This window comes from Glycine soja, chromosome 14 (genome assembly GCF_004193775.1).
Source record: "Glycine soja cultivar W05 chromosome 14, ASM419377v2, whole genome shotgun sequence".
Lineage (NCBI taxonomy): Eukaryota > Viridiplantae > Streptophyta > Magnoliopsida > Fabales > Fabaceae > Glycine > Glycine soja.
Genome location: NC_041015.1, coordinates 10,521,005 through 10,579,730, shown reverse-complemented (window position 1 = coordinate 10,579,730; position 58,726 = coordinate 10,521,005). Strand labels below are relative to the sequence as shown.

At 32.6% G+C, this 58,726-nt stretch overlaps 3 protein-coding genes and 1 pseudogene across 4 annotated transcripts; 2 read left to right on the top strand and 2 right to left on the bottom strand.

The window, feature by feature from the left end:
• Window positions 1–14,045: 14,045 nt before the first annotated feature.
• LOC114383797 lies at window positions 14,046–20,087 on the top strand (annotated as a pseudogene).
• A 3,150-nt stretch (window positions 20,088–23,237) lies between these two features.
• LOC114383170 (chorismate mutase 2-like) lies at window positions 23,238–26,385 on the top strand. Of its 2 annotated transcripts, none has more exons than XM_028342780.1 (6): window positions 23,238–23,454; window positions 23,824–24,052; window positions 24,867–24,953; window positions 25,048–25,191; window positions 25,694–25,786; window positions 25,959–26,385. In XM_028342780.1, the coding sequence occupies exons 2-6, from the start codon at window positions 23,825–23,827 to the stop codon at window positions 26,190–26,192; spliced, it is 786 nt and encodes a 261-aa protein (XP_028198581.1). In that variant the 5' UTR covers window positions 23,238–23,454; window position 23,824; the 3' UTR covers window positions 26,193–26,385. The 2 variants fall into 2 exon arrangements, with proteins under 2 accessions (XP_028198581.1, XP_028198580.1); XM_028342779.1 differs by having other exon boundaries at window positions 23,269–23,454; window positions 23,670–24,052.
• A 3,726-nt stretch (window positions 26,386–30,111) lies between these two features.
• On the bottom strand, window positions 30,112–40,642 carry LOC114383008 (3-hydroxyisobutyryl-CoA hydrolase-like protein 2, mitochondrial). Its single transcript, XM_028342579.1, has 15 exons — window positions 40,325–40,642; window positions 40,162–40,242; window positions 39,996–40,064; window positions 39,709–39,772; window positions 38,122–38,201; window positions 35,600–35,683; window positions 35,408–35,492; window positions 34,385–34,470; window positions 34,174–34,295; window positions 32,801–32,861; window positions 31,659–31,757; window positions 31,477–31,578; window positions 31,355–31,396; window positions 31,109–31,263; window positions 30,112–30,612 (listed from the first exon to the last, which is right to left on the bottom strand). Exons 1-14 carry the CDS (start codon window positions 40,625–40,627, stop codon window positions 31,144–31,146), a joined length of 1,398 nt encoding a protein of 465 aa, XP_028198380.1. The 5' UTR covers window positions 40,628–40,642; the 3' UTR covers window positions 30,112–30,612; window positions 31,109–31,143.
• Window positions 40,643–42,521: 1,879 nt separating this feature from the next.
• LOC114383046 (BTB/POZ domain-containing protein NPY1-like) lies at window positions 42,522–47,821 on the bottom strand. The gene is made up of 4 exons (XM_028342635.1): window positions 46,979–47,821; window positions 45,667–45,736; window positions 43,803–44,981; window positions 42,522–43,367 (listed from the first exon to the last, which is right to left on the bottom strand). The coding sequence occupies exons 1-4, from the start codon at window positions 47,038–47,040 to the stop codon at window positions 42,831–42,833; spliced, it is 1,848 nt and encodes a 615-aa protein (XP_028198436.1). The 5' UTR covers window positions 47,041–47,821; the 3' UTR covers window positions 42,522–42,830.
• Window positions 47,822–58,726: the final 10,905 nt, after the last annotated feature.

Below are 58,726 nucleotides of genomic sequence, written 5' to 3'. Positions count from 1 at the left end.
CTTTATCATTGAAATTTGTTTTCCTTTAAAAGATGATGTTAACGAATTGTGTGTTCCTTTATACTTCAATTCAGGAGCGTCCTGAGTTGAAGTTATCCTCTCACGGGAGGAAGGTGCATAGTTTAGGCAGGCCTGTCCCTACCATTGAGGGGCTAGTTACTGGGATAGGACTAAGTCCTTTGATCGCATGTTCGATAAACACTGGTGATAAGGGACTTTTGTCGTCGTTTGTCGAGCGGTGGCACCGAGAGACTTCTAGTTTCCATCTCCCTGTGGGAGAGGTGACAATCATGCTGGACTACGTAGAGTCTCTTCTGCATCTGCCCGTGGTTGGCGACTTGCATGCCTTTCAGCCCGTGCACGTGGATGATGTTGTACAGATGCTGGTGGAGTTATTGATGGTCCCTACAGAGGCTTCCAGGGCTGAGACAGCGCAATGTCGTGGACCGTATGTACGCCTATAGTGGGTACGTGATATCTATGAGCGGTGATGCTAGGCAGGACATTAGACAGTTGCGACTCGCACGTTTCTTCTTCATCTTCTGGGTTGCACTCTTTTCGCTAACAAGAGTACAACCAATGTTCATGTTGTGTTTTAGAAGGCCCTTCATGACCTCAGTCAGACTGAGAGGTACACATAAGGAGTAGCTGCGCTGGTGCATATGTATGACCACCTGAATGATGCTTCTATCAGCTCGAGCCGACAGCTTGGTGGTTACATCACGTTGTTGTAGGTAACAAACACGTTTTTGATTCGTTGAGGTTCAACAATGTTTAACTTAAAATTTTTTTAGACTTTCATTATTAATATTTATGATTTTCGTGTTACCTCTGTGATGTGTCATTATTTTCTCCTATTTCTTAATCCTTTTTGTCACCATTTTAGTTACTGATTAGCCTTAATTGTCAAATTAATTATGCAATTTTATCATTTGGGCCTACTTGACTAATTTTGTGTTTATAATTTAATTTCAGGAGAATTATAAGCAATTGGGCTTGAATTCAGAATTGGGCTTGAACTTGAAGCGAGTAGACAATTTTATTTGATCAAATCTTATCTTATCCAGATTTTATTTCATCTAGATTTTATTTTACCTAGATTTTATTTCATCTAATCTTATCTTGTCCATATTTTATTTTATTTTGTTTATGGGCTTGGACTTAAAATAGATTTGTAAGCTTTGGGGCTGAGGACCTATATAACAACACCAAAGTTTTAGTTTATAGAGTTTTTTGGAGAGGAGAATAATTCTAGGGGTTTTAGAATTCTAGTTTTTACTTTTCATGCACACTGTTCACTTAGAATAAAATTCGTTTTCTGCAATTTCATTTCTTCTTCAATCTACAATTTCGTTTTCTGCTGATTAATGGAAGGCTAAGTCTCCAGTGTTGTTTTCTCTTGAGGATCAAGCACAACTCTCTTTGAGGTTTTGTTATTACTATTGAATTTTGATCAGTTCTTCCTCTTTACCAATTACTCTGTATTTGTTGATATTAATCCATGCATGCTTAGTGCTTGATTAATTGTATTTGCGCTTAATTTACGTTCATGCTTAATGATCAATTTCATTCATGATTAATAGGTGTATGTGTTGCTTAATCACATAATGACAGTCTTATGTTAATTTTCGCTTAGTAATTTAATTTAGGGTTGGATTAAGTGGTTGAACTGGTGAGGGATAAATCCTCGTAACCTAGGATAAGAGACTTGCTTGTGAATCAAGGGGAAACAACATGTTTTAATTTTGTTATTTTCTAATTAAAATTTGCTTGCTGTTTAAATTACAAAAACAAACAACCACCCCCCCAATTCGTTATTGTTTCATCACTATCTATTGGATGACTATTGCTTGTTGGGAGATGACCTAGGATCACTTCCTAGATACTGCATTTTTAATGTTTATTTGATATGGGTACGGCCTCGATCCCTCTGTAGTGTTGGATATACGAGCACTTTCCCACAGTCATGGAGCCCACTACTGATACGGACTACGACGAGGATTCATCGCGTGCTTGTAGGTGGATTGCTACGAAGAAAACCGTGAAGAGCATATGTACACCGACATACAGGGAGTGCCTAGACCGACTTCGGATTCTGGATGTCTGTTGGATCTCATATGGGGAGCACCGACCGGTCCGAGACTTCCATATGATTTCATGTTATTCCGGTCTGCTGCACTGAGGGCTAGTTGCTGTGTATTACCAACCAGAGAGGGTCATGCGGCAGTTTGGATACACCCAGACCATTCCTGCTCCGTCTGCCGATTCATAGGTGTCGTTTGATGATATACACGACAGGTGGATGGACTATTCGGACCATATGGTTGCAGCAGATGATAGTTGCGTAATGCCAGGGCAGTGTGCCAGCGACTACATGGACTGGTTCTTCCGCATTTCGCATCCATTCATGACATCGGGCCAGCCATCAGATCCTCAGGCAGATGATCATGCTACGTAGCCCAGAGTTGCCACTCAGGATCCAGACACAGATATATGTCCGGTCACAGAGCTAGTAGCATCGTCAACATCTGCAAGGTCCGATGTGGCCGAGCCGAGACATGTAGTGGTAAGTGTTATTAATAATTTACGTCATTTAGGTCAATTTTTTCATAATAATTTGTCTAATTTGTTTGTTTTGTATTTAATAGGAAGCTTGCCATGCGATTGCGGAGGGGTTGGAGAGCCATCTCAACCTAGGGGTGGTCACGCCAGGCACAACAACACATAAGCTAATCGAAGAATGCCTCAGGATTGCCAGGAGTGTCACAGAAGACCAGCTAGTATATGTTAGGTCTCGACGCAGGCGACGCACGGATCAGTCATAGTTTATTTACACATTTTATATTGAAATTCGATGTATATGTTAGGATTGCCTAATCTAGCTTAATGGATGATATTAGGATTGTGATCAACTCGCTGCCTATTAAATAATTTTTTGAAAAGTGTTTTTTTAAATATGTTTTAAAATTTAATTATCATTATACTAGGTATAATTATAAGCACTTGATTGATGTCATCTAGATGATCGATCCAATCATGAATCATAAACTGAATCGAACGGCTTGACAAAATAAATTAATAACAAATCAAACTAATGATAGGCTCATCAACTGAAACAGTCAAAATTAAGCTCAACTAGCAGTAATAATTTTCATGTTTATAATTAGTTTATTTCATCTTAATTAATATTTGTGTGAATTTGTTCATTAAAGATTAATCTTTACTGGAGAGCTTTACTAATCATCTTAAGTAGGATCTCTTCATTCAATCATATTTGTTCATTCAAAATATTTAGATCCAAGATTTTGCTTAAGGAAATCAAACATAATTAGTAATAATTAAAGATCTTAACTCATTGGGAGCAACAAAAGTAGTTAGTAGCTATTATTATTTAAAAAACCATAAAAATTTACTTTTAAATCAAATACTTGAAAAAAAAAAGATATTGAGGAGTGGTGGATGTAAATGTAATAAACTAGAGATGGTAAAATACAAACACTTCTTTCCCAAAATATAGTCTCAACCAATCACTGGGCACACTGGTGACAACCCTAGTACCCTTATCCATCAAAATAGACAACATGGGAAGCGCATAAATGACCTTATTGAAGGAAAGTGGAGACTTCAATGGAAGTCCAATCAAGTCATGGCCAGTGAGCTCAAGCAAGCAAGATGGTTTCTCCGGAACCCGCCATCGGTTCAGGTAGGCAAGATTAAGCGTAGCTCGGTGAGCAAGAACAAATACCTCGCTGTCATTAATTTCAAAAGCCCCATACTTCCCACCCGGTTCGGCTCTGAAGACATTTTTCTCTTCCCACCATTACTGGACATTCGATTCGATCTCGCGCAGACGGTCACGACGCGCGAAGCTCTTGTTTCCACCCTCGCGCAAACGATTCAACTTTTTTTTACTCAATTTACATATCAACTTATTTAATTATTGATATATATATATATATATATATATATATATATATATATAGATACCCCAAATTAAATTATCTTCGAAGATACATTCTTTTGTCATTTTTTGTTTCCTTGATCGCCTTCTATTATCCAACTCTCTTTGAATTATAAACTAGAGAGGGTAAAATACAAACACTTCTTTACAATTAATTGTTATTTTTCATTTTTTATAGTTGTTTTTTTTATATTTAAAATAAATTTGCAACACCGACAAAAAAAAAGTAGTAGAAATAAAATTTAACAGAGAACGACAAGTTGTCTTCTATTACCAGAAAAACAAAAAAAGAACGATTATGCGATACATTAATTCAAACAGTACATTAACTTCGACATAGTCGAACGAAATTAAATTTGCATCAAATACTAGGACTAACTCATGCTAATTTTGCGACAAGGACAACTCGTCTTCCATTTCCATTACAGGTTTACTGAAAACAGCTAAAATTTCTATTGGCCCAATCTTTTTCCAGTAGTTAGACTCAATTAACACCTTCATCACGTCATCGTTGGTTTTGAGTTCAATTATTTCAAATTTGATAACTTTTTCTGAATACTCATGGTGGCTTGGTTGTCAAAAAAACAATCGCCTTACTCTTTGTGTTTTGTGAATACTATAAGGGGGAATCCCATGAGGCGCAACTTGCTTGATCAAATCCTCCAGTTCATTCATGGTACATCCAGAAGGAATGTCAAACTTTTTGGGATTTTTTCCTGTGGACGAGTAACCAATAAACTCATTTTGGCATGACATGTTCCACCTCCCATTGTAATATAGCAGGGCATCATGAGTAGGGGTCATAGTGCCTTGAAGTAAGTTTAAAATACCATCTGGTGTTCTAGCAATGGTACATAATAACTCAATCAGACCAACAAACGAAAATTGATGATTACACTTAACATTGTGTTAACATCAACATCATCTTTCAGTTGCATACATTGAAACCGAAATTGATTACCTGCATATGTGAAAGGCTATCGGTAGTAAATTTCATCCAAAAATTGCTTGTCGGTTAGCTTAAGCGTATTGTGTATTCTGGTTTTTAACGCTTGAAAATCACAACCGTTAGGTACTCGAATAGGAACTGAAGTGGAAGCATGAAAACAAACACCACTGTCATTGTGAACAATGGATCTATTTGGAAAAATAAAGCCTAATGTGGAGTTCACAACTGTCTGACTGCTTGTCTCTCCCAAAAATGTCATAGTTTTTTGTAAGAGTTGGGTTACGACTGAAACTTGTGGTTTTTTACAGTGTTAGGTTGTGTCATATATATAGATGAGTTTTAATATCAATGCTTCATTTTTTAAAAATTAAAAATACGTGTGCACATGCTTTCTGTATGTGTTGCCAACTACACCAATGACGTGACACGCTTTACCTTGCATCAGATCTGCATGTGTAGTCATGTTGTGCAAGGTCCTATCACGCGCTTTATGTTAATGTAGACAACAATTTATCATACATGCTTTTTCACAATGTGTTGTCAACTCAGACAACGATATATCATACATGTTTTTTTAGAATTAAGTAATAATTTTTTTGTGGACGTAAAAAATATACAAAGACACATAAATGTAATGTGAAAATTCAATTCAAAACGATCAGTCATTATAAATTACATATTCAATCATCATTTATGTTAACATAGTCTCTGTTGAGCATCACGAAGCTCTTGTAATGCTGCATTCTGCTAATATATGGAGTTGGTCACGGCTTCGCCTGAGGATGATAATTGCTAGATCACAACAATGCTACAGGAAGTAAAGGACAACGTTCTTTTAAGTAAACCTGTTGTACATGCGAAAAAAGTGTTAACTCAATCCTACAAAACTCATTGCATAAATATAAAAAAAACACTTCATATCTACAATGTACTTCAACAAAATGATTGTCATACACATGACCGATACAAATTATACGATACAATGAAGAATTTGCCAGCGGTTGACTTGTAAGAGGAAAAAATGTCATGCTTTGTTGTTTCGACAAGGATACAACGATTACATTATATCTTGATGCAATGACATGTCTCATGTCCGTTATATCCATCCACTTATCCGTAGTCACCAAAATGAAACAAATATACACGTCAAACTTAATTGTAAAGCTAAGTATTAAAAAGCAAAAACATAACTTACATACCTTGGTTAACCCATCAACATGTAGTGACATTCTTAATTCCTCAAATCTCTTCGTGCCACCAAAGAGTCGGGTATAGTCTTCTGAGAAATTCCCAAGTTCTTTAAGAAGATGGTAGCGAACCACCGACCAAAAGTCTTCACCCATACCTAATAAACCGGCAACCGACCGATATCCACAGTTACCATCAGCTTTGACATCAACAATCTTATCAATGAAATCATGCATAAATGGCTAAAATTGATCCAACATGGACATCATTCTTCTTCGATTCGGTTGCTCAGAGGATGATGCAGATTGCCTCACTGACAAATTGCTATTTTGCATAGATTCAAAGGCATCTACATACTCCCAGTAAGATGGATCACACTTTGTTGACCTTGGATTCTTGCTCATAGGTTTCTTCGGTGCCCCCTTTGTGTTATCCTTAACTGGAGGAGGACACATCGAATTATGATCAGGGTATGCAATTTCCCAAAGTTTAGTCTTCAGAGTAAACTTGCCACAAACATCAAGTTCTTCGAATCTTTTGGATATTGTTTCTATTTCTGCCTTGATGCTCACTTCGGGCTCAAATAATCCTTGGTCTAAAAAACATAGTCTCCTCCAAAACATATGGAATGAATCCAGTGGAATGCAACCACCAATATATTTGGATACCTCACAAGCACAAGGAAGACAAAGCGTGGTTCTCACCACACAACCACAACTTGAGGGATTCTTGCTAGCATAGTCAACACGCTCTATTTCAACAACAATCTGATTTAAAGCATACCTTGAAACCATTCCAAGAAGCCTCTTGTATAAGGTTTTTTTGAACACATGTCCAACGACATGTGTACTTGTTTCAAATGATCCTTTAATCTTCGTGTGCTGCAACGTAATCATGTTGTTCATGGCATCCTACACACTGCATAAATCTCCAAGGCTATTTTGTAACAATCTTTTTAAAGACGAGTGAGCAAATTCAACCCTACATTTCAAATACACAAATAAAAATAAACATATACAATAATACAATTCCATCAATTCATCAACGTTAATAGAAATACTTGAACAATTTCATACTTGTTTGTTGTTGTGTTTCCTAAGTGCATCACCTTATTAGTCCAGGCGAAAATAAATTTTTCCTTGTGTGGTATTATCCATGTTTCCTTGACATAGTCAACAAACATTAGCCAAGGTGCACAAGCTATTTCAAACTTCTTCAGGCATTCATCAAATTGTTGTTTTGAAGGACAATCAGTCAGACATCCCCAACACTCCATGACATAATCCCAAGCATTTTTTTGCCCAATTAGTGATTTACATTTGGCCTTCAGATTCTTATTTATGTGAAAGCTGCACAACAAATTTGTACAATCAGGGAATACAACCTTCAATGCTTGGTCTCTATTAGTGACAATAACTCCAGGGAGGGCGTCACACTTTAAAAAAAGGCCTCGGAAGCGTTGTAAAGCCCAGACCAAATTATTAACGCGTTCACACTCCACATATGCAAAACCGGCAAAGAATGTCATCCTAGTCGGTGTCACCCCAACAAAATCGAGCAGTGAGAGTCTGTACCGGTTTGTTTTATAGGTGTTGTCTATCAAAAACACCAAATTACATGTGTTGACTAACTTCACCGCATCAGGCTGACACCAAAAGATATCACGAACCACATCTTCATCCTTTATTCTGTGCCCCGATGAATATACTAATCACGTTCAAGAAGCTTCATCAGATGTTGCATTTCAAGATCGTTTCCTCTTATGGAAGAACAAAATGCACTTCTTGCATTGTATATATGTTTAATGGTCGTACAACTATATGCATTGTGTTCCTTCAGAGTTAGCAGAATGTTTCTTGGCTTCACCATGGACTTCGTCATATCAACAATAAGTGTTTTCTCAACTTTAGTCAATCGCCCCGCATATGGATGTTCATCTAATGACTTGACTAATTCATGATTATGCACTCCACAAATCAACTTCACTATCCAGCCTTTTCCTCCAACCACTGGCTTGCAACGAAGCTTGAAGGGACACCCACATTTCCTAGTCCCAGTGCCTCTTCTGATAAATTATTTTTTCCTACACCTATACTCGTCACTCCTTTCACAGCTAATTAACACAAACGAAGTCCTTCCTCTACTACCTGTGTTTATGTCCGACCTTATAATCACCGACACAAATCCATTTTTATGAGCAACGAATCAAGCCCACCGTAAAACATCCTCTCAGTTGTCAAACACCTACAAAGCAATCCACATAATTTAAGTTTTCTACCAGTATTCATTTTATTAAATCTATCACAAACATGAACATTATAACCTGAGAAGTATTGAACGCATTAGAACAATCAACATATGGTTCATTCGCATCACATGCTTCTTCATTTTGATAATCCATATCCGCTTCTTCAGACATTATACTTTCATACATCCACTCATCTTCGTCCATCTAACCAACTCAAATAAAAAATGACCATACAAAAAAATTAATAATTTAAAAAAAAGGGACATTTAATTAAAAAAACATAAAATATTAAAAAAATTTACTCTTTGATCCGTAAGTTACTTACAGATCAACTTGATCCGTACGTTTCCCATAACAACTTACAGATCAAGTTGATACATAAATGACTTACGGATCAACTTGATCTGTAAGTGATTCGTAAATCCCCGACAGAGGCACCACCTTCTGAGTACCTCGTATGCCATTGATGACCACCGCAACGCTCAACACCGGTACCTTTACTTTCACCGAACTTAACCGTTCACAACGAACCGGAGACAATGCCGCACGAAAAACAAAAAAATGAGAGAAACACATCCAACAAAAATGGCGTACAATTCATTTTCGGGAAAAAATAAACGTTAATAAAGAAGAAAGAAGCCAGGGGCATTTTTGCCATTTAAAAAATTGTTGGGTTGACTTATCAACACTCAAAAAACACACAGGATAAGATCCGTACTAGGTTTGGAGTCATTTGGGCTTTTCCCACTTCAAATATAAAATATTACACAAGACAACCAACCATGTTTATTGTTGTTGTTAACAATTACTATCAAATCAAACAGATCGGGGATGATGGTTTATTAACTTATTTCATTAGCTAGTATATTTTTTTTTCTCATAAGTTAAAAATGTGTTGTTTTTTTCCGATATAGGTTTAGGTAACTTTGAACCTAAAATGATGATTTTTTGTATTGGTTATGTATATAACCAATGTAAAATGTGACTTTTTTTATATCAGTTGTACATATAATCGATGTAAAAAAGCAATACATGTATGTTTGGATGTCCAAACCTTATTCTAAGTAACAAAAAAAAATAACACATTTTATTTTTGTGAAGGCAAAAAATGTACTAAAATTTTTGCAAGAGATGAATTGCGAATATTTTCATATTTATGAAGATGAAAAAATATATCTTGTTCTATTTTATTCTATCCATTTTCTCTTTATAATTTTAGTTTAATGGTTATACCTCAATTTTTTCATTATGTTCGTATTGTATCCATTATGTTTGAACAAAAAGAAAACTTGTAATAAGTATAAAACAAAGTTTAAGTTTCTTATATCCAATTGGATAATAAAAGGTATAGCATAAATGTTTTGAATGCATGTTTCATAATAGTGTATTGGACATTAGATTTATCTTTTGGAAAACATGCAGAAGAGTCCAGTATTACACATTAGACACATACTAAATAAGAGTAGAATATTACATGTAAGGTAAAAGATGCAATACTCTTGTACATATTGGATGCATATTGTCCTGTAATATTTAATAAAACTTATTGGTCTAACAAATTTTAATATCTTTGTTATCATCAAAACTTATGAGATGCTGAGCACTTGGATATTTTCTATGTGTTTTGTTCTAACAACCTTTTTTTATGATGACAAACCATATTAAAATTTTGACCAAAGCCATAACATGGTCGTGTGAAGATATTAGAGAGATGAGACATGATATGTTATGAATTAGAAAATGAATATATGAGTGTTTATCAAATCAATAAAACTGAGTAGAGCATATAGACTCTTGAGTTCAACACTTTATCAGAACATATGTATTAGAGTAATATATTAACACATTGGATATCAGAGCATAAAAGAATTGTAAAAACACAAGGTATCAGAGTATAAGGAGAAAAACATAATATGATGCCAACCACTTTATATAAAATGTATATGAAACACATAATAACGACCAAAGATTTGAACAAAACACAAAAAATTCCTACTCACCCTAACTTTTACAATGTCCCAAAATTCTCCCCCTTTTGGCATTAGAAATATTTTAGTGGTTGCATAATTGAGTACATATTGGACACATTCAGTTGATGAGTGAAGGCTGACTTAAGGGTTTAAAATTGAGTGGACACTTGTTATGTAATCTCAAAGCTTTGTTGTTGAGGATGAGTCTGGATGGAAGAGCTAATCATTGTTTGCACTTGCGTGGAAGTGAGTGCAGGGGCAATAACAAGAGCAACAACAATAATAGGTTGTAGTTGGATAGATGGGTCATCGACCTTAGTGTCCACAAAATTGGTTTGAGTAAATGAAACCACTAATTATGTATTAGGTCTCACCATAGGCTTATCAATAGTAAGATCAACATTGGACACAGGTTGTGAGCTTTCCTTTGCAGCGTCCAAAGTATCTTGAGCAATAAGATCATCAAGCATTACATTGATGGTTACCATCTCAGTAGCTTGTCCGAAAGTAGTTTCAATGGACATAGAAACTTTGGGGTTAAGTTTTGTTTCCAAATCAGCTGAGACACCTTCCATAATCAGATTTGCACACTCATCTTGATGTTTCTAGTAGTCATCAAAAATCTCCTTATCAATAAAGAGAGCACCAAGTATGTAGATCAATTTAGTTTCAACAGTTTATGCATGTCTAGAGGCATTCCTTACCAAACATCATGTGCCTATACCTTTCAACAAAATAAGGTCATCGAATGAAAAAATTGGCATCCCATTGACACTACTTGAACCCTTCTCTTCCACAACTATGTTCCACCTTCCTTTTAGGGTGATGTTGTCTTAAGAACTTGTTATCTCATCAATCATTTGCCCTCTATTGTACTAAATGATCAAGTTAATGAGTGATTAAAAAAATAGTACATAAAAAATTACATGTAGTTATCCCTATCAAATTCCTTGATAATGTGGCAAGTCACTAGTTTGGCAACATTGTTGTTACATCATCAGTTAACGTTGTCTTGACAATAAGGACTAAAAGTGGTAACAAAAAAATTCAAGGGCTTTGATTGGTCAAAACTTAGATTAAAGCCTAAAAGTAGAAAACCAAAAAGAGGAGTGTTAGGAACACATTCTCCAACACACTATTTCAAACACATTCTCACTTATTAGTTAAAATTTATTAAAAACTACAAAATCAGGAAAGAGAGAGTCATTAAATAGGATATGGGACCCATAAAATTTGTGATTTCCAATAATTTTAACTAATATAAGGGAGTGTAATCAAGAGAGTGTGTTAGAAAGTATATTCCTAGCATTTCTCAACCAAAAATGTTTAGGGACTAAAAAAGATAGCAAACTCTTATAAATGCTTTCATGCGTGGTGATCTTGAGGAGAAATTATACACAAAGCAACCACTTGGGTTCATTTCTCAAAGGGAGTTATCTACTATGGTTTGTCGAGTTCACAAGTCTCCCCAAGCTTTGCTTGTCAAATTTCGTACTATAGTACAACAATTTGGTATGATTAGTACGTAGTGAAATTGACCACTTTGTATTTTATTGTTATTCTACCTAAGGATAAATTTATTTGATTATGTATGTGGATGATATTGTTATAACTATCAGGGATCAAGTTGACATACTTCACTTGAAACATTTCTCACATAAGTTTTATATTAAGGAAGTACTTGGTAACCTCTAACATTTCTTAGGTATTGAGGTAACCTAATCCAAGGACGGTCTAGTGATCTCACAAAGGTAATGTGCTCTTAATATTCTTGAAGAGATTGGCTTGTTGAATGCCAAATCTTTTGACACTCTTATGGATCCAAACGTGGAACTTCTATTGAGTCAAGGGGAACCACTGTCTAGTCCAAGGAGATATAAGAGATTGGTTGAAAAACTAAACTACCTCAAAGTCACCCGACCAAACATTTACTTTAAGGTGCTTTGCAATTAGTATGGATATCCATTTCTTAAATTCTCCATCTTAGAACCGTTGAGATTTTGAAATACATTAAAAACACTCAAGAAAAAAGACTCATTATGAAGACAAAAGACATTCTCAAATAATTGGTTTCTTGTATGTTGATTAGGCTAGTTCACCCAGTGATAGGCAACCTACTTTTAGGTATTGCGTACTTGTAAGAGAAAAGATGATATCTTAGAAGAGTAAGATACATAAAGTTGTGGCAAGATCTAGTGGTGAACCTAAACATAGAGCCATGACATTAGTAACCTATGAACTCATTTGGTTGAAGCAACTTCTCAAGGAGTTTCAATTTAAAGAGACTATGCAAATAACGTTAATCTATGATAATTAAGTAGCTTTTCCTATTGCTTGTAACTTGATTTTCCATGAAAAGATCAAGCACATTGAGGTAGATTGTCATTTCATCAAGGAACGATCGAATAAGAAAAATCACTAATAACTCTGTCAACTTTAGTAACCAATTGACAAATGTCTTCACCAAATCCCTAAGAGATCCTAGAATTAGATATATGTGTAACAAGTTTGGTACATATGATTTATATGCTCCAACAAGATAGGGAGTGTTAAAAATCTTATTCAAATATTCTCTGTTTACTGAATAGTGATTTCACAAAAAAAAAAATCTTTCTAAAATCATTTGTATTTATTGTAATAAACCTATATAAATTAAGTTTTGTGACGTTATTCAAACTTATAGTTACTGTAAGCTAAAGATTGCCCCTCCTTGGGTGTTCTCTGCGAGGGAGGTTGTTAGGAACCTAGCCTAAGTAAATTAATTACTATAAGGGTATTAAAGGAATTACAATTAGATATGGAATAGTTTGTTATAGCAATTCTGTTATAACAATAGTAGTGTTGTCTGTCAACAAATTAGCAATTCTGTTATAACTATTGTTGTTTGTAGTGTCATAGGTTCATTAATTGATGCTGCTTAATTCTTATCTTTAGGACCTATGAATACTATATAGGTATGTAATTGCAATTTGTGAGGATATGAAAAGAATTATCAGTTTTTTTGTTCCTTCTCCCTTTTATTCTGGAGGCCCTTAGTCCTAGAAAGTAAGGATCATTATTTCAGTTCATAACATTTGATGCTCTCTTTGAGAGGCAATGGCTGACTTCTCTTGTTCCACATCCACTATGGGCCGCATTGAAGCAGCCATCGCAGAACACATCGTTGCCCAAGACGCCACAATCATCAAACTAGACGGAATTGTTCAAAAGTTGGCCCTTCTCAAAAATCGCTGTCAGTTTTCAAAGGTGCTCAAGACTTCTTCGACCTCCTGATTCGAGAAACCCACCATCAGCGAGGCTCCTCAATCGAACACCAAAGACGGAGATGCAGAGTTCAAATCGAGCTCTGTTTGCTTAGACAAAAAGGTGCAAAGCTTCATGGAAGAGTCGCTAAACTCGGTATATAGTCAAGGGAGGGTTACGGAAAATCAAACCATGGAGGCGGAAGTTCATAGTGAAGATTGTTCAAAATTCACACTGGGAAGCGATGAGAAACCAGTGTTTGGATAAGGCTACGGATTCGGCATCCACGACCGCATAGTGTCTCATCACCACATGTCCTTCGAACTCGACCATTCAGACTCAAAGGATGCTAATGTTGTTTCATTCAAAGTCATAAGGAAGAACCCCTTTTGGGTGCACAACAGAGAAGCACTTCGGCTCTTCAACAAGTTCAACAAAGGTCGCTAGCAACTCGGACACATTTTATTCGGTAATGTTGATATCCTGATGGCCGCACACTTGGGTGTTGTTTTTATGCCACAAGGTCTGAGGCATTTCCTTGGTATTGACACATTTTACCCTGGAGGCTACTTAAGGGACGCTGGTAAGTGGACTGTTCAGCAAGCTGCTGAATTATCAATTGTTGCTCCCACTATTGAAGTATCATTGGATGGAAGGTTCCTAAGTGGGTTGAAGGAGGAAAGAGTTGAAGTTGCAAAGGTCTTTAAATCAGGTGGCATTGGTGTTATTGTGACTGATTAACCTATAGACAAGCAGAAGTTGATTGATGATGTTAGGAAGGTTCTTCATGCAACCAAAATCTGCAGTTATGCACATGGAATGAATTTGATCCGTGCAAAGAGTATTGAAAAGGGTTGGGATTTGAAGTTGGGTGAACTAGCCTAGATTTGGAAAAGGGGTTGTGTTATTAGAGCAATATTCTTAGACAGAATCAAGCAGGCATATGAAGAAAATCCTAATTTGGAAAACCTTCTTGTGGATTCAAAGTTTGCAAAGGAAATAATTGATCAGCAATCTTCCTGAAAGAGAGTTGTTTGCCTTGCTATCAATTTTGGTATTAGCACTCCAGGTATGTCTACTAGTCTTGCTTATTTTGACATCATCCTACTTGCATCAAACTATAATGATGCAATTTTCTATGTTGAGACCATGAATCTTGATGGAGAGACAAATCTGAAGCAGAAACAAGCACTCGAAGCAACTTCAAAATTGCAAGACTCGAACTTTCAAAATTTCAGGGCTGTCATCAAATGTGAAGACCCAAATGCTGGGGTTGCTTATGGACGAGGAGTTACTGAAGTTAAGAGAGCTCTATCTAGGAAACATGAATCACATCCAGGCCAAGAGTTGAAAAAGATTAGTGAATTAAAGTCATCCATTAAAGGTTTTAACTTTATGGAAGAAAGGGTAGTGAATGGAAATTGGATCAAAGAACCCAATGTCAATGTAATCCAGAACTTCCTACCATTGCTGGTTGTATGCCATACTGCAATGCCTAAAGTTGATGAAGAAACTAGTAAGGTTTCATATGAAACTGAATCACCAGATGAGGCAGCTTTTGTGATTGTAGCCAAGGAGTTTGGATTTGAATTTTATGAAAGGACACATACAACTATTTCACTACGTGAATTAGACACCATATCAGACCAGAAAATCAACAAGTCTTACAAACTTTTGAATATATTAGATTTTACTAGTGCAAGAAAGCAGATGTCTGTAATTGTGAAAGATGTGGAGGGGAAACTATTACTACTTAGCAAAGGGGCTGACAGTGTAATGTTTGAACAAATTGCAAAGAATGGAAGGGATTTTGAAGAGAAGACAAAGTAGCACATTAGTGAATATGCTGATTTTGGTTTGAGGGCCTTAATACTTGCATATCGTGAACTTAATGATGAAGAGTACGATAAATTTAATAAAGAGTTTACAGAGGCCAAGAACTTAGTAAGTGAAGACCAGGAGCAGATTGTTGAGGGGATAATACAAAATATTGAGAAGGACTTAACTCTTCTTGGTGCTCCTTTGGCAGATTGACCGTAACTACACCTTGAGGACAAGGTGTTTGCCAAGAGGGGTGGAATTGTTAGGAACCTAGCCTAAGTAAATTAGTTACTGTAAGGGTATTAAAGGAATTACAATTGGATATGGAATAGTTTGTTATAGCAATTCTGTTACAACAATAGTAGTGTTGCTGTCAACAAATTAGCAATTCTGTTATAACTATTGTATGTAATCTCATAGATTCGTTAATTGTTATTGCTTGATTCTTATCTTTAGGACCTAGGAATACTATATATAGGTATGTAATTGCAGTTTGTGAGGATATGAAAAAGAATTATCAACTTTTTTGTTCCTTCTCCCTTTTATTCTGGAGGCCCTTAGTCCTACAAACTAAGGATTATTATTTCAGTTCATAACAAAGGCCTTGAGAGTTGTTTTCATGTGCTAGTTGGTTGTCATTGTAGTTAAGACTCAATAGTGTTGGAGGAAAGTCCAAGTGTGACACCATATTAATTTTGCTTTGGATAGATGTGGCAGGTTTCAACAACTATGCTTTTCAGTTCTGCAGAATCTTAATGATGAGGATTGCGCCATAGCTGTTATGCTCATGTGGAGTACTTGGTTTGGCAGAAATAAAAAATACTGGTCGAACTCAAACTTTAATGTTGATCAAGTAGTTGAGAGAGTTGTGCACATGCTTTAAGAATTGGAAACTTGCTAGAGTAGTGACAACTATATATAGACCATAGAGGCAAGTTTGTGGCAACTAAGACTATTTTTTTTACTATTGGTTTTGATGTTATGCAGGGGGAAGCTTTGGCCCTTTTCCATGCTTTATCGTGGGTAGTAGATTCGGGCCTCCCTTTTGTAGTAGACCGCTAGCACAATGAAGTAGTTGATGTATCGAAGGTGGGTTCTATCCTGATAGAGTGCAAGACTTTGTTTCTCTCCCATTGCAACTTTAAGGTTAAGTTTGTTAGGCGACAAGCAAATATGGTGACTCATGTTAGCAAGGGAATCATCCATTGACTATGCTATTCCCACTTTGTTTAATCCTATGCCTACCTGTATTTTGCAGTTTATTATTAATGATATGAGTTAAGTTTGTCTTAAAAAAAAAAAACATCTTATGCATAGTACAATTCACATGTCTCCCTATATCCACATTGATCTTGGCTATATTAATTAACACAGTGCAACGAGGAAGCACAAGAATCAAGGTGCTAAGGTTGAACAAACTTGTTCTCGTCATGTATATGATTATTGTGCCAATGCCCCCTAATTAGTAGTTCCACAATTTTATGCTTCGACTAAGGACCTATATTAGCTGTCAAGTAACTAGACCTAGCTCGCGTATAAAAAAAACTAGACCTAGCTCCAAATCATTAGAAAAGAACGTAGCTCTCCAATTGAAAATAACAAGATGACTAATCCACACAATAGAAACTACAAGATGTCAAGCATGCAATTTCTTCGACATCCCTATATATAATGATGATAGTAGGGATCTCCCGTTCCCCACTTATGATTCCTATTGTTAGTACGTGAGTAATCTCCTAACACTGATAAGTCGCCATGCAAAAATCCTAACACGCTCTGAAGTCTGATCCTTCTCCATAGAACAAAATTTCTTACATTCAATGTGACATCAACACTCAAAACATGGAAGCCATGCATTCAACAACTTCTAAACGCTAATGATGAACTATAGTAATATATTCCTTAAGCATTATTAGGCCACGTTAATTACACCTTAGGGAGCTACTATATGATTCAAAACATTAATATTTGATACTTCCAACAATAACCCAATATTCAAAATCATTAAAACAGGCCAAACTTTTACAATGCTTTTCAAATAAAAATCTGAATTACAAAACTTAACGATTGAGCTTGTCATTTCATTTCTACCATATTTGCTTTTGAATATTGATATCCAAAATGCCTCTTTTCCAACACAATTTTGCCATCCGGCTTTATAATATAATACAAGCCTTAATCATATTAATAAGATTATACACACCACGTACGATCGAGCCCACCATTCTTTTTTGGTAATTATTATAAATGTTTGTTTCACATAAACAAATTCATATACAGGATATGTGTGATTTATATTAAAAGAAAAAACACAATAAAAAAGAAATGAATATATATATAATTTTATTTTACATACAAGTAATTAAAAGTAAAAAAAAAAAAAAAAACTTGATTATATATTGTTATTGATATATGGCTAGAAGAGTCCTGAAGTTATTAAAATATTATTTAATGGTAGTTAAATTTATTTTACAAGTAGTTAATAATATTACGAGAATATTGACCAATGTCTGATTAACTAAAATAAAGTTTAATTACGAGAAGTAGGGGAAAATAAAATGGGAAAAGATTAATTATGATGTCTTTTTTAATAAATAAAAAAAGTCAGAGTTAGCATTCACTCTAGAGTATACAATTAATTAATCAGAAATTATTAAAATAAATTTTAAATAATTATAATTATAAAAGTTAATAAACTTATTATACACAATCATATGTAATTTGATCATAATATAAAAGCATATATTATTAGTACATTTAAATTAAATTCTAATAAAAATATATTTAAAAAAATAAGAAAGAAAAGAGAACAACGTCTGAGAAAAGGCAAACCAAATCAATCAACAAGAAATCTTTTTATTCTCTTTTGATACCATGAAGTCACTAACAAGAAGAACAATAATCAACAAAAGAATAGACAAATAATGCAGAAATAATTTCCGTTGAGTGCACAAACAACATGATGATGTATTGATAACTAGCAAAAGACAACACGGAAATTGATAAATTATGCACCTTAATCTATCCGCTACATATTTGATCTCACTACGTGATTCAATTCCCGCGCCACAAGTTAAGCAAACCATAAAATTATCAATAGGAATTCACACGTTTCCTTCAACTTGAAGAGATTTCTATGGTAATGACATTTTTGTCAACTTTTTAATGTCAACGTCTCTATGAATTGTAAACTGAGACGAAGATGATGCAAACTGTGACAATACAAATTAAAAAGGCTAAGGTGGGAACGGGATATTGGCCTCCTTTCTCTGTCGACATTGACTTTCTAATAGTAGAAAGTAGTAAAAGCCAAACTTCTCTTGGTTAAGGGAATTCATATAGTATTTAATAAATTAGTAGTTAAATATGGTTTCATCAATGTCAACGAGTCTCTAGAATGAATATTATAAATATTTATATACATCAAATGAATAACAACCTTAAATATATAGTATTAAATATTTTTATTACTTAAAAATAAATATTAAGTAACATTTGTATTTTGTATAAAATAAATACTCTTTTTTCAACTCTTTATTTTTGTTCTCTTAACTTTCACGGCAAAAAAAAGTCTTTTTTACGACGCACTTTGGACGTGGTCGCAACAAAATCATCGTAATAGGCTGTGCGGTGGCATATATGTAAATATGCTAGTTCTCCAACGAAGACGATCTTTAAGAATCGTATTTAAATGATGTCTGGAATGACGTTTATGATTAACACTATCTTAGTAGGCTAGGCAGGGGCATTTTTGCAATTAAGTGTAACTTATTTAAGACAGTGTATCTATAAACGCCGTCGTAGAAATCGTGAGATACAAAGACGGGTTTACATATACACCGTCGTTAACGTTACATAATATAATACTTGCAAAGCTGATTCACCTTCTGTGCGCTTCTACTGCAGCTTGCACCTCGAAATCCCTCTATCTCTCAAAATTCTTCATTCAGCTAGCGTCGCGTGTTGGCTTGACTCTCGCACCACCGTGACCTCCGCAAGGAACCCTAGCTTGTCGCACCACCCTGACCTCCGTGTCGCGTGTTGGCCTGACTCTCGCACCACCGTGACCTCGGCCTCGTGCCCTTTAGTTGTCGCGACCTACAAGTGTTCATGAAGGTAAGCTTCTCTTTTTCTTTGCTTATTTGGTCTTGAGGAAGTTAGTTGCTTAAGGCTTGACTTAACTTCAGGATGAGAGCAATAAAAGAAGAGTTAACTCCCCTTGGAATCTTATAATTTTTTGTGGAATTCTTGAATGGCCCTCACAAAGTCATGTTTCAATGTATGCCAAAAGGATTTCAAGAAAAATAAGTTAAAATCCTAAGGGCTAGGACTTTTATTCTTAGCATTTTAATTGCTTGTGCATTTGTGGCCAATTTCGTATGAACATGAAACTGTAGAATAATTGAATCTTCTCAAATAATGAATAGACAAACATATTTTAGGGATTTTTGACGCAGTTGGTAATTTCAAGTTTTGTCTATGGACTTATACCACCCTCATCAACGTCACCGCCAAGCCCGTCACGTAGAGCTGCAATGCTTTTTTTTTTCCTTCGTTCATTTTTCTTTGTTGTGGATCAATTGAGGGTGATTTGCTTTGAATGGGATGCAGTGATTGGAGACGACAAGTTAAGAGAAAGCCAGAAAAGGGAAATAAGTTGGGGTTGACACATTTAGGAGAAGAATGCTTTAGGCAAATTTAATTTAATTATTTTTCAATTAATATAAAAGAGCAACTAATGAAGATTATTTGTTACCTAGTACATATTACACGTGCCACATCAACAATTAGTGAGTCAAGACATTACTCCTAACTATCATCGTTAGGATTTAACGACATCACCAAAATTCTGAATTTTTCAAACAAGAGGCACCAAATGTCTGAATTAGAAACCAAGGAAACCAAAATCACAGTTTTACTAAAATAGGGAGATCAAATGTGCAGTTTAGCCAATTATTTTCTACTACCATCTACAAATCACATCGTGATAATAGAGAATCTATTTTATAGTTTTAGATCACATTCAAATTAGATGTTGTGTGACTCAGATTGAGTCACTTGAAGATAATTGATATTCCCCTCACTCTCTCTGTCAACCCCACAAAATGGAGTGGGGAGTGGAAAGAAAATTACATCATATTTTGGAGGTAGCAGCAGATAAAAATTACAATTGAAAAGGAACCATGATAGAGAGGAACTTACCCAACTTGGGAACACACCCCACATTTATTTTACTACAGAGTCAAGGAGAAGACAAAGAAAGAAAGAAAATGCCTATATTTTTTGCTATCTTTCTTGAGTACAACAGATTGAATGTGCTGACTCTATATACATAAAAGGAAAGCCTATGCCTTTCCAAGGGCAATTGTAGTAACTCTATGTCCTTCATTCTTCATATTCCTTGAGTAAAATAATACCTTGATTCGTCACATTTGGAGGAGATTATTCAGAGTAACCGTGACATCATGCTTTATGTTTTCTGAAGAAAAAAAATATGAAAAAAAATTCAAAGGTAATGAATGTGTTCAACATGTGTATTATTTAATAATTATCTACTGAATAAAGCTTCAAACAGTTGTTGATGTTGGACTTATATTTCTATACTTGTCAGTTGTCAATGTCCATTTGAATGCATTGTAATTTGTATACTTTTATTGTTCTACCAACAATTTTTGCCATTATCACCAACAAATATACAACTACTGTATATATGTTTTTCTTGCTGCCTGTTTTTTCTTTAATTAAAGATTGTAATTGATTTGCGGTTTGTGTTAGTTTGTATGTGATCTTTGTCAAAATTTAATTGCTTAGCAACAAATATATTTGGCTATTGTATATAGTCATCTACCTACTTTAATTGTTAGTCCTTCATTATTTTCTTGCATTAGTGTTAGATTAATAGTTAGTTAATTTAAATATATACTAATGCTCAAGTGTTAAATCTTACCAGGCAAGCATAGAATCAATGATGAGAGATGGAGAACACAATGATGCAGGTAAAATTAAATTATATTTTAAGACGGTACTGACATAAGCACCGTCTTAAAAAGCTAGCTTTCGAAGACGATACTTACATCAGCACTATCTTAGAAAGCTACGTTAGCACCGTCTTAGAAAGATAGCTTTCTAAGACGGTGCTCTCATCACCACCGTCTTTAAAAGCTAGCTTTCTTAAGCACCGTCTTAGAAAGTAGTGTTTTTCTAAGATGGTGTTCCTAGAACTGTCGTCGAAAGTGTTAACTTTCAACAACATTAGCTTCAAAGACGAAAATCATCTTGGTATGTTGTTTTCAACCGTCGTAGAAACCCCTTTTTTTAGTAGTGTTTGTTGCTTAAGAGTATCTACAATGCATAGTTGTTTAGATGAATTGCTTTTATAATTTTTTTAATCTTATAATTTCACATAAATTTAAACACTCTATGAAAATTTATTCCAATGCTAAGGTTATTGAAGTAAATGTTTAACTTAATTTTACAGATCCTACAAATTATTGAAAAATATTCTATTTATGGTATAAATTTATTAAACAACGATGTTTATCTAAGCAACATGGTGTCATATGCTTGGAAAAAAGGTTAAGCAATGTTGTGTAAAGTTAAATAACTCATATAAGTATTTTCATTTTGAGATACTTTAAGATAGAAAATTTAATGTTAAACCGCTATTATTTAAATACTTTTTGAAATTTTATATCATCTTAACCTTTTTCTAAATTGGTTTCTTTTCTTTTTTATTTACTTAGGTACATCTATATATTCTTATTTTTTATTAAATAATGTTTTAAATATCATTGATTCGAGTAGGAATATGGAGAAGGTATCCCAGCAATTAATGGAGAATCAGACCTAATGTTTATTTGTTTTAAAGTTTTGGTGAAAATAATGAATTTTAAATTAAGATATATTCTCAAATTTATCTCAACCACAAATTTTATACGACAACGTAGAAGATTAATTTACATAAAAAGATTTCTCTAACATTCCAAAAATAATGATAATGCTTGACGTAATGATACATATAAAATATTACTTTTAAAATTAATCAAATAAAGTCAACACATTGTGATTTTTTGCATTTAAAAGGTTATAGATTCAATTTTTATCAAGACACTTTTTTTTTTTACTTTATTTAACTTATAACAGAGACTAAATGTTTCGATTTAGAAATAACGATACCAAAATTATGAATTTAAAATTATAAGAAAATTAAAGTTACAATTTAACTTAAAAAAACATCTTTAATTTAACTTTTAAAATAATTAGTAGAAAAATCAATAATTTACCATTACTGTATAAGTATAATATGTACAAATTAAACTCTATAACAAACCAACTTTATATGAATTTTTCTTGAAATAATTTTTTGTTTTAATAAGTATCTTTTGTAGATAATCTTATTCAAAACATAATCAGCAATCAAATATGAATATAAAACTCAATAAAATTTAAGCACCGGCTAATCACGTTACAAGAAACTATCTCTTTTGCTGCAACTGATTCTCATTAGTTCTCGAAACACTTTTTGCCTTAAAATATATCAAATACAAACCATTTTTAAAAGTTTTTAACACTTACAAATAAAGTCAACATTTTAAAATCCATTAAATTTTAACTATCCAACACTTTAAAAACCATTCAATTTTAACTACCAGACCAATTTTCAGAGTTCCAGAAATACCCTTTTTCATGAAGCCAATAAAAAAACAAAATGGCAGGGTCAGTGTGTCCCCGATAAATGTAGGAATTTCTTAAGAGTTAAGAAGGGAACATGAGTGTGGGACCCACACGTTTGTCTTAGGCAATGACAAGTTCCAACTTGGAAGAAAGATGGCAACAACCTACTCAATAAGTCTGCACCAATCCACGCAATGCAATAGCACTTTCCATTTTTCCCCCACTAAGTTTTGTGTCCCAATTTATTAACCCCTTCTCTTCTTTCATTTCATTTATGTAATAAATTTATATAGTCCCTTCTTTATAAACCACAAAATAGTCTCTATTCAAAAGCCATCCCAACCCCCCACAAACCGCATTTCATTTCAAGGCTTAAAATTGCGTGCAGCTTAATTTCAAGGTACGGTTCCCTTTTCCTTCATTTGACTTGGTCTGTAATGCACAATCTCTTTTCAGTTTGGGATGTCAAACATGCACATAGACATTATCTATTTCATATTACTACTATATCATATGAAATTTTGAATCATATGATTAAATGGGTGGCGCTGAATTTGACTTAACAATTTATTATTACTTATATTGATATCTCCTTGTGCTATATAATAATGTCAGCACCATCATCATTTATATCATAATCAGAATCAGAATCCCAGTGTGATCTTTTGGGTGTTTCAATTTCAACCCCTTGGGTTGATACTGATAACATGATGATGATTCGATTTCCATTGGTGGTTCTTGTGTTGATGATTTGTGCCATGAGATGCAGAATGGCCAAAGCAGCAGAACAAAGTCCTGATTCTGGGAATGTGTACACGCTAGCTTCTGTGAGAGAGGATTTGGTTAGGCAAGAGGATACCATCATTTATGGTCTCATTGAGAGAGCCAAGTTCCCTAGCAATTCTCACACCTATGATGAAAAGTATGCTCAAATCCAGGGTTTTTGTGGCTCATTGGTGGAATTTGTTGTTAAGAATACAGAGGCCATTCAAGCTAAGGTACTATTTGTTATTAATATACCCTATTCTTTGCTTGTTTGTTTTCTTGTCTTGTTGTGTGTTGGGATGTCAGATTATGTCACTATAATGGTGTTGTGACAGTGAATGTGCATCTGAATGGATGGCATGTGCTTTGCTTCCAATGAATTTGGCTAATTCTTATTTCTTAAGATTGTAGGTGTGCAAATGGATGTTAAAAGGATGTCATTAAATATGCTTGGTGATAATTTCTATAGGAACCAACGACTATGCATCATAGAGTGGAGAGTTAAACACTCATGTTGAGTACTCGTTAGAACACCAACTTTCTCCAACAAAGCATTAACATGCTAGCTCCAGCAGTTAATTAGATTATCACTTTAGGGATCAAGGGGGTCTAGTTCAGTTGGTTAAGGGTGCATTAGGTGCTGTAAATCCCTTGGTATCTGCCTTCGATTCCTAAGGATTAATAATTTGTTTATCACTTTTGGGATCCTAATTTTAATTTGCTATTTTTTCCCTTCCTTGAAAGAAAGAGGAGGATTTCTATGTCAAATTGTCAATGCAAAATCCACAATCAGTTCTGACTCTTTCTTAGGTGCTGAAAATGAGGGGCATCTTTGATGACGTGATGCACTTGTACTGCTCTTTTAACAAAATAGAACCTTTCTAGAATTTTTTTCAAGATCTAGTTCATAATTTTTTGCTTCTGTTATTACCATCATAAGTGTACTGAATCTCTCTGATAGTTACCATGAGTGATTCTTATTTACTGTGTATTCTGTTGTTTGCATTTGAAAGAAAGTTAGGCCTAAAATAATACGGTAAATTACAGGCTGGAAGATACAAAAACCCTGAAGAAAACGCCTTCTTCCCAGAAAATTTACCACCATCAATTGTGCCATCTTACTCCTTCAAACAGGTAATTCACTAATGTGATACCATTTTCCAATTTCCACAGTTCATGAAACTTAGAAGATAAAAGGATTTCTCTATTAACTTAATTCCATCTTTAGTTTTTGCATCCTGGTGCTGCTTCAATTAACATAAACAAGTCCATCTGGAAAATGTATTTCAAAGAGTTACTTCCATTGCTTGCTACTTCGGGTGATGATGGCAACTATGCGCAAACTGCAGCTAATGACCTTTCATTATTGCAGGTAAGATAATCTCTGGATGTTCTTTTAGCAGTATGCTCATGAATGAATTTATGCAGAGAAATCTATACAGTTTAACTTTTGCCAAAAGCAATCTCAACTCAACTATAATTTTGTGCACGTATTTTAGGCTGTGCTTGGATAAACTTCTCAATAAGTATTTATAAGAGAAGAAATAAAATGAATCAAACTGTTTTCATAAGTTAAAATCAACTTACCATACGTTTGATAACACATTTGTTATTGGTGGTCAGAAGCTACAAAGAGTAGCTTCTGCCTCTATTGCTGCCTTGGACGTGAAAACAGTAAGATATGTGCTTTAGAAATGCAGATACAATCTTGCAATAATACACAGATCAGTTTTTGGAGAAGTTAGATGAAAGAGCTTCTATAATAGTTATTGTACACAAGTTGACAAGTTTATCCAAACAGGACCAACTCAAGATTTTGCTAGTCTCCTAAACTAGTATTGATCCTGACTGATCATTCTATAAAACATTTGCAGTCCATCTCTAGAAGGATTCACTATGGAAAGTTTGTAGCTGAGGTGAAATTCAGGGATGCTCCTCAAGACTACGAGCCTTTAATTCGAGCTAAGGTATATATATTGGAGTAGTTGCTAAGTGTTGGCAAGGCTTATTTAGTTCCATGACTTTCATCATTCACATATCTATCCTATGGTCACTTTATAAGTGTTATATTACATATATCTTCCTGTTTTTCATGCTGCTTTGGTTTTTATTTAAAATGTACACCCTTTGTTTTTGCAGGATAAAGAAGGATTGATGAAATTGTTGACATTTACAAGCGTTGAAGAGACGGTGAGGAAGAGAGTTGAAAAGAAGGCTGTGGTGTTTGGGCAGGAAGTGAATCTTAACAGTGATGACAATGACAATGAAAACCGTAAATTTGATCCATCAGTGGCTTCTAGCTTGTACAAAAATTGGGTGATACCTCTCACCAAGGAGGTTCAGGTTGAGTACCTCTTGCGCCGTCTAGACTGAAGGCATTACAATGCAGTTAGAATTTAGAAGAATGGAAGATGAATATGATGTTGTTGTTCAAATGATTAAGCTCTTAAGTGATCCTTTATTGCCAACTTCATGTAGCTGTTGATTCAGAAATATTATTTGTAGCTATAGATTGTTACCTTTATTTTCATCGGCTTTATTAGGAAAAGGCATTATTATATCATGATCTTCAATCTGTGTCGTGAGAAAAAAACATTTTCGAACTAGAATCTCAGCCCTTTTCCTGGCCTAGTTTATCAAGGGTATTAGTATGACCTTGTCATAAAGACATTCCCATGGATCAAAGGCACGTCCTTAAGGGTATTTTTGGTAGCTAAGAAGGAAATAGAGGTAGAAAAAGAAAATTAGAAAAGAAAGAAAAAGAAGAGAAATAGATTACTTAGTTGAAGAAAAATAGAATGAATTTAATAAATAAAGAAAAGAAGAGAAATAGATCATTCTATAAAACATTTGCAGTCCATCTCTAGAAATAAATAACATATTAAGTTAATACATAATCAATTTAATGGGGAGGGGAATAACCGATTTGGGTTGGTGGTGTGGGGTGGGGGGGCATTGGTTACGGGAGAAAAGGTAATCAATTATATGATTATGATGCAGAACCAAACACATGAATGTTCTAATAAGGTAACATAATCAATTATGTCTTGTCAATAGCGTCTTCTTTCGTCTATTCTTTGCTCATTCATTTCTACATAATCAAATGAGGCACATTTCCCATCATTCCCTCACTTCTTCGCTCTTCCTTCTCTCCTTCTAGACATGCCATAAATATGACATACTTACAATGTGTTATTACCCAGGTAGATAGATACTTGGAGAAATAAGTTTTTATACAAAGTAAAAGGTAGTAAAAGATCGATAATAACAAATCAAAGGAAGGATTTAAAAGTAATATGTGCACACAAACAAACCCTAATCAATTGGGAGTGTTTGAAATTATTTTCTTTAGGAAAATTTGGCTTAATCTTGTTATATACTCTCTTCAGTCTCTTTTATAAGAAAAAAATTGATTTAATACTTATTAAGCAGTTAATTAATTTTATTAAATTGTGTTAATTCTAAAACAAAAAAAAAGTTTCTTTTTTTTCTTAAAATATCATTCATTGATTGAAACTTGATATCAAGTATAAGAAAGTCTTTGACTTTATTAAATGAAAGACATTTTGAAGATATTTTTGTTAAATAAGATAAAATTAGTTCATTTTTATTTATATTTGAAGGGGAAAAAACAAGTAATTTTTATTGCTTATAAAAGAGACCAGAGAAAATAAACACTTAAGTTACAAATAAAAGTTTGATTAAGCTCATAAGATTAGTTTATAACTTTCCTATGAGTTCTTGATGGTAAAATTTATCAAAATAAATTAACTTTATGGCACAAGTTCTATTAATACGATCAGTTTTTATTTAAAACTATTTAAACTATTTATCCAAATACATCATCTCTCTCTGTAATAAAATGAAATCCTTTTTTTTATTAGGTATTGGATTCATGAATTATCAAACAGTGTAGTTGGGCTCTTTAAAAATTCATTTTTTTAGAGAAGCCATTTAAATCTAAGCCTTTGATGGTGGTTTCACTTGGTGTTATTTTAATATATTTGTTTTATCTCTAACTATTGATTAATCATCACCATCATTATCAAAAAATAATATAAAATATATAAGAATTAAAAAAAAACATTAATATTAGAACTTCATTGTGACTTTTTCAAAAGCCTGTGTCATCTTTTAAAATGGTTATAACTTCAGTACAGTATTTTTTATATTATTTTTTGCTAACAACTTCAGTACAGTTGTATATCCACATTCACATACGTTTGTGCAATAAACCAAACATCTTTTTCCTTCAATTTTGGCGCAAATGATTTTGCATAATTGGACTGCCCACTCTTTAACTTTTGGCTATTATTGAATCGCATCCTAACTCTAATGCACTGCCTTTTTCTCACATTCATTTGATGCTCTTACATCTCTCTTGAACAATAAATAAATACATCAAACACTATTAGTCGCTAATGAATTTTGACAAACATAATTTTTGCAATAATGTCGTCCATGATGTTTTTCCTCTTATCTATCATTAATGCTCTTTCCTCTCTAATAATGTGAGATGAGCATCAATGTAATGAGAACCAAAGACGTCTTGTCCATAATTTTACCCCTTTTAGCATCACAATAAACATGTTAGATGTATAGTCTTAAACGAATTTTTTAGTATTGTTGTCTATAAAAGCTCTACTACTAGGGGTGGGTAAACGGGTTCAGATCCATGGACTGACCTGCGGGGCCTGTGGTCCGTGAGGGTTGCGGACCAATTTTTTTAAATGTTCCATGGTGATGTCATATTTTTTGGCCAGCCCCGCTTAACCCGCGGACTATGCGGGTTTGGCCCACGGGGTCCGCGGGCTGCCCGCAGCCCGCATTAGATTTAATTTGTGTGATCCTAATCCAATTATATTAGGTTTGATTTTCTCTTTTTCACTTTAAACTTTTTTTTAAATAACAGATAAATAAATATATTAGATAAGATAAAGATATAAAAATAAAAATAAAAAATTTAAATTAAAAGATGATAAAGATAAAAAAGGATAAGATAACAAAAATAAAAGATTAAGATAAAAAAGATAAGTGATAACCTGCTAAAAATCTTCTTTTTTGATATTTTCTCGATCTTTTTCTCTTTTAATCTATCATTTTCATATCTGAAATTCATAAATAATAAAAATATCAATTCTTATCATTTAAGCCAAAAATAATTATTAAATAAATATTTTTAAAGATATTTCAATATATTTTTATTATAAAAAATAGTTCATATCATATTTAGTAGTTGTAGCAGGCTAAGAACATTTTTTCTCCTCACGTGTGCTTAACAAATATCGAACTAGGCTTCTTGTTGACAATATATACTAAAAATTGGTTACTAGTATTTGATATGCAGGGTAAATAATATGTAATAATTATTATCTTTTAATCACTTAACTTGATTTTATTCTAATATTTATTATTATTTTGAGTTTTAGGAAAAGAAGATGAAGATATGGAGATGGAGAAGACTCAAGCTACTTTAAATATGAAATCATTTGTTGTTGGAGATGTTTAAATTTCATATTTTAGATTTATTGTTTGGGTTTTCTTTTGTTAATACATTATTTATTTTATTGATATAATTGACTAATTATTGAGATTTTATTTACATTTGTATTGAACTTAATTTGATTGTATTATATTTTTATTAAAATTAAAATTCTTTTAAAATTAGGCCCGCGGACCGGCCCGTTTGACCCGCGGGGTCCGCGGGGCGGGGGCGGACCAATTTATTTGACCCGTGTAAGAAGCGGGACAGATTGGACGGGTCCGCTACCAATGCATGTTTATGCGGACGGACTTTACATGGGACAGGCTGACCCGCTTACCCACTCCTATTTACTATAGTCCTAAGAGGCACTAAGCATATCTTCTGCCTCGCTCCAACGCCTTTGAATAATGAATCTTGATTGCAATAATTTAATGTAATGGAGATCGGTTTGAAATAGTACCCCAAAAACAAATTTAGTTGAGGGAAACAATGATTTTAAGAAATCTATGATGCCTTTTCTTAGGGGGCATAATATTCAGGACTAGAACTCAGCATGTGTTGTATTCTACAAGTAGAATAATCGGACAGCAAAATTAAAGCATGACAAATAAGATATAAAAATAGGCACCACTGCAGCCCGTCTATTAGAAAAAAAGCATCTCATGCCTATGTGAATAATCAGTTAAATCAAACATTTTATTCAATAAACTTAATACAGAAAATTTAAGTCAAATTTGACTGTAAAACTTTGAAGTAAATTAAAAAATTGCTCATTAAAATAAATTAAAAAGAGCTTATAATAAGTCATTTTTATAGACCAAATAAACTTCATAAAAATTCTTCCAAACTATACTCTTTAAATAAGTGCTTAAGATGTTTATTCAATCGCATTCCAAACAGTAGACATGGTCTTTCCTTGCCATTGCTCACGGCTCACTTTATACTTACAAGGAAATATTCTTACAGTTTGACTTTTTGCCATGATATGTATCATTGTAGGACCGAGCCCCTGATTCATGTTTTCAGTAAACGGCTGAACTTGGTTTTCATGATAACTGAAATGAGAGTAAAGAATGAAAGCAGATATGGTTCGTTCACTTATATTTATGGTGCCAAGATTAGACTACACACATTCAAGAACAATGATAATTCCGAATATTGGAAAGCTCATTCGATAATCCGACAGACAGTCAGACAGGAACCGTTGGTAGTGGAAGTTTTGTCAAAGGCAGGTGAATGCGATAGCTCATGGTGCATCTTCCAACTGCATCAACGCCTCTTTACATGGAATTATTTTTTAATCGAAATCTACAGTAGATAAATAAATTGTTATTTGACTTGCGAAAAGATGTAAAAGAATTAAATGTATTTAGTGCATGTTTGGTTTCTAGTTGAAATTGTAGTTGTAGTGACACGCATTCCAATGCACTCCAATGGATAAAAATAAAATAAAATAAAATCAAAAGCAAAGGTTCTAATCTTTTGCAAAAATACTTATGTCTCAAAAGTACTTTTCGACTTGATTTCCAAACATGCACTTAATTTTATAGACAAGTTTACACACCACCTACTAGTATTTAATAATTCTTCCTCTTGGTGACTCTAGGGATGGCCAACGAATTGACATTGTGATGAGTGAGAAAATTAGATGATCTACATTTTCATGAAAGACTGCGAATAATTCAACCACCTCTCCCCACCAAAAATACAAGTGTGACTTCTACATTTTTATGCCAATACAACAAACATATTTTAAAAACTTCTAATGAAGTTTGAGAACAAAATTAGAACTTATTTGTCTTACCCTTGCTAAGAGCATTGCTTAGAGGTATGCTAGTTTCACATGTAAGGTTCTCGCAAAGCCGTTGGCAGCACTAGTTCAGATTGAACTTCACTTAAAGGAGAGAAATAGTATTCAATCATGTCCTCTGATATATCTTTTAAACTAGGTGGGTCCCACTGCAATTTTGGAAATAAAATGCTTCAGGTAACTCCTAACAAAAAAATGGTGTTAACTGGATTACAGATTCATGGAACAAAATAGACATACCTTTGGTGCAAAATCTTTATCAACCATTCGTGCTCGAACACCCTGCATAAAGAATCAGTCAAGTACAATAATAAGAAAAAAAATAAAGTTGTTTTACTGAAAGCATCCAGAAAAATCATTACCTCGAAGAAATCAGAGGAGACAAGCTTAGAAATTCCACGTAGGGACATGCGGTACTCACGTATAAGACATTTATCGAGAGTTTCAAATCTACCTTCACGTATCTAGATTAAGTAGAGGAGGTTAATGCAGAAGTCACCTCGAAAGGAAAATAAATAAACATGCAAGGGAAATGTAAACTCACAGATTGTAAAGTAACTTTCAAACTCAAAGGGGAGGCTTCTCTTATTCTCCTTAGAGTATTCAAACACCATTCGTCACAAGATTCAGTAGCTTCTTTCCCCTGACAGAATAACATTTTATTTTTTTAAAAGAAAAGGAAAACAATCAAAATGCAGTGTTATTAAGCACCAGATGATAGAAAACATTAACAATACTCATCACCTGTCTCATCTAACAAAATCTGAAATGTTCAGTTCACTGCCTACTTCTCTGCCTGAGCCTGTTTGGGTAAGCTTCTTTAAAAGTACTTCTAAGAGAAAAAAATACGAAGAAAAAAATTACATGAGTTTCTCCATAAGCTAAAATGAGTTAGCTGTCCATTAGCTAATTTGTAAAAGGCTCTCATATAACTTCTTTAAAAGATGAGAAGACATCTATAAATTAGTTAATGGTTAACTAATGAAGAGCTAATTTTAACTTACGTAGAAAGCTCATTTCATTTTTTTCTTCTTATTTTCTTCTAAACTTCTAGAGAAGCTTACCCAATCAGGTCCTATATTATTTTGTTGTTTGGATAAGGAGGTCCCATTAAGCCATTACTTTCTAAAGAAGTTTCAAGGGTGTTCTTTGTACCAAAATGCCTATTTTCAAGTTTTTTGGTGGCAGAGAGGGGGAAGAAGACGAAAACAGATATACCCTGGAGCTTTTCACCACATAATAATCTCCTAATTGTACTGGATTGTGGATCAAGTTATCATCCATATTGAAATTCCTTTTTCTAACAAAACCCAAAATGATTAGCACTTGGCTTGGTGTTCTCAGTACCTCCCTCAACTGGAGACTGGAACATAGTAAAGAACCTAATTCTTCTATTTTGGATGATATTATGGTGATTTCAGGTGGTCAATGACTTGGCTACAGACAAGTTATGACACTGAGTAAGAAGAAAAGAAATCACAACTTCTATAGATGATACAAGCTTTATTATTTGATAATTTACCAATAATTTCAATGACTGGTAGGCAGTAGCTATTCAATGAATTTCACAAAATCTAGTAATTGTAGTACATTCTGGATCAAAATGGTTTTTTTTTTTTAATAATTCAGCTCCTTCCGGAGTCCAGACTTATCAATGATCATGAACATATTTAATACAATGCTCACCAAAGCTTCAATAATTTCCTCCACAGTTTCTTGACTGAAACATCTATCAATTGTATCAATCCTGCATCAGGGGAAGGAAAAAACAAAAACAAAAATAAAAAACTCAAATAGAAAATTAGGGCAATCAGACTGGCTGGCTAACAAGTGTGTAGAAATTGGTTCATACTACAATATGTTAGAATTCTAGGTTCATTAGTAATTTGTCTTGGGCTACTCTCATGTTAAAAAGGGTATTGGTGTTACTCTCCTTGTACACATTGGTTCTATACCTCTTCGTAACATTTGGTTTCCTTGTTTCCTTATCTCTTCCTAAATCCCTAGAACCTACTTATATTTGTAAGTTTTTATGTATTTTGAATAAGAGGAACAAATTTCAGATTATTCTCTCCCCTTTTTTTCTACTCTTCAAGACTTCCATGACACGATTAATTCAAACATTCACCAATGAAAGGGAAAATAAAATAAAGACTAGCATGAACTAAAGGATCAATTCAAACATTCAACGAGATATTAAGAAAAAATTGGCCTATTCCACAATGTCTCAATTGGGTAATATGATGTTAGCTCTCAGTATGGGATCTTATCGAGCCGCTGCCTTATGCTCTGCTGATGTATTTTTCACTATTGAAAACTTTGAAGAATTACACACATTGTATGGGTACTTGTTCCATACATTGAATGGGTACTTGTTCCAATAAAGAATAGTTATTAATGTACCTAGTTAGTCACATATTCATGTATCTAAGAATTCACATGCATGTACATAGGTACTATAACTTTATTAATATTCTTGTAAATTTCACATTGGATTTACTTCCTAAGTCTATATAAATATAGATCAGTTGAGTGGGTTAAGCACTCAAGCATTTCACAACCTCTAGTCTCTTCAATAGAACATAACCTCATGTCACCAGCTGAATAATCAAAATAACCAAAAAAAGAAAAATCCGAGAGGATTTCATTATACATATGTTGAGAAGGAATATAACCACTATACAGGGTTTATTCACCCTATTGCGATTTTTTTCAGAATATTAATTGTTTCAGTTCCATCACAGTATCAATCAAATTAGTAATACAATCCAGAGATCCCGGTAATGAACGCCCAAAGAATAAAGACTAAGGAACATTAAATAGACCCTGTTACTTAAAAAACTAGCTTTAAATATTTTTAAGTTTCTGATATAATAAATATTTTTATTTAAGTTTTTCAATAAAAAAATTCTACATTTACTTCTTCAAGGGCATTGGTTAGCATTTGTCCAAAATTTAAGATAGTAGATTTGAGCTATTTGAAAATAATTTCAGGACACATAGGGCCAAAACTGAGCTATAGTCAAACCATGACCCCCTCCTTCTCCCCAAAAAATTACCTGTGAAGGACACTGCTCCTATCTGGATAAACAAGATCACCATACTGTGCAAGGGATGCCTCCACAACAGAAGGTTCATCTGTGATTAGTTTACCAAGACGTTCTTCAAGCAAAGCAAGCCTCTGTCCGGAGAAGCCAAATAATGTAAGTAAAGGAAAAGTAGGCCACAATGACAGAACAAAGAGGCACAAAAACAAAGAGAGAAACATACTGCATTTAGTGAATAATGAGTAGCAAGGCGGCAGGCAATCATTTCAACACCATTAAGCTTATCTCCTGTGAGGGCCAAGTATTCCCCTGTATAGCATAATATAAAATAAATAAATTTCTGGGAATCATTTTTGGCTTTACTATGAAGACTATTAGCTGTTAGAACAAGTTTAAAACAACAGTTAAAACTGCACTTAGAAGTAAATGGTTAGAAAATGTTTTTTGTAAAGGACTAAAGATCAATACAGAGCTATGCAGCGGGTTGGGTTGCTGAGGATAATAGAATCTCAACTCCATGCACTCTAGAGAAGATTTGATTTTCATATATAAAATATTTGCAACAAAAAATTCATTTAGCTTTGAGAAGAAAAATAGTGTGATCAATAGTCTATAACATTAAAAACAATAACAGTAATAAAGAATATGAAAACAATAATATTTTGTCCATGAGGACAATAACAGCAGTTTAAAAAAATCTGTAGGAGACTTGCACATAGATAGCTACATGTGCCATATCAAACACTCTTCCTTATGAAAAATAATAGGAGTGTATATAGTCATTTAATATAAGAAAAACGTATTTTATTGTGAAACTTGAACTCTTTCTTAAAATATATTTGTATTAGTAATATTATAAAAATTCAAAACAAAAGGAATCAATTTAGGGCATTGATTCCATATCCCATGGATACTAATCAGGGCAGCAATGAAATCTATCACTTAATCCAATAACCCAATTTCTGGCCTTTCTAGGAATTAAAAGTTTAGCAACTATTTTCAAGAAACAAATTGGGCTCTTTTAGACAAAAACTAAAATTATCTTTAGAAAATATTTTCTACAAATATTTCTCTTCAACTTTGTGTAGTTATCTTATTGAGAGTTCGTGATTTCTGTTCCAAGTTTTTTGAAAAATGACACATTTTTAATACATTTTAAAATAATTAGATCTTTCAGTAAAAAGAGTATCAAAAGTGTTATGCAGGACGAGTCCAACTCTCAAATAGCATGCAAAATGTATATTACCTAAGTAGCCAGGTAGACGAGACAAAATATAAGAAGCTCCTGCATCTGGGTGGAAACCTATTTGAGTTTCTGGGTGAGAAAAAATCTGCAAAGTTTAAGCAGAAAAAGGTTTAGCAGCCTGCATTTATTTGACATAGAAAACAATTTATTGAGTGAGCATAAATTCAATGAGCTTATGAAGAAATCACATACAGTTTTATCAGTTACCACACGAAACATCCCTGGCAGAGAAATTCCAGATCCACATCCCATTGTTATGCCATCCAAAATGGCAACCTGCATAAATGCCCATAAAATCTTCATACAGGTTCTGAATGAAGAAGCTTTCAAAGTTAAGAAAAACACCAAAAAAGTCATAAAAAATAGAAGAGACCTATTGTAACTCATTATGCTGTGATAATATTCATAAGTTACAATTATGCAAATAAACAATGCACGCACAAGAAAACTTACTAACCTAATCATCTTGCTAGTAACTTTAAATACTACACAAATGAGTTTAAGTATTTACAGTTTCACCGCAAAAAGATTTGTTTCAATTTTCAAGAAATTTTCAACTCTGACTCTTATTATATCTTTTCTTTTTCATACCCTCTTATTTTCAAAAATAGAAGATTTCATTTGTGCCATTGCTATACAAGTTCACTCTTGCCTATGCAGGTATGTGGAGACAGATCTCTTTACATCGTTCTATTTCCTTCCTGGATATAGGTTAAATTAATTGGTTAGTCTCTACATCTACAATATTTGGAAATTTTCAATAGGTCTCTACACTAAAAGTTTGTAATTGGGTGAAGTAAAGCTGATTCCGTAAGCTTCACAAATGAATCAAGGAACTGAGGGAGAGCCAGAGAGGAACGGCGAGAAACGTCCAGGAGGAAAGTTGTTGATTGTGAGATGTGAAAGAGCTGAGATTCTGAGAACAGAAAGCATTAGACCCTTGTTTCGCTATTTCAAGTGGCAGGAAACATGCAAGAAGGTACGTGAGTGCTGAGCTCTAAAAGTGAACCCCAATCATGCAAGAGACCAGCACAGATCAATGTCATTTTGCTCTAAAATGGGTATGGAGGTGAAGCCAACTTGGTTTTGAGTGAGTTTGAATGATCGCACCCGAGTTTATCTGAATTCACCAATAAACAATTCCACAACTGATTCAGCTCGATTTGTAGGTGTCAACTCATAACTTGGATGAATTTACAAGTTAACACTAGAGTTTAACAGCCATACTTAGCAGGACCAATATTGTTCTACTAGAAGAACATAAGCAAAATTAATTATATTAGGTATATATCAATTCTCAAACCTAAAGTACTTATAACAGTGTTAGTGTTGTGTTGTCTTATTAGACCACACGGAATACTCTTATTTATAATGAAGGAGGTTTACAACATAAGGAAACTAAATAATGAGTAATAAGGGAAATAATCCCATACTAAACTGCTATAATTAAAACATATCAAATCATATATTCACACTCTCCCTCAAGCTTGAGCATATATGTCATATGAACCAAGCTTGTTACAAATGTTGTAAACCCAGCAGAAATGAAAATAAAGACGGTTCGAGTCGTGTGGTTGCGCCAAAAAGCTCAGTGGCAGCCAACGAAGGCCCTTAGTTGCGACGGGCATTGTTCACCCGTGAATAAGGCACGCCCTAAGGCAAAAGGAGGTGGTTGCAGTGTAACGCTCGCCAGAGATGTGTCGTGTGGTGTGCATGAACTTCCCTTGCCAGAAAAGGGCCATGTGTGGGGTCACTGCGGCGGTGTATTGAGTTGGCTGCACACATGGTCAGCGTGGCATTCTTGAAAGGTCACTAATGCAGACCGAGCAGCACACTGGCTGCCAAACAGGCCCAATAGTGAGCGCGGGTACTGTTCACCCACAAAGAAAGTTGCACACAGATGTGTTTGTGCGAGGAACGTTGGTGAACGTCGTTGTGGAAGTGGATTCTGAAGGAGGATTGGTAGAGGCTATGAAACACAACAAAACAAGGCCAAACAACCAGCCAAACGAGGGTGTTGAGAGGGGTGTTTGGTTTCAAACTTAGCCAAACAGGTCTGAACAAAGGCTGGACAGGTCCACCAGAAGTAGGAAATGGTAGCAGAGGGGTTGCCCGAGGATGGTCTCACCGGAAACGACGCCACACACCGATGTGTGAAGAGCACATGAGTTACCCGCACTGGAGAGAGGAGGCGCGTGTGAGCACATGCAGAGGAGTTGCAGGTCGTGACTCTGGTTCAAAGGTCGTTGACAAAAGGAATGGGCGGCAGTGGCCAAACGGCAGACGCAAGTGTTGTGGGTACTGTTCACCCAAGAAAGAAAAGAGATGTGCATGGAGGCATGTACAGTAGCTGCTGCTGGAGCGATGTCCGGCGTGGAGGTCATTGGTAGAAGAAAGAATGATAGAAGAAAGGCAGCAGGCAAAAGGGCTCACCTAGGACAATGGGTCCTCAGTAACGGACGGTTTTTCCTTATTCCCTCAACCTAGCTCTAATATCATGTAACAGTGTTTTACTGTAATGTTGTGTTGTCTTATTAGACCACACAGAATACTCTTATTTATAATGAAGGAGGTTTACAAAATAAGGAAACTATATAATGAGTAATAAGGGAAATAATCAAATACTAAACTGCCATAATTAAAACATATCAATTCATATATTTCACCGTACTCGGTATCTCAGATAAAACACTTAGCAATGATTCAATACTTACATGGGGTTTAAGATATGTCCCTTGAAGATATACAAATGAATATAATGTTTTAAAAAACTGTTCAGCTTCGTCAGTATTTCCTGCTCATTATAAACATAAAAATGTCATCATTCAAGATGTATAATGGCCTCCGATGAAGAAGCAACTAAAAAATAAAAGTGAACAAAACTAATTACAGATCATGATCCTACAATGACTGTCATAACCTGCTACCCATCTGATCATAATTCATTACTATAACTGCATAAGAATATCCTATGGTAATATTTTTTTATCCAAATTAGGGTCCAGTCAATAAAAGAACAATAACCTCTCTAATCACCACCTAGCAGTTGATTTTATGTTGACCTTATACTTTTGTTTTTCAATAAACAGTGTGCTTATGGAAACAAAAAGGAGGATGAGAAACACTCCAAGCAGTAAAACTGTAAAAGTCTAAATGAAAAGACTCAAGATACGGAGGGCATTAGCATAGAAGAGTGATATCCCTGCATCATCTAACAAAACACACACACAGAGGTAGTAGGTGTTGATATTAAAGCAAAATAACATCGTGACTTAGATGAAGATGTGAAGTAACAAACAATCCTTAGTATTATTTCCCACAAGGTTGAGAGATAAATATAAACACAGATATTACACCTCCACTCCCAAAAAATAACCAAACTCAATTTAGTAAGTTATAAATTATTATCCCGAACAAGAAGCACACACTAACCCTGTATACAAAGCATAGTTTAGAAAGTCATTAAATTCATGTTTGGATAAACTTCTTAATAAGCACTTATAGGAGAAGAAAATAAGAAAGAAAAATAAATTAAGCTTCTCCTATAAGCTCAAATTATCTATTTATCTTATGCATAAGTTAATTTGTAGAAGAGGGCGAGCCCTGGTGCAGCGGTAAAGTTGTGCCTTGGTGACTTGTTGGTCATGGGTTCGAATCCGGAAACAGCCTCTTTGCATATGCAAGGGTAAGGCTGCGTACAACATCCCTCCCCCATACCTTCGCATAGCGAAGAGCCTCCGGGCAATGGGGTACGAAGTTTTTATAAGTTAATTTGTAGAAACTCTCTCATTCTAGCTTCTTCTAAAACAAGTTGGGAGAGCTCAAAAGTATTTTTACTCTTGGAAGCGACAAATCTTTCCTTCCCAATTCATGCATTGGAATGCACAATTTTGTATTGGAATTCACTAAAGTGCTTTTGTAACTTTAAACCAAACATAGGTTGATTTTAACTTGTACAAAAGCTGATTTTAGCTTATGGGAGAAGTTTAACTCATTTTTTCCTTCTTATTTTCTCCTCCTACAAGTGATTATGGAGAAGTTTATCCAAATAGGACATAAATCAACTGCTTTTTTGATAGAACTTAGAAGATGACACATACAACTTAAAAACGGAACACGCATGTCAGTAAAATTATGGTCTGTAAAAGATAAGAGAAGTTACAAACAATAATTGGATAAATCACTCAAAACTTATTTGCACAAAGTTTATGTAACCACTTGAAGGATTGAAACTAAAATGAAAATACAATTATTAATTAATAATTAATTAATAAAATATGAAATATTAAAATACAACTCACCTTCATTGAGTGATTGATACAACCTAACAACATCTGCACCAGAACAGAAAGCTCTGCCACTACCCTTCAAAACATTCAAGATTGCAACTTATACTCAATACAAAGACCAATATCCATAAACATAATAATCATAGATATCAAAAAGAAACAAAGTATGAAAAACAATATTCACAATGTCGTTAATAATCATAGATATCGAAAAGAAACAAAGTATGAAAAACAATATTCACAATGTCGTTTAGTTCAGTAGCAACTTATTGGCGTGAAAACGACAGTGATAGTGATACCTTCATCAGAACAAAGCCAATATCAGAGTTCTCTTCCCAGGAATCATACAGCCTCTTCAACCGAGCAACCTGCGAAATGAAAACGACTTGGCGTTTACTTCACCTCAGAGGAGCGAACGAACTCAAAACGCAAAATGGAAAAAAAAGGAGGGGAACGACACCGTACCATTGAAGCATTGAGCGAGTTCAGCGAAGACGGCCTGTTGAGAATGGCTGCTCGCGATTTCGCTCTTCCTTCGACCAAAATCTGGAATCAAACAACGACGTCGTAAATTGAAAACTAAATTCGCAAAATAAAAAATAAAAAAAGCGCATGCGAGAAATGTGACCTGTTCCTGAGAATCGTCGTCGTGGTGCTCTGAGTAATTTGGTTGAGCGGAGAAAGCTCGACGGTGAGAACAGAAAGTGCGAAGTGAGGACCTAGTTTGTTGAGGTAGCAGAGCTTTAAATCTCTGCATCTTCGATTCTGGTTTTTGCGTGCAGAGAAGGTGTTTGATGTTTGTACTCTGTACTGTAGTGTTACTCTGAGTCTGAAATGAAGCCCGAACTCTGAAATTGAAGAACGCTTTCCCTCGGTAACCAACTTGGGTCCCAGCGGTTTTTAAAGGCCCACAAATACGACCCGAATTCATTGTTAGGGTTTGTTGGGTCAGCAAGGCTTTGTTTATTTGGCCCAAAAATAAATAGTCACTCTGAATTTTTATTTGTAAAAATTAAAAGGGAGTTGTTATTGACTCCAACCTCATGGGTTATTGGTCCCTACAAACATGGGAAAAGACTTTCTTATCCCTTTCTCTCTCCCTTCGCACCTTCTTTTCACCCCACCCAACATTACCACTGCACCAAGGTCGCGCACCACCACCTCATTGCACAACATTAGCCTCCTTCACAATGTCACCACCTCCTCAAATAGACCTCATCATCACGTCATCACATCACTGTGTGATCCCATCATAGGTCAGATTTGAACACAGCACCACCACCAATGTTGAGCGTCGTTCCCAACTTTAGATCTGCAAGCACACAACCCCTTATCGACCTAGCCAACATCATGCATTCTCACCACCATATCCAAACACCACCATGTTGTCACAACTCCTTGCCTTGGTTCACGTGTCCCCACCATAATCAAATATGTTCTCATAGAGGAAGAAGAAGAGGGAAATGAGCAACGAACGTGTAGTTCCATGTTTTGGTCAAAAAGATAAATAAACAATGGAATCATTTTGTTGTTTCTTTTTTTTTTTGCACCCCCTTCCACTACAAATTGATTTGGTTAAAATTGATTGGCACATTTCTCATGATTACATGTAAACCATTTGATAAGCTACTTGAAATAGCTTATACTACTTTTTATTGTTATCAATTTTATCCTTACTATTTTATTTGAAATTATGTTTTACTCTTTTATTCAATTTAAAAATCTTCTTATATTTTTTTATTGTTTGGAAAATTTCTTTTATCTAATTTACTAGTCTTATATTACACGACAGTCAATTTGTCGATTATCATTGTCACATCATTCTTTAATATTACAAATTATCTAAATCGTATTAATTTTATAAATTATTTATTGAATTATTTTTATTTTTTAAAATACATGACCAAATTTAAACAGAACCTCAAATATATATGATTATTTTTAAATAAAAAATTTAATTTGTATCATATTTCATAGTTATGCCAATAAGAGATTGCATTCAAATTATTTTTGTATAAATAGAAAAATAAATATTTAAAAAATTACATAAGACACATTTTTTGTTTTAAAATAATATTATTAATAAAGTATTTTAATCTCAAAAAAATAATTCTAAATAATATAATTCTAATGAAGTTTAATTCATTTAATTTTATTTTTTGGCAAAAAAATTGAGATAAATAATAAGTAAAATTATCAAATCTTTAACATCTTATAATTCAAAATTTAAAAATTAGTATCCTACTTTTTAAAAATATAAGTTATTAGAAATAAATTTAAATAATAAATTTAAATGTAAACAATATTAAACATGTTCTTATACATCATTTGACATTTATTAATTAATATTATCAAACACTTTCAATTAAGGTTATGTTTCACTAGACATTCGATAATTTTTTTTTTTTTTACCAATTAAAAATCTTATTTGATTATTTAGTAAACTAATTTTTTTATAATTTTTAATATTTTTTAAAACACTACTTAAAGTAATATTTTTAAAATATTAATTTCTAATTTTTTATATTTTTTTATGTTTATACTTAATATATTTATTCAATTTTCTAATTACTCTTTTTAAATAAATTATAATTTTATTAATTTTTTATCATTTACACTTTTCAACATTTAATTTCACTAAATACTAATAATTTGATTAATTATTTTTTTAACTTTCAACTACCAACTAACTTTTTAAAAACTTTTACCAAACATAACCATAGACTTTCAGCTAGCTTATAAATTTCCAGTTAGCTTAGGCTAGTTTTACCAATCATAGCACAAGTGTTATATAAAGAGAATCAAACAATAACACAACAAAAACGGAAATCCACAAATCAGCACCTGTAATTAAGGATGGTGATTCTATACAAAAGGGTAGTACTGAATAAAACCTAAAGATCCCTAACCCCAATGAAAGACTTCTAAGGATTGAAGACAATAATACACTGGCCAAATGATACACGGATTAAGACACAATATAATGTCATTACATTTTGTTTGCAATTCTAATAGTGAGACCTTTTTCCTGATTCTGTGCATGCATTAATAACACAAAAGATTTAACATCCTAACACTTTTTACACTTCACAGCAATTTAACTCTCCTTCGCCTGTTTAAATTACGAAAATTCCCTAAGAGATGGAAAGCCTCCTGTGTCGCAATGATGAACCAGATGATTTGGTATCTCCAGGGACTACAGAAGTAGGGCTATTGGAACTCCCTGAAGTCTCTGAGCTCCTATTTTCTCCTTGTCCTTTCCCCACAATCCATAACTTGTCAAAAATTCTCCTTGACCCAGATGGCAACAACTGCATGCCACTTCTGCTGTTCTTGCTACTCTTGTTCAATTTTCCATTCTTGTGGAACTCTTTGTCTCTAACCTTCATGTGACACATTTGGTTGTTGAGGGATTGGCAGCTTTCTCCCCTCGATTTCTCACACTCTTTGTCTCCGTTGACATGAGTGTTTGTAGAATTGCGTGGACTGTTACCAAGTGTGCGAGCATTGGAAGCAGCTCTGACCTGCTCAAAATAGAGAACCTGGACCACAACTCGAAGAGGAAGGCGTTCGTTCTGTGCAGCATGCATTGATGCTTCCACTGTCAATTTCTTGACATCCATTAGTCCACATATCTTTTTCCTTTCAGCTTTTGTCAAACTTGGGTGCTCCTGAAGATGAAAATCTTAAGAGTGAATACTAAAAATGCCATTAATTAGTTAAGGCTTTACCCATTACAGAATTGTCCTTACTCGTCATTAAAAAATATACACATTATTAAGCAGCACCAATTGGTCTAAAGTAACAGTAGAAAACTGCTAGAGTTTAAATATGTAACTTGCTAAGCAATGCTCCAGCATAACAATATACTAGATTTTAAATGTTTGTTTATTATTAATTATTTTATTAATAATTAATAATAAACACAATAAAATAATGACAGAATCATGTTAATCAATATATGGGATATGTCATCAGGGGAATCAATCAAATAATTTTCTCCAAGGTAACAAGGATAGAAGCATTGCAAAAAACAGACTGTCAGTCAAGTCATGCTAATTTTTTATCATAGGATGATTTTATGCTTCATGTTTACAAAATCTTACCTTCAAGTAGATGTCTATAGCTCTGTACAGGCCATCATGATTTGGTCTAGCAAACTCTGGAATTGACTGTGACAGATCAACAAAACTAGAGAGGCTGAGATTTGGATCATGCGCAATTTCTCCAAGATACCCATCTACCAACTTGCCAACATTCAATAAAGACATCTGTCCTAAAATAGACTCATCATTTGCTTTATCTTTCTTCTCCTCAACCTCCACATCACAGCTTCCCTTTATGTTAGTCTTGTATATATTCAAAAGATCTTGCACCAAATCAACATCATATTTGGTATTCTGGGGAAACCTTGCTGGAATTAGTAAATCTTTGACAGAAGCTTCATGAAATTTTAGGCCAATGCTCTTCATCAATTGTCCCCTTGAAGACTCATCAGCTTCAACCAATATGGCCACTTTCAATAGCTTCAGCAAGAAACTACATGAACAACCCACGCCATTATCGCACGGCAATAAACAGACAATTGTTTCTACCAGAGATTTGTTCCTCCAGGCATGGGCATCCGAAACCAATGCATCAACAGAATCAGGCAACCATCTTACAGCATAGATTTTTAGTGCCTCGCCGATCACAACTCCGTCCATTCTTCCCTTTGACTTGACAGTAATCATTACCCGTTTATAAAGATCAATGTCCAGTTCACATATATCTTCAACCCACCATTCCTTAGGAACAGGCTCAATTTTCTCTTGTGGTGTTATCTTGTCCTCAACAATTTTATCAAGCTCTGATAACTTACGGTTATAAGTGTAAGACCAAGTGATGTTTGCTGGATCCACAGAAGTTTTAGAAGCTATGGAATCGATACATCTCCCAACAATCTTTAAGTCCTCAGACCATGGCAAAAGAGATTTAGTAGTTTGGAGAACAATTATAGAATCCTTCCAGCTGCGAAAGATACTTGAGGTAAGAAACACCTCAATTTTGAAAATTAAGTTCCCTCTATCAATATCCTCAGTCATCTCAAGGTACTCAGCGGCACAACGAGCAGCCACAACATTGTAAGCATTAAGAGTAACAGTCATTCCATAGCAGAACTTTGCACATATTTCAAAAGCCTTGGGACCACCAGGAAAATCATCCAATTGAATTTCATCAGCATTCTCTTCATTAGCCTTTGACAGCAACTTTTGTAAACGATTACTCTTGGACAGTAGAGGGAACTACAATTCAAGAAAAGTCATCATCAATCATCAATAAACAACAAAAGAAAGAAGCAAAAAGCTAGTCGTGTCTCCATAAAAACCGCAAATTATAAAAGTAAATGCAAACTCAATGCACAAAGTAAAATACACTGGAGTGGTCTTATAGTCAAATTCAGACTTTCACTAATCTTTCAATTCAGTCCAATAGAAAACAGTAAAACACTAGTCACTAAATTGTACGAGATGATGTTGAAATAACAAAATATTTCCAAAATAACTATCACTTGCTAGTGTTACAATGGACACCTAAAAATATTAGCTACCATTACTGTAGTACCACTAGCTGATTAATTAAATTAAAGTGATAATTATACTTACCTCCCCCCCTAAGGTTAGACGACTAGCTACACTTGAACCCTTCCTTATTTTTTGAAAAATTAAACTTGCCTCATTACTTTATGTACAGTTCTCTCATTTTGACACCCTTTTTGTTTAAAGAATTACACCTATGTAGGGACCATACACAAAGTCCCCTTAAAAATAACAAGACAAGGGAGGTAAGTGTAATTTTCCAAACAAAACAAGATGTCAGTTATTATCGCTAATATCAGGGGTTGCCATAGTAAATATCCCTTATTATAATTAAAATATTTTATTATTATTTAAGAGGGCAATAAAACAAATATGCTGACAAAGTACATACCTTGTGCAGGTGAAACTTAACTTCACCAACAGTTATGATAATATCTGTAACCAATTCAGATGATATATACCTGCATAAATAGGAAACGAGTTTGTTAGCTTCTAAAGGACAAATTATTCAAGTGACAAAAAAAACATGACAAGGAGGGAATCACTGAACCCTCACCCCCAATATACAATGAAGCCACACATCCAATGTATGCATGCAAGATCATGTCACATCATCACAAAGTCATGACAGAAGAAAATTAATCTAGGAAGTCAAAAACTAACAGCAAGAAGTATTATACAAAGATGCATGCTGTTCAGCACAATGTGACAAAGAATTAGTTATATTTTACATCTTGAAAGCAATCAAATAGCTCCAAAATCCAAAAAGGCTTGCCACACTCCCCACCCCCCCCCCCCAAAAAAAAAAAAAAAAACTTAACACGTTGTTTGCCAGAAGTTTTAATATCTGAAATCTATGCTCTTGAGGGGTTGAGAAATCATTCAATTTTATTTATCTCAAGTACAAAGAAATTTCAATTTTACAGAGCAGAAATTTCAACTCATTAAAAATCCCCCAGCAAAATAACAAACTAGAGAGGAGACACATCCAAATTAATATCACTGTCCAAACGTGCTTCTCACTTTTCAGTTAAATACATACATACACCACATGCATGACAGATGACACTTCGTTGTCGCATACGGTTTCATAACAGGCTGAAAAATCCATCCACAAGTGAAAATTCTCAAACCTTATCTCCACACACACAAGGTGGTAACCATAATCTAAGAACACACACTGAAGTCACATGCATAATATACATAATATATAGCAATTAATATCGTTTTAAATAGGCTATGCATTTTGTCATGATTTACCATGCTGGGAACTCCATACACTATACAAATATTTGGACCACAAACTAATAAAATAGAATAATTTCACAATTCCAAAACAGGACCACCTCTGATTCATTCCCACTCTCACTCTCTCTCTCTTCTTTTACAGTTAGCAGCAATATAGAATATTAACATTACTTCAGGGGTTATGCTTATGCAGACAAAAAATAATAATGGATTTCTTCTGAAGGCATTCAGCGATGAAACTCTAAGAAGTGCCTCAAATGGCATCAATGACCAACAACAACAACAACATCTCAGTTCATATTCCGTGCCAGATAACAGGAACACACATTAACTTCATTCCTGACACCAAAAAACTCCACAAAAAAAAAAAAACACCCCAAGAACACAGAAAGCACACAACATAAAAACCTTAAAAACACAACAAAAAAAGGAGGAAAAGAAGAAGAGCACGGTACCTGATAGATTTTTCATCACTTTGAAGAGCATCAGGCTTCGAACCCAACTTCATAAACTTCATTTTTATTTCTCTCTCCTTCAAACCAAACCAAAAAACCACCACACACACAAAAAAAATAACTATATTTTATTCATAAAAGAAAAAGGTTCTTGAGTTTCAGAGAAAACGACAAGGCAGACCACCGTTTGGTTCGTTTCCTCCCATGTAAACAAAAACAAAAACAACCTCACCCAACAAAGCACGCGTGCGTGTGAATATAGAGCAGTACTACTAAACAAACAAAGCAACTATGTATGAACCTTCACGAAGCTCTTTGAGAAAGCTGAACTTGTTCTGAAAAGCATTTACGAAGGAAGGAAGGTTGTAGAAGAAGAGAAGGGGGTGAAAGTGAAAAGGAGAGAGAGGAAGCGTGTAACGAAATGGAATGAATTGAAAGCGGTGAAAAAGAAGGAGTATTTATTTTTATTTATTTATGTTTAAAAATAAAAATTGGGTGAATGCAGTGCACAGAGAAAATTGGCGTCAGAGTGAGAGTGGGAAATAAATGGTCGCCGCCTTTGGTATAAATGAAGGCGATTCGGTGAAGATATTGGTTGGAAGGACGCGAATCACGAGAAGGGGTTGGGTTTCTTTCTTGTTTGTTTGGTTTGGTTCTTCTCGCTGCTGATTGTGAAACGAATGATGATGATGATGAGCGTTTTGGAGGGCCTGACGCGCTTGTCTGGAACGAGCCTTGTTGTTGCTGGATAAAGAAAGAGAGAGGGAAAGGCAGAGAGAGAAGGGTTGTGTTTGTTTGGGGTAATATAATGTAATTCTAACGTTGTTTATGCATATGCCTCTTTAAGATCATTTTAATTAATTAGATAAATAACCATATCTCCAACCATGAACACTTAAATTTTAGTCTCAAGAGTGAAAAAATGCCAAAATTTTATTCATCCCTTAAAAAGAGGCTATGTGTACATTCATCTGCACTCACATCTCGAGATGAAAATATTATTTACTAAAAATATAATTTAATTTATATTTTTTTAACCGTTGAAAACATAATATTGTAATAAATATTTTTAAAAAAAATAAGAAAATAAACATAATTTATCCTATTTCTATTATTATGACAACATTAAGTGATGAAAAAATCAAGTTAATTTTTATTTTTTTAAGGATTATCTTGGTTACACATTTTTATTTGAGTCTAATTAATTTATAATTTTAAAAAATAATTCATTTAGTTAATTATATTGAATTTATTAATTATTTAATATTATCATTTTATAATTATATTTTTTTATCTTTTTGTTTACTTAATTACTATGTTTGGAGAATATAATTAAATAAAAAATTAATGGATCTAAAATTATAAAAACATCTTATAAAATAAGATAAATATTTTATTAAAAAAAATCTTATAAGAAAAAATAGTACTATTGTTGTTGTTGTTATAACAAGCAGTGGGTTTGTGTAGGGAGTAGGGGACTATGTTGACAGGGTGGCTCAGAGAGAGGGTACTTTATGAGTTTATGTTTATGCCCAGAAAGCACGCCATCTTTTTCTTATTTTACGCTTTTCTCCTTTACCTTTCATTCTATTCTCCAGCGTCTCCTTTCCGCTTTATCTTCTTTCCCTCCTCACACGTGGCGTCTCCATTTCTCTCTTCAACACGTTCTTATACTCCTCCGTGCAATTCTTCGGTTCACTTTCTCACATTTTTTAATGGACGAGTTTGTTTAATTTTATTTGTTTAAATAGGTGATCATTTTTTAGAAAATAAACATTTTTTTGTTTTTTAATGTATTTATTTAAATTGTTTTTTGAATTAATTTTCTGTTTATTATAATAAATAAAATTTATTTGTTTCTTAATAAAATGTTTATTTTAAAATTAAAATAAACTCACTCAACATATAGTTAGCACTTAGCACGTAACTTTGATCTTTATTGTTTTCCTTTGTTTTTATTATTCTCTTATTCTTTTTTTTAAAAAAATAAAAATGGTTGCTGTCAAAAAAAATAATAGTTAACTAAACTGCAATAAAATTATTTTTTTATTCAAATATATTAATAGTGGAAATATTTTTTAAAATTCATAATACCAGATTGAATTTCATATATGATCGTTGTAAAGATATTTTCATATTTTCAATTAATGAAAAATAATCTCAATTGTAATTTTTACGGTTATTATAATTTTTAGAAGCAAACAAATTTACTTCTTTAAAAAAAAAAAAAGCAAACAAACTTACTATAGCATGGACTATATGACAATATTTTATTGAATAATAGTGTAAAAAAGGTATGCTATCTTTTAAAACATTTAGGATGATTTGTTCTAGTAAAATTATTATAATAATGATTAATTTTAATATTTATCCATTGTTAATATAATAAGTTATATTACTAATTAATTAGATATTATAGTAAATATGACTTTTAAGATAAATTTTATAAAGGTCGTGAAATTTACTATAATGCAATTCAATACATGTATTATTTGCTGATAATTATTTTTAAATTAGTTTGATAAGCATACACTATCAATATTGAGATTTTTAAAAATTAATTAATTATTTTTTTAAGATAATTATTATAAAAATTTACAAACGTGTGGTTTGTAATAGTTTGATGAGAATTTTTTTTTTTACTTATTTATCCATTTTCAAAATCATGTCTAGACAGTATGTCAAAATTAAACTTTAAAAATACCAACATTACATTAAAAGAGTAGTCTCTACACACTTTACGTTGTCAATCATTTACTGTAAGAATCACTATTAGAATAATAATTTGAAAAACACATTACACTGCGCACTATTTACTCATGTCGAAATATTCATTTATTTCCCTTGTCAGTTTTTTCTTAATTTAACTTTAATTTTAACCAGGGAAAGTACGTCTTCGTTTTTGTGTTGATTACGAAAAGCAGGTTATGTAACACTGGTATACCATGCACCATGTTATGTCTCAACTGGATGAAGAAAAAATATATTAGAGAAAAAATTATATGGGACTTATATTTTTTGTATTTTATTTTAATTCATTTTTTTTCTTTTTTATATTATTTTTATCTTTTCTACCAAACGAACCCTAATGGGATTTGGTTTTATCTCTTCTATTATTATTATTATTCTGCTCTACTACCAATGAGAAAAGTGTGGCGCTAGCTTTTGGCATGGAGAACTTACGTACTTTCCTTTTCGTGATTAAGATGCGAGAATTGATGGAGAACTAAAAACAGTGTATTGTTGTTGTTGTTGTTATGGATTGGTTCGCATGCTGCTTGCCCTGATCCTCCTGGTTTTCAAACAGAAATTTCGAAGCATGCAAAATACAAAAGTTTAGCCAGCTTTTTAGGGTTGAATTGTAGAAATAATATTTAACTGACATAAATAACTACGGAGTTTTTTTTTTCTTTTAGAGTCATGTCTTGTTATTAGAGTAGAAGTGTGAAATAAACTTACAGTTAAGGTTTTTAGTTGAAATATGATATTAAATTTATGTATGTGGTATGTTTGATTGAGACTCATTGATAAGGAAAAGTGAAATTGACTTTTTTAACCGCTTTACAAGAAAATAGTATTTTCATTTTTTAAAATTTTGTAAAACTTAAATGAATGTAATAGTTATCTATTTTTCAGCTTAAAAATATTTGTTTGAGTTTAATAAATATAATTGTTAGTGTAAAAGTTTTTACCCTTTTAATTGATTAAAAACTAATATTAATATAATTTTAAAATAATTTATTACAAAATTTTATCTATTTACTATATATCATAATTTATAATTCGATTACAATATAAAAATCTTCTACAATGTTGTCAACGTGTGTGTGAGAGACCGAGAGAGAGAGAGAGAGGGAAAAATAAGGTAATTAACAAAAATGGCAATGTTGTATATGGGATAAGCTTATGCTTCTGATGTGCTTATTTACTGAAGGCATAGGTATATATCAAAATCTCACTGTCTTATTTTTATTTAATTTATTCGTACTATTCATCTCATCGCCGTCTTTACAACTTGTATATTGAAACTTGAAAGGGAAGGAGGAAGTGATGCACGATATTTATCCAAAGGCATTTGGCAATTAAATGTTGTAATTGCGTATGAACATAAATTAACATACGAAAGCAATGCCTCTATTAATTCCATCATATTCATCCAACTAATTAGAAAAACCATTGCTCACAATCAAAGAAGAAAACAAAAAAACACACAATAAATCAATTAATGTGAAATTATTTCAATTTAACAAAAGATTTTGAATTCAAATTTTAAACATGTGACTATATTAAATGCTTAAAGGGAGTACTTTGTCATCAATAATAATCATATTCCACTCAAACAAAATTATTAAGTGAAAGATACATATGATTAAAAAAAAAAAAGGAAAGCAAATAAAAAATTCTAGCGTCCAGAACGAACTTAATTGCATCATGTTCATATTTAATTCACACATATGGATGTATTTTCCTCTAGAAAAGTGATGTATGGTTAGATTTTCTCCAAACACATGCAATGGCAGAGAGACATCAAAGAACTTTCTATGAAGAGCAAACTTTGCATAGATAGATCTCTAAATAATATAAAATAACTAGCTAGAGTAACGTTCAAAATCTATAAATTCATCGCACCTGTTTGGCCAAAAACTATAGTTTATGTGTTCAAACTGACAATGGTCCACACGATGACCACTGACACCAACCGCCATCTGTCACATTAATTACACATGTGTTCTCAATTTTTTGGTACATAATAATACCTCAAAACAATTCGCTTTATAAGTGATGTATTTAAAAAAAAAAAGGAGTATACAAAGCACATCAAAACCCTAAAAACCTAAACAACACCGGAAAAAAATACCTTAATCATATTGATGAAGAAGCTTGTTGGAATGTTTGAAAAGAAACTAAAATGCAACAAACTCTTTTAATTGTATTCTACTAGATGTTTTGAATGATTTATTAAATAATGAACAAAACATAAATACATTTTCTTAATTTAGTATTTCCACATTATTTTTCAATTCAAATTAAAATTTTACACTAGGAGTTCGTATAGGACCCGAACGTATCCTACCACTATATGCCGATCGACTGGTTGAAATTGAACCTGATTAAATTTTATCCGTATAGTTTTGACATGTTGATGTTGATTGTACCAATAACTAATAACCCTGTGTTTATAACCGTTACCACTCACCAGAAACAAACGTGCTTGGTAACTTTAAAGTTTAAACCCTCATGAAAACAATATATCAGTATAGTTGCCCCTAAATTAATGTAACCCTGTATAGTTCTTCCACTTTTTCATCCTTCCAAATTATAGTATAGTTTTGTTATTTTCCCAATAACCCTTTTGGCTTTTGGGTAGTTGGATGGAATCAACGTGAATATTTTCGTGTGAATCTGAAGCTAGCAAGTGCTCTTTTCTTTAAATTTCACACAGCAAGGACCTTGCATTGAGGTTTCGATCGGCACATTCCTTCCCTTGTCATGGTCACAATCCTGAAACGTCATATCTCAATCACCAAGCTAAGATTGATGCACATCGTGGGAAGGTTCATAACAAGTTGTATTCCAAGGACAGAAGGATGGGGATGCTAGGACCAAGTGCATCGCTATTTCCAGTTCCAACAAAATGTTAATGCTCTTTACCTTGTCCAAATATGTGTAAACTAACTACCCCTATATCCAAACAAGAAGGAAACAAGTAAAAGAAAGTGACCCAAAATGGGTTTTTTTTTTTTTAATACACCTTTTTTCTCCTATTTTTTATTAATCTATACTATTTTACAATTTAATTTTCAATATACACTACTTGAGATTTCTCCCTTTTTTTAATTTAAAATATTATAAAATATAAATATTATATTATATAATTTTTTTAATTGGTTTTAAAATTATTTATTTATTAAATTAAATTTTATAATTTTGTTTTTTATTTTTTTAAAGAAAAAATATACAGATAAAGAAAAATAAAAAATTGGATAAAATTAGAGTACAATTTTTTAATTACTTTGTATGTACTAGTTATATTTATGTGCTGTTGATATTTTTTTGTTATATTCGTTAATAAAAAAAAATAAGAAAATTAGTTAGTAATATTAAAATAAACTAAAAAATACAGTAATAAAATAATTGATACATCTATCTTATACAATAAATATAAAATTTCAAAGAGTAGTAGTTGTCATATTAAAAATATCTTTAAATAAAAATATATTAAAAATATCTTTAAAAATATTTATTTAACAATTATTTTTTGCTTAAGTGATAAGAATTAATATTTTTATTATTTATGACTTGCAGATATGAAAAGAAAAGATTAAAATATTCAAAAAAATACTGATAACGGTTAAATATGAGTAATTTTTTATAATAAAAATATATTGAAAATATTTTTAAAGATACTTAATTAGTAATTATTTTTTACTGCCATCCGAATGAATGTGACAAGAATATGAACGAGATCAATGGGATCCTAATATATCTCCCTCATAAGTTTTTTCTTAATCAAGTGTAATGGTTTAAATATTCTATTGATAATGCAATATAATGTTGTTCTATAAATAAGTTGTTAAACAAAAAGTTTTCTCATTTTAATTAAATCTAAATGACATAAACAAACTAATTATATTTAATAATATAATTATATTAAAAATAATTATATTAGAAAATTCAGATTTTAAATAAAAATATTCACCTAAAAAATATGTTAAGTAAATTAAATAATAAAACAAAAATAATTATATTTAATAATATCATTTTCTTTAAAAAAATTATAAATTTTAGTTTAGTAAATAAGTAATTTTAAAATCAATTAAAAAATTATATAATATAATATTTATATTTTATAATATTTTAAAATAAAAAAATAAAAAGGAGAGAGAAAGTCTCAAGTAATGTATATTGAGAATTAGATTAAAAAGTAGTGTAGATTGAAAAGAAACAGGAGAGAAAAAATATATTTAAGAAAAAACCCCCAAAATGCAATTATAGTCATGCCCATCCAAAAAGATACTTGTTTTAATTTTTTATTTATGGAAAAGTGGTATAACAAGGAAACACCTCTAATACTATAAGAAAAGATGCAAATGTCAAGGGATCTTCCTAAAAAGGATTGTCCATCAAACAAAAAAACTAGTATAAGGGAGATTCAAACCTACACCTACAATTTACAAACAAGGTGAGAGTTCGTCTTAAATTTTTAATCACTTGTGTTAAACTAAATTGACTAAAAAAGATACTGCTAATGTATAATTTTGTGCCGAATTAAATGATTAAAATCGTTACATTCAATAATAATAATTTTTTTGAAAGACAAACATAAATATATTATTATTGAGTAAATAAGGATACCAATCACGCACAAGTCGTGCGGTTGATTGGTTACTTAAGGAACAATTCAATAATAAATTAAGTCACCCCCCCCCCCCCCCCCCCCCCCCCCCCCACCCCCACATATATATGCAAGGCAAAAAAAATCCTATATACATCTTTGATTTATAGTGGTTTTGAATTAGAAGATGCCGCTATCGATGATCAAAAGAATTAGTTATTGAAATGAGGACGAATGACCATCAAAAAGTCATTGAAAGAAATTGAAGACGAAGGAAAAGGACAATAAACAAATGTTAATAGATGATAGAGAGGAAAAGACAAGGGTTGCAAGTAAGAGACGAAGATATTTATTGAAACAAAAAAAAATACCAAGAGACCAATCAAAGGACAGTATGGAGAAATAAGAAAGCAAGGCATTGATATTTACAAATTTGAGTGAGTTATTTTTTTTTCCTAAAGTTATGACACATTCTTGCCCGAATTTCTTTAAATAGTTTATTTTAGTGATCATCATTGCAATTTTTCAGAATATTTCTGTTGAAAAGGTTCTCCTGCAAAGTTTATTCCAGGTTTCTGTAGAAACATGCATTGCCATGAATTGATTGACACCTTGGTGACTAATCAACCTTTCCATTGAAAAAAAATAATTCCTGGAAAATTCACCTTTACAAGCAATTACATTTTTAAATTTTGATATATATTTTTATATGATTTAAATTTTTAAATTAATTATGGTGGATATTTTGGTAAAAAATTGTTTTATTTTCTTAAAAAATTCTCTACATGATATGCCATTCTAGTGAATTAATCTGTTATAAAATTTTAAATATATTATTTTATATAAATATAAATCACAAATTTTAGAGAAAAAAAATGTGCGAATAGTAGAAAAAACTACAGAAACATCCTAAACTTGCCTAAAAAACCTACAATGAATAAAAAAAATTCTTTATCATGTCTTTGTCTAACAAAAAAATATTAAATTTATCATCTACTTTTTAGCTTATGAATACTTGACCTATAAAGCAGCCATAGCAAATAAATAACATTTAATAAGATAAGATGAGGTTATAAGGACCACAATCAAAGCAAAATGGTCCTCCACAGCACATGCATTTGATCAAGACTAACTAAATAGACGATCATTTTAACAAAAGATCACGATGTGTAACAAAGGACTAAAGAACAAAATAAGGTAAATATGATTATATAATGAGTATTTAATATAAAATTTAGTATATTTACAATTTATATTTGTAAGCTTATTTTTATTGTTTTAAAATAATATAATACAATTCAATTTGTGTAATGCAATTGAAAACACATGCTTATTTTTATATTTGTAAGCTTATTTTTATTGTTTTAAAATAATATCAATACAATTCAATTTCTGTAATTCAATTAAAAACACACGCTTATTTTTTATTCTTTGTGCGGGAGAAAACTTGTATTTGATCTCCACATAATATTATCTTAGGGAGGTGATGATAAATTTTAAGTATTATTAAGTTTTTCATAATCGACTCAAAAGATTGAATTTTGTAGATATACTTGAAATTCCACCGAAAAACTAAAGATCATAAATAAGGTGGTTAAAAAAGTATAATACCTTTTCTTTTAGTAAAATTGAGTGTTCATCTATTTTAAAATAATAATGGAGTAAAATTAATTTTAAATCCTTGAACATAATTGGGATACACACTAAAATTAATCTTTAATTATATCATCAAGGTAAATTAATTAATATAATTTTTTTTTACTTAATCACTTGATTCCAAATTTTGGATTACAGTTGTTGAGTTAAATATTAATTTTTCTTTTATAATTTTATTTAACTGAAACAAGATTATCTAATGAAAAGATATGTCACGTTAATAAAAAAAAAATCATATGACCATGAGTGACAGGCAAAGGCAATGTATATGCACAGTTGCACACTTAGAAAATTGTCCTTTTTATGGCGCCATGCCGAACCTGTGACCCTGTTTCGTCCAGATACGTAATGATTCAAATTTTTGTGCATGTTCCTTCTCTGGAGCACCACATTAATTTGTCACGTAACCATTTGGACAATTGCTTGATAGAGAATTGACCCTAAAAAAAAGGGTTCAGTCGTTCGTTAGAGTCCAAATGGGTTCTAGATGGCTGACACGACCATTTCCAACGTACCATGAAGCATGCGAGTCATGATCCCTTAGGTGGTGACACTTTTCTCAACCACTATGGCATGAATGGTCCCAAAGTTACATTTGTGTCATTATGTGGGTAATGTCACACTTTGGGGACTATGAATTTAATTGAATTCAATGCAAGCATTTACATTTTGCACACCTCAATAAAATCAAAGACGACTCAACTAATTAATTACTAACATTTTTTTTTTTGGTGAAGAACTAGTTACTAACATTCTTTTTTTTTTGTAAGAAAAAAAACTGGTTTCATATTTATTAAAGAATTAATTAACTTTATTAAATTGTATTATCAATCAATAATTATATAAACACACTGTTGACTGTGCCTGTCACACACGTGTCAAGCACTATTAAAATATATCTAACTTAATTTAATACGTTGATTTTGCACAAAATTTATATTAGTTTTATCATTTAAAATACAACTAGTTGAGAGAGATACTTTGTGTCTCTATCTTTATTTTTTAAAAATAAACAGAAAAAAAAGAAAATGAAAAGTAGTTAAAAAAACTAGTGGTAACTGTTTCTTTACGAAAAAATGACAGCAAGTAAATTTTAAAAGTTTTCCAACAAAATAAAAACAGTTATATATATTAAAAGAATAATTTAAGAATAAGAAATACATACAAGGGAGTAATTTTATTTATTAATAGGCATATATTAATATTGATTATATTATATTACTATAATTTATATTTTGTTTCTCTCTCTTACAAGCAATAATTATTTAATTAAATTCAAATTTCAAATAATTTATTATTAACTATATATACGATTCACACCTCGACCACTTTCAGAATTCAGGTACGTTCTTCTTCTTCTCCTCTATTTTTTCCCCATCTTTGCTAAAATTATTTATCTAGTAAACCTTCTGTTAAAGAACTCTCATTTGTTCATACAATATTGTTTTCATTGTTTTTTATTTTATTTTTGAATACCAACTATGCCCATGATTGTTATTTCCTCTTTTTGAAAAAAAAATATTTTCTTATAATTTTCATTTGTGGGTTATTTTACGAATAGGGCTGGAAAATCCTTTGTTAGTCACTCGACCAATTCGACCTATAGGTATATCAATAAGAAAAGGTTAAACTCATTCTACGAAATCAATATTATCATGGATAATTTATTTTATAATGTTAATTATATAAATTTGTCAGGGTTCTATTCAAGTTATTGTTCTATTCGTGCTTCAAAAAAAAATTATTATGTTTTTCTTTTGGTTTTGAGTTTTATTCAAAATATATCTGCTTCTTTGAAAAATACGTTTGCTGTTAAATTGTTTCCATTATGATTTTATGTATAAAGCTGAAAGTCCCAGATGACTAATTTTCATGGATTTACTGCTAAAATTTGAAGTTATTATTTTCTCTCTTATGCGTTTGATTTCCTTGTAGAGAATTGTTTTCATTTTTCATAGCTTCCGCGCACATGGTTGGTATAGTCCTTTCTTGAAAAACAAAATGATATTGTATTATGTTTTGCTTTTAAATGTCTTTTTTGCGATTTTATGTTTTAAGTCTAAAAAGTCTCAAGTGTTTAATTTTTACTCATTCGAGGATAAAATTCAAAGATTTTTTTTGCTCTTAAAGTATCATATTTGCTGAAAATAAATTGTTTTGATTCTTTATAACTTATTCTTCTTATATCATTTATGCACATGGTGAGAGGGTTTTTATTACTGATGTAAAAAATACACTTTTAGCATTCTCTTTTTTAAAAAAACTATTTTTTACTGTGTGGCATTGCTTTTCAATAAACGAAGATCATGACTTTGTAACAAAAAACATGTATACTTATGTTTTTTCTTAATTCTTCTTCTTCATTTTTTCTTAAATATTAATCTGCATTTCTTCATTAATGTATGGTGACAGACAAATATGGCATAGAAGTTGATGGGAAAATAAGTAAACCGTGGAATAATCGTTATATTGGGGAGGAGTGGAATTAGTTTTGAAGTTGTAAAAATTTGATAAATTATTGTCTTTTTGATCGACTTTATTGATTGTCTATCACAATTTGAATAAATTTGAAGTCATTGTATTTATTGATTTTATATATTAAAGATATATATAAATTGTGTTTTATATGTATTTCTGTGCATTATATTCATTTATACAGTTGTAATATTGACAGACGAATTCAACAATAATAAATTTCTTTCTCCATAATTATTTTTAATTTTGATGGCAAGTTTGTCGTGTCAAATTGTGAATCC

Excerpts from the sequence above, each read along its gene's own strand:
- LOC114383170 (XM_028342779.1), top strand. The coding sequence starts at position 23,762 with ATGATGATGATTCGATTTCCATTGGTGGTTCTTGTGTTGATGATTTGT. Across the intron at positions 24,053-24,866 it reads CAGAGGCCATTCAAGCTAAG|GCTGGAAGATACAAAAACCC; the intron begins GTACTATTTGTT and ends GGTAAATTACAG. Across the intron at positions 25,787-25,958 it reads AGCCTTTAATTCGAGCTAAG|GATAAAGAAGGATTGATGAA; the intron begins GTATATATATTG and ends TTGTTTTTGCAG.
- LOC114383008 (XM_028342579.1), bottom strand. The coding sequence starts at position 40,627 with ATGAATTCGGGTCGTATTTGTGGGCCTTTAAAAACCGCTGGGACCCAA. Across the intron at positions 40,243-40,324 it reads ACGACGATTCTCAGGAACAG|ATTTTGGTCGAAGGAAGAGC; the intron begins GTCACATTTCTC and ends GTTTGATTCCAG. Across the intron at positions 34,296-34,384 it reads CTCATTATTCACTAAATGCA|AGGCTTGCTTTGCTTGAAGA; the intron begins GTATGTTTCTCT and ends TTCTCCGGACAG.
- LOC114383046 (XM_028342635.1), bottom strand. The coding sequence starts at position 47,040 with ATGAAGTTTATGAAGTTGGGTTCGAAGCCTGATGCTCTTCAAAGTGAT. Across the intron at positions 45,737-46,978 it reads AGTGATGAAAAATCTATCAG|GTATATATCATCTGAATTGG; the intron begins GTACCGTGCTCT and ends CTATTTATGCAG. Across the intron at positions 43,368-43,802 it reads CTATAGACATCTACTTGAAG|GAGCACCCAAGTTTGACAAA; the intron begins GTAAGATTTTGT and ends TTTCATCTTCAG.